The sequence below is a fragment of the Solea senegalensis genome, linkage group LG2 (assembly GCF_019176455.1).
Source record: "Solea senegalensis isolate Sse05_10M linkage group LG2, IFAPA_SoseM_1, whole genome shotgun sequence".
In the NCBI taxonomy this organism is placed as follows: domain Eukaryota; kingdom Metazoa; phylum Chordata; class Actinopteri; order Pleuronectiformes; family Soleidae; genus Solea; species Solea senegalensis.
In genome coordinates this window covers 1-72,089 of record NC_058022.1, presented here as the reverse complement: position 1 = coordinate 72,089, position 72,089 = coordinate 1, and the positions used below count along the sequence as shown (strand labels likewise).

The 72,089-nt window shown below is 38.4% G+C and overlaps 3 protein-coding genes and 1 long non-coding RNA gene across 7 annotated transcripts in view; 2 read left to right on the top strand and 2 right to left on the bottom strand.

Moving 5' to 3' along the window:
• LOC122786272 (TSC22 domain family protein 1-like) overlaps positions 1 to 17,026 on the top strand; it is a 24,946-nt gene extending 7,920 nt beyond the window's left edge. Inside the window, exons 1-3 of one of the 2 annotated variants that reach the window (XM_044052442.1) lie at positions 6,448 to 12,475; positions 12,758 to 12,809; positions 15,300 to 17,026. In XM_044052442.1, coding sequence (XP_043908377.1) covers positions 12,345 to 12,475; positions 12,758 to 12,809; positions 15,300 to 15,569 — 453 coding nt within the window. In that variant the 5' untranslated portion in view covers positions 6,448 to 12,344 and the 3' untranslated portion in view covers positions 15,570 to 17,026. Of the gene's footprint in view, positions 1 to 6,447; positions 12,476 to 12,757; positions 12,810 to 15,299 lie in introns of those variants that run through there. The other variant, XM_044052434.1, reaches the window with a different exon arrangement.
• Positions 17,027 to 18,202: 1,176 nt separating this feature from the next.
• Positions 18,203 to 19,775, bottom strand: LOC122786282. The gene is made up of 2 exons (XR_006362428.1): positions 19,397 to 19,775; positions 18,203 to 18,601 (listed from the first exon to the last, which is right to left on the bottom strand). It is a non-coding gene; the product is annotated as an uncharacterized LOC122786282 (long non-coding RNA).
• A 4,567-nt stretch (positions 19,776 to 24,342) lies between these two features.
• Positions 24,343 to 31,651, bottom strand: LOC122786281 (protein-tyrosine kinase 2-beta-like). Its single transcript, XM_044052457.1, has 16 exons — positions 31,454 to 31,651; positions 31,013 to 31,346; positions 29,855 to 30,033; positions 29,666 to 29,753; positions 29,495 to 29,574; positions 28,977 to 29,039; positions 28,004 to 28,058; positions 27,750 to 27,890; positions 26,910 to 26,981; positions 26,678 to 26,779; positions 26,323 to 26,440; positions 25,814 to 25,853; positions 25,642 to 25,667; positions 25,191 to 25,238; positions 24,571 to 24,665; positions 24,343 to 24,459 (listed from the first exon to the last, which is right to left on the bottom strand). The coding sequence occupies exons 2-16, from the start codon at positions 31,214 to 31,216 to the stop codon at positions 24,358 to 24,360; spliced, it is 1,413 nt and encodes a 470-aa protein (XP_043908392.1). The 5' UTR covers positions 31,217 to 31,346; positions 31,454 to 31,651; the 3' UTR covers positions 24,343 to 24,357.
• Positions 31,652 to 35,323: 3,672 nt separating this feature from the next.
• Positions 35,324 to 66,269, top strand: LOC122764346 (rho guanine nucleotide exchange factor 7-like). Of its 3 annotated transcripts, none has more exons than XM_044018544.1 (22): positions 35,324 to 35,753; positions 38,035 to 38,118; positions 45,247 to 45,331; positions 46,275 to 46,393; positions 47,631 to 47,835; positions 52,284 to 52,375; positions 54,514 to 54,608; positions 54,875 to 54,970; positions 56,880 to 57,002; positions 57,087 to 57,225; positions 57,784 to 57,843; positions 59,408 to 59,554; positions 60,772 to 60,858; positions 60,946 to 61,024; positions 61,829 to 61,965; positions 62,131 to 62,349; positions 62,463 to 62,556; positions 63,566 to 63,655; positions 64,034 to 64,192; positions 65,183 to 65,279; positions 65,395 to 65,449; positions 65,885 to 66,269. In XM_044018544.1, exons 1-22 carry the CDS (start codon positions 35,589 to 35,591, stop codon positions 66,005 to 66,007), a joined length of 2,550 nt encoding a protein of 849 aa, XP_043874479.1. In that variant the 5' UTR covers positions 35,324 to 35,588; the 3' UTR covers positions 66,008 to 66,269. The 3 variants fall into 3 exon arrangements, with proteins under 3 accessions (XP_043874479.1, XP_043874481.1, XP_043874485.1); XM_044018550.1 differs by lacking the exon at positions 35,324 to 35,753 and adding an exon at positions 37,874 to 37,967; XM_044018546.1 differs by lacking the exon at positions 64,034 to 64,192.
• The last annotated feature ends 5,820 nt before the right edge of the window (positions 66,270 to 72,089 follow it).

The following is a 72,089-nucleotide window of genomic DNA, read 5'->3' as shown; positions in this document are numbered from 1 at the left end:
GACCTGTTCATTCATGACACCTTAAGTGAGTTATGCTGTTAACTTAATGAGATGTTCAGTGAGTGTCTCTTCCATGAAAGGAAAAAGCACATGTTTTGTGGCACTAGTATTGCTGATTAATTTCCCTATTATTTAATGAGACTGAGTAGACACTGAAATACACTGTGTTCCTGATAGATAATTTGGTGTACTTGGTGTTGAGCAGGAACATGGTCAACTGTGGGCCTAATGCTGACAGCAGTAAGCCAATATTGCTTAGGATCCATAAAAAGTATTTTATTGGTTTTGATCACTCGATTGATTTTTTTAGTGTCCTTTTATTTGCACTAGTTTCTTGAGTTCGAAAGTTGTAGTGTGTATGACGGCAAACAAATAATACCCATGTGAGAGGAGACCTTCACTATGACAATAACTTTGATTTTGAAAATAATAGTAGTAGTTGTTGTTGTAGTTACACTTGCTAGAGATACTGTATTGTAGTAACAAGGTATGCATTTTGTGCATAAAAGTTGATTATTGTGTTAGTAGTATTGTGGAAAATAGAGCAACTTCTGATATCTTGAGATTTTATAATATCTAATGGTCCAAGCCCACTGGTATTTATCTTAATTTCACAGCAAGTGAGGTCTGAATGACAAATAAACAAAAGGAAATGTACATGGTTGGTCAATTATTGAATTCATTCTTTATCACTTAAAAAGACAGTTAACCATTTACTTTATTGAAAGGATCTCATGGCCTCATTTCCACCAAACGTGGTGCGGTTGTGAATGGTACACCTTGATCTTGTGTGTTTCCACTACAAGTTGTGTAGGCCAGATACCCAAGTTACATTAGTTACATTAATAGTGTAACTAGCACGAGTCGTAGCTGCAGGCTGCACGGGAAAACTGCTGTTTTTCGCTTAGCATAGCATGTAACTAATGGTTCTCTGTTGACGAATCAATGAACAGCAGTGTGTTTAGTGCAGCCCTTGTAGAGCTGAACAGACATGCTTGGTACCCCAATGGAAGGGTGCCTAAAACTGGGGCGATCTGGAGCTATTTTTGTACCTTTCTCAATGTTTGACAATGAAAACACAAATAGCTCTGCACCGATCTCAACTCGAACTGTGCTGCTTTGTGGAAAGTGGGCTTTTGTTGGAGAAGCCAGTTCCTGATATCTATCCATGTGTGCAGCATGTCACTGGGGTTAACTGAGGTTTTATCTTCAGCCACGTATTTCACGTTTTTATCGTTAGGCTTTAGTGGACTGCCACTGTCAGCCACCTAACCATGTAGGCAATGTGCTGAATCATTGTCGGCATTCCTATGACTAGAACACTGACCAGTCAGCTCCAGGAATCTCTCTCTCTCTCTTTCTCTCTCTATTTCTCTATCTCATTCTCGCTCACACTCTGAGGAGACAATGCAGTTGATTTTTATTATGCGTTTTCATCTGAAAACCAGTCATGTTTTCAAGGGTGCCATCTCCAGATTTTGTCACATTTTACATGTGACTGATTGTCTTGTCAGTCATAATTTTATGAATTAATTAATTGCATTGTATGACATTGGCAATTATCTACAGCTTTCTTAACATAGGCAAAATGTTAATCACTAGATCCAACAATGGATTATTTTTTATCATGATGTTGAAGTTACTGTATAAGAAAAGAAAGTATTAAGGCTGCAACAAGTGATGAATATCAATAAGTGAAACTAAACTCTAACAATTTAGCTGATTCTTTCCTTTAATTGTTAAATTTAGGTAATCGAAAAACAAAGATAATGAGGTGTACAATACGGCAGCCTGATGTACACCTCACCAGAAATGTAAAAACACACTGATTGCAATGACAAAGACCGTAACAACTGTGATAGGTCTACTTGTTAGTGTGGATTGTTTTTACATTTCTCAGTTGTCAGACAAGAACAAAGAACTCTTGTTTTAATGTTACAGTAATTTTAGTAAAAGTAGTCACTGTTGTTTAACATGATCCACTTAGTTTCAGTAGCCCTAGTTTGAAGTTCACACATTGACGGTGAAAACTTTCCGATCGTTATTGTTTTTTGCAGTCTCTTGAAGTCTCTACTTCAGATCGCTTAACACAAGTGATTACCAGTTTTTAATTAATGTTTTCTGTACATAATTTACCTAGTAAGTTATATTAAAGTGGCTTTCATGCTAGTGTCAGCCCTGCGAACAGAACTCTATCACCATCTGCTGGCTTTTAAGCTGCCCACATGCACCAAGCTCTTTTTTCTGACACTCGTGCACTAGAAATAGAAATTTCAAATCTGTCTTAATATCAGCCGAATGGCCAATTCTGTAATCAAATGGTTCACTTACATGTTTTTTTTCCTCCCAATTGATTGAATGTTTCTGCATTCTAGTTCCTATTAGCAATTTTACCTATCTAATAGTGTTTTGCTCATTATTTGTTTTCCAGTCTCTTTGCTATGAAAGTTACTGTAAGCTGGTGATAGGTTGTAATTGTACTGCAGTATTGTGATGCCTTTCTCACTGAAAGCACCCACATACTCACGCATACACTCTTTTACACATTTACATGCTGCTAATGTAGTTTCCAGTTGGGGGTCTCGTCAAAAACAAAATCAGGCTAAAACGGCGTATTTTAAATCGCACTGCTGCTCACACTGCAACTACTGCTCAACCTGCACCAGGTAACAGAGCTCTGTGGCTTTGGGGAGAAACTGTAACTCTAAACAAGCACAAAAATGTGAATGTACATCTCAATATTCTCAGATCACACAGTCACAATCAAAGCACAGCTACATCATGTTCCCAAGAAGATGAAGAGAAAGAATATAGACAGAATTTAATACAAATAATTAATATAACCTGTTGGCATAAATAGTGAATTATATTTTTAAAATAAAACCCCATTAAATTATACTTGTCACTGTATGAGACATCTGTCATTAAACATTTAATCACACATTGTTAAGAGTTTTAATTAGTTGTCCACACTTTTTTTTTTATTTAGATGCTTGTTCACACAGTGCAGTAACTGCATTGTGAGCATCAACTGACTCAGCATCACGTGCATGAACACACACTGCCTTACCTATCTTCCCTTCTTAATGGCAGGATTGTCTTTAGGTATGCGAACGCAGCTCATTTAGGGATGTCTGTCACATTTTTACCACACTGGTGTGGACAGTTGTGTGATTGACAGACAGACAGACGTGCTTTGAGTTAATTTGGTGACGTCATGCTCTTTTTGTCATTATTACAATGTATTTTTATACATCAAAGGAATTTAAATCCAATGCTTTGGTGTCCTTAGTAAGTCACCTGCCATTAATCCGCAGTTCTCCTTCTTCCTCCCCCTCCTCCCTAATTATTAATTCCAGGAGGTTGTACACTCAGAGTTGTAATGCTTTATCATAGTTCCTCGTCCTCTTCTATTATCCTTCACCGCTACCCTTTGAGTAATGTTTCACGACTACCTCTAGTGTAAGGAGAAGGCAAGTGTTGCAGACACAGGACTGCAGGACCAGAGGCAGAGGACATACATCACGTAAAGATAAAAATGGCAACATTACATCAAAGGGACAAGGCTTTTTTGCCTGTGTTTGTCGTGTTAAAAGATTCACTTTGCATCCTAAATAAATGTGTTTTATGTGAACTGTTCATTTAGATATGAAAAACAAACATTGTTAATTTGGCATTCTGTATCTGTTACTCCCTGGACTGGAGTTAAATATAATACAAAATTAACAGAGGTCTGGATTGAAAACCTTAAACATTCTACTCAGTTTGTGAGCGGCTTCTCAAGTTAGCAGAGCCCCTCAGAGATGTGTCAATCAATTACGCACTATCTATATCAGTGTTTCTGTAATAACAATAATAATAAGTATTAATTCAAGTTTTGTGACATGTTTGTCTGCTTTAAACCTGCATTAGAAGGTGCAGAGTTAAAATTGTAACTAGGCAACCACTGTTGAGTATTTATACCACTAGAGGTCAGTGTTTAACAGCTTTTATAGCTTTGAAGTCTGTCATCTTTCAACAACCAGTGGGTTATCCTTTTGTTGATACCACGTTTTTGAATTTCTACATTTTTTTTAGAGTCTGAAGCCATGTGAGTGAAGTGCCCTCGTAATTAATGTACAATAATGTATTGTCTTTACTTGCAGTGTGGTCTGGAGTGACAGTCAATGGGATTCCTTGGTATATTGTCATTGATCCTTTTTTCTTTTTCTTTCTTTCATGTTCACCTGTGCCCTGCCTCCTTGCTGTACAGGTAAGACTTTTAATTATTACTAATGAATTATGTTTTGCTTGATGATTCTCAGTATGTGCATCATAAAGCCTAAGTCTACAATATATTATTCACTAACTTAATATCAATTAAGTAAGGACCACTTGATATTAAGTTTTATTCTCTGTAGTATAAAACAAATCTGCAGTCTTTCCTTTTATACAAGTGAATTTACAAAAAGCTGTCTGTTGAGCATTATTCCTCAAAAATGCTGAACTGTTTTCCATTTATTTTTTTGGGAGGTTAGAGACATGACCCATTTAGGGCACATTAAATTTGGAAGTTGATCCAATTATGTGGTTGAATTTTTTTTCCGCTTGCTCTCGGAGCAGTGTCTGAAGGAGTTCAAAGGAGTCTCCTTTCCCCACATGATTTTTTTCCCCTAATAATTCTATCCAAACATTAACTCAAATCTACTGTTTTCTATAGTTTATAAGAATCAGATTCACATTTTTGAGACATCTCATCAGAGCTTGACCTGATTCCTTATCATTTGTTAGGAGAGGTCTGAAATTACTTTATTTGGGTTTATCATAGTTGTTATATGACCATACCCTGGCATTTATTTTGAAAATAAAAAAGTAATGCAACAAATCAGTAGTGTGTATATATGTATATATATATGTATATATGTATATATATATATATATATATATATATATATATATATATATATATATATGTGTGTGTGTGTATATATATGTATATATATATGTGTGTGTATATGTATATATATATGTATGTATATATATATATATATATATATATATATATATGTATATATATATGTATGTATATATATATATATATATATATATATATATATATATATGTATGTATGTATATATATATATATATATATATATATATACATATATTCATATATATATATATACATATATATATATATATATATATATTGGAAGAGGTACTGAGTATAGGATCATGAGTAAAAGTGCCCTCATGATGAAACTGTACTCTGCTTGTAAAACCCACACAACAGCTAGTTTGTTTGTAACTCAGTTGTGCTTACGATAGCTCTGCTGTAGTCGGAGATTCCAGCCCAGTGACGGTGGTCATCATTAGTTAATCCACTCACTGCTCTGCCCTCTTCTCTACATTGATAGAGAAGACTCTTGCATGAGTATGTGCACGCACTTCTGTTTACCCGAATGAGAAGGCAAGAAAATGGGTCAAGGACTTGTATCTTACTTGACCCGTTCTGGCAGGTTATGTAAAAGAAAGGAGGTTTTCATTATAAAATGAAAAGTCTGGCTTCGCTGCTCAGCGGGTGACCCAGACTTAGTGCTGCAGCCGCCTTTTTCTGTGCAATACTCAGTCCTCCCTCAGTTCTTGTCTGATTTCAACCATTTTGTTATCAAAGCGGTAGGCTTGTTCTGAAAATCCTCTGGGGTCCACACCCAAACCTTAAATCACGACCAACATACACGACTAGGGGGTCAATAATTACCATATATATTATATATTTACCTACTATACTAGCTATACTAGAAAACAACATCATTTAAATGCCACATACATGTTTTATTCCTTTTAAGTAAATGTAAATTTCTTAAATTTCAATGACCATACACGCCCCACATGCGATACCATCACATCCCACTAAGGGGTCGCAGCCCACACATTGGGAATCAGTGCCATAGATGGTTCATGAAATATATAAACCAGAGGTGACATCCACATACTCCATTTTCAGAGAATGAACAATGTTTCTTTATGCATTGCCCGTCGGTTGTGCTACACACTGATGTCAGGAATTGCTGGAAAACACAAATCTGTTCATCAATCCACTGATGGCATCTGAATGGTCCTCAGTGTTTTATATGACTTTCAAGGAACCATTACTAATGTTGTTGAATACAAATTGTGTTCCCCTTTGTTTTTGATTCATTATTTTTAATTACAAGTTAAATTACAATGTAGAGGGGCAAGTTTTACTTCAGGGGAGATAAGACATTACTGCAGCAGAAGTGAAATTCATTATGAAATGTGTTTTTTTTTTTGTAATTTCTTGCTTGTTGTTGGTGCAGTTGTTCATATTGCATAACCCTTTCTATATACCTCTACCTCTCGTTCCTGAACCCCCTCCTCCTCATCTTTACTGCTGCATTAGCATTATTCCTGTCCTCTGTTGTCTGAGCCCAGAGCGCTGTGTGTTCTTTGGCTGCTAATCCTTTTAATGCCAGGTTTCACTCCACATTTTTCAAACCTCCTGCTCATACACATCACACAAAAAGTTGTATAACTTGAATCCTCTGTGTTTATAGGAGTTGGGACCTATTCTTTTACAGTTTACTTCTCCTAGTGCAAGTGTTGAGTTAACGTATTACATGTGGAAGTTTTTCGTTGGAGCAAACAGTGTGCTATATTTGTGAAAATGTTGCTCAAGTTATTTAGCCATTAATTATTTATAAGGATGTTAGAGAATCGTGTGTGTTAGAAAATGGCTTCATGTAGATGCTCTGCGTTATGGCTTCATGTAGATTCTCTGTGTTAATGTGCGATAGTGCTGTAGGTTCAGATCATTTATGGTGTCAAGTGGAAGGGGCTTCATCTTTCTTAAAGCAGTCTACATGCTGACCTGGTCATTTGCAAAGTGAAATGGAAAGCTGAATGTTACTGGATGATTTGAGTGTTAAAAACTCACTATTTGATTGTACCAAGTTTCTCTGCTCTCCCTCCTTCCAAGGTTATTTGAGACAGTATGAATGCTAAGGCGGTGGAGCTAGGCCATTCTGGGTCCTCATCTCCTACAAGGTGTATTAGAGTTATGCCATGTTTCCATCGAGTGGACCTGTTCGGTTTGGTACCCAGGGCTTTACCGTACCAACTGACTGTACCATGATGGAAGCGCAGCATTATAGTGAGGTTAGAGTTGAAGTAAAGACTAAGGACTTGCTGTTGTCAGCCTAAATGCTCCAATAGTGCTTCTCTCTCTTGCATTTGGAGGGCAAAATGGCCACTCATCATTCCTCCCAGCCTCTCTGACTGACTCACTCTGTAGCTCTGTGTCATTCTCCATAGTCAGGGTGTGACTATGGAAAACCCCTGCCAGTGCTTACTGGTAAAGTCTGTGTGTGCTTTCCACTGTAACTCCAGCTCAGCTAAAAGCCTTTACAATTTAACAACTCGGTGGGCCTTTTTTCACCACTGGGACGTGCCAGGTCCCCTGTATTAACTTTGAGACTTTCCATGTCCCCGGAAAATGGATGAGACGGTTCCTCTTTGCAGAACAAAAAGCAACGGGGATCAAATGAGAAACAAAACCAACATACATCTTGCACTTTTTTCATCATATTTAAAAGCAAAAAATCGAAATAAATACAGTCGTATTAGTTGTATCCACTCACTTACTCTTGCATTCAATTAGTTTTATGTGCTCCAAATCCAGACCGCAATTTTCATTTTTTAGATTTTGCCCCAGGAAAAAAACATCCACAGACAATCAGGTTGAGACTGGTTAAGTTAGCACTATACCAGTGAGTTATCTCGAGGCAGTGTCTAGATAGGCGATCGTTTGCTGCTTGTTGAAACTACTGAAGCAACTGTTGAGGATGCAGTGAGTCATTTACTGCCACATTACAGAAACCTCTACCAACAGCTACAGCAGGAGTTTAAGTATGAACAAACTCTACACTCACAGCACTGACAAAATGAGATATTTTCAACCTGGGAAAGCAGGAACTTGTTTTATTCGGTTATGAACTGAGGATGCTGTATATTTGACATATACAAAATGTGCTGTGGTTGACTCATGACTTGAGTGCTGTACAACAGCATTATACTTTCACTACAAATTGTACAGTGCTAGACCACCATACAGATCAATATCATGATGATAAAATATATTATGATCAAACCTCAGTGATGACATGCACCCTTCAGAGAGGCTTTCACTAACTGCTGTTCCCATGTTTTTCCCAAGGAACGTGAGGACTAAAGTTTGATCCAAGATTTTTACTAAGTTATGTCTTGTTAGTGGTGGCCGCTGAAGGATTGAGTGACTCACCCAGAAGTCACGTGACACTGATTCACCCCTGCACATCAAGGTTGTTTGGACATGTCAAATCCCTGGCATTGTGCTCACCCTCCACCCGTTGTTTCTTGGCCATTGGTCTATAAGCTGGTGGAGGCTCTGCAAGTACATATTGTATTTTCTGTCTGCTGGGACACTAAGCCACCTTAAGGCTGCCTTTCAATGAGAAATGACAAGATAAGGCTTTGAAGTGCAGGGCCTCCTGTCTATCACACAGAGGGTTAACACTAAAAAGTAGAGTTGGCAAAAACTACATACTAAATGTTAACGTTGGTGGCAGGGCTACCAAAACGTCTGGTTACGTTACTCAACCATTAGTGTACCATAGAAAATACACCTTCTTTTGGTGCAGTCTTTATGTCATATCCAAACCATGATCGGAGCATCCCCATCACTCATTTTGCCTTGTACATGTGCATATGAAAACCTGTTCATTTGAAAAACACTAGGTTATTGTATCTGGGACAGTGGAAGGATGATGTAGCTGAGCGTTTGAGGCTTACTGTGTCATATGTCTGTGTCTCCGGTTGTCGGGGGACAGGGGACTGGTGATGTAGAAGCAGGAAGCAGGAAAATCACTGAGCCACATGCTAATCTCTGTTGATGGTCAGTTACTCTCTGCATCACATGACCACACGTCACCGTGTATCCAGCTACTCTCTGCACTTAGTAATTCACTCAGCAGTGAGCCATTCAAACACAAACGGCTATCAAACACACATGTACACAGTCATCATAATCTGGCTCGCTGCCTTTGATTACCTATACAGCTGCACTCTTGACTGCATCTGTAGGGGTGACGCCGATATTTTCCCTACATTTAAGAAGGAAAAAAGAAGGGCTGTTTGAAAACACTAAAAAAAGAAGCTCGGGACACTGCTGTGTCACTGTGGAGTGTATGTCCGTGCTTACTGAAGGCTCCATGAGGGTGCGAGGCATACGAGTGCAAGGCCATGATGAGCTGGCCATGAAGCTTTTGTTCTGGGAGCTGGAGCAACACCTGAAAAGGTAAAATAAAGACAGGCAACCCACAGAGAGTTAGCTGCATGGGCCAATCACTACAGTAGCTGCACACAAAACTCTGCATGGCTATATAGTCCTTTTTTTATTCAGTCATTTACTGCTCAGAGTTCATTTATAGTAAATGGACACTGAACTGGTTCACTGGATACACTTCATAGTCAGAGATTTAGAGAATTAGATTAAATATAGTATATAATAAATAAATAGAAGTGTTGTTGCCAAATTGTAGACATGTTGGTACAAAGAAATCACACATTGTACACACAGTTTTCTATGAATTACATTCCTAACAAAGAGAAGCAGAAAACGACATTTGATTCACTTGTTTTGTTATGGTGCTATAACTTGTGCTGGATGTCAGTGATTTCTTAAAGTGCATTTCCTTGGAGCATCATCTAGCTTTAGCTGCTTGTGGCACCAAATGTAGCTCATCCCAGTCCTCTGTGTGTTTGTAAGAGAACGTGATCACATTAGAGCTTGAGTTGCTCTGGTTATTTGGGTCTGGATAATGAGCTAAATCCTCTCCCGTCAAAGATGAGACCGGGCTGTGAGACTATGGTTAAGCTGATTTGCTTTTTCTTAAGCGCTGAAGTGTTCGGGATCAGAGGTGAGCAGAGGGTGACTACAGTATGCAGTAGGTTTCGCACAGGCAACTACGTATGTTTGAGCGTCCCTTCATCACACTGGTGCTTAATAAGTTTGGCTGCAATAACAAAATTAGCCATACCGTTTTAACACTGGCATTTAAATCAATCTAAAGGTCTGTGCGCTACCTCCTATGTATTTTGTCAATGACCTCCAGTATATGCTATAGACCTTTTCTTCATGCCTGCTCTCCCTTTTATTTTGGAAGCATAAACATTGCCTGTTGGTCCATGTTTCGCAGTGATGTTATTGTAAATCTCAAAAATTGATAGCCCTGTCTTCAGCAGAAAAAGTAGGATTTCTGTGTTTGTTTCCTTTATGCTTAGGTATGTGCAAGGTAGGTGTGATCAGACAGGCGTGTAATTTTGAGGATTTTGGGCGTGCGTGGAATGTGTGTGTGGATTGTCCGAGAATGCTGGGAGGTGTCTGTGGGAGAAGGTCTTGATTACGCCATGCTTGAGGTTGCAGTTGCATAGATGTGTCTGTGTGTGACTGTTCAGCATGTTGATACTCCCAACTTTTGCTGCAACCTTATTGATCTACCATGACCTCCATTGACTAATATAATGATTATTACAGGATTCTCTTTAAGCGGTTCTCAATTTTGAGTCTGTGGACACACAGGGGAGCGCAGTTGTCATTGTTTTGCATTTACAAATGTTGTCATTTCGTTGGTGACAGCCAAGACGACACTTCTGTAGAATAAATGACTATAAAATATACCTGTTTTACGTGACCTTATTTTAGAAGTGGGATGCTGGTGCTGCAGCACAGTGTGATGGTGCTTGTGCCACTTTATTCTTTCACAAATAAATTCTCATTATCTGTTACTATAAAATGTAATGTGTTTTAGATGATTTATTTAAATGTTACAGGCTTGTAATGTTGTTCTGGGGCTGCTTTCATGATTGTCTGTCAGCTTCACAGCTCTGCAGTACTACACAGGACCATAGGAGGGCAGCATATGTATGTGCTGATGACACTAATTTGATATAAAAAACCTTCTCGTTTGTATCATCTAAAAATTTGTAATTATTAATATAGTTTATAGAGTGCATGGCTCATGGTGATTTATGCAGCCCATGTTAGTTTCAACCCTATTAAATGATATACTATACTATATATTGTGTATTAAATACAAGTATGTTTTTACAATTAAGGTGAAGTACTATGTATTTACTTTAAAAAAGAAAGAAAGAATGACCATTAACGTAAATACCAGGAAGCATAATATTACTATTATGCATTTTTAAGTTAAGACAGGACTGTAATTTTCTCCACAGACTACCAGGGCCATATTCTCTTTTTCTGAGCCTCTGTAGAATGGTGGTGCATTTAAAAAAATAAATAAATAATAATAATAATATTTTGGCAGATGTTGCATCTTACTTTGAGCCATGCACAAAAACATCCTCACTAAACCTGTATTTTGGGGGCAGATTATAAAATGGCCTCACAAGATGACTCTATTGGGGAATTTCCCTGGGTTGGTTTTAACTGATTGATAGTTAACTGGTTTTAATTATTTGGGAATGCCAAGTCACTGAAATCCAACTATTGTTTGTCACTATCCTACCTTTTTCTGCTGATTTCAGTGACAATTTTGTATTACTAAATGTAAATTCTTAACACACACACGCGGCAAGATGACTCGGCATTCCCTTCTGTTTTTGCTCTTTCAACACTGAAATAGATTTTACTGTTATGACTGAAAATGTTGTCATTTATTTAAATTGCACAATAACAACAGCAGGAGTTGAGCCACAGTATTTTATTAAAGGTTAGACGAGGTAAAACAAACGATCCAAGTACAAATAAAGCATTAAAACGGTCACATACAGTGAGGATAGTATGCGTGTGTTCAGAATAACACAGGGATTCCCTTTCCCTACGTTTCTGTGGAGACCGCATTCTTATCTGTTGTTGTGGCAGTATTTTTTTCCAAAACACTTTGACATGTCGACGGTGAGGCGCTGAAGAATGGAGGACTCTTTTCTTTTCTTCTATCCGGTTCTCCCCGGTTTCATCCACCTCCTCTCCGCTCCCAGCATATTTTATGTAAAACCATGTCAGCTGAGGGCCAGGTGGGGGCGTTCCTGCATAAATCATTCGAACTGCGCTGCTCTCCGCCAATCAGCAGCCAGGCTGTCGCTGCGTCGCCGGATAAAATATTCAGGTTTTCCGCCGAGCTGCGGAGTCTTTGCGGAGCGCCGACATGAGCCAACCGTGGACCGTGAATGTGTGTGTTTTTATCCACTGCGGTGGCCCAGCGACTCTGTAACGGACACGGCACAGAGTATACACGCGTGGACGTGTTGTCGCGGAGCCTGGGTGCTCGACTAATACGACATGAACAGCATGAATACGCCGTGTTACACCGTGGCCATGGACCTAGGCGTCTGCCAGCTGAGAAATTTCTCCATCTCGTTTCTGTCGTCTCTCCTGAGCGCGGATAGCTCGCATGTTAAACTCGACAAAAGGTAAAAAAACAAAAAAACAAAAAACCCACCACATTTTAATATTCTTTTATTGAGCCCAAACATGGAGAGGGGACGGTGGGGAGAGAGGAGAACATCCGCAGGGCTGACGGTTAACGAACATGAAGAGCAGCTCAGCACCGTGCACTGGTAGCAGTCCTGATGATGAGACTGCTGCTGCTGCTCAGGATGCTGCTGCTGCGGCCCCTACATAACACCCACATACACTAAACTCCTTTTGTGTCCAATTTGTTCAATTTTTTTTCCTCTTTTTCTTCCTTGCAGTTCATCAGGAGCCAGTGTTGTTGCCATAGACAACAAGATAGAACAAGCAATGGTGAGTCAACCCCCTTTTTTCTCTTCTCTCCCGTTTTCAGCCAAGGCAGAATAGAACCGTTTAAGAACCGGTGTGTAATATTTCAGAGAACTTACTGGCATACATTGTATATAATACTCTATAATAATGTCAGTATTACGTTATATATCTCATATGTATAAAAATCAATGAAGTCTTTTATATGTACTCCAGGCAAGGGCCTTGCTTTACACAGACGGCCATCTTGCTCTACCATTTTTCTACAGTCCTAACAGGGTGTGTGTTTGGCAGAGAAATTACATCCTTTTTGGCCAGTGAAGGCCACCATGGTTTTCTGACATAACGCTCAGCACTGCCATCATTAGATGCCACTAATTTTTCCACACAGGACCTCAGTCGTACTGTGCAAAATGCCATAAGATGATGTATATTTGGCAATATGCATTAATTTTGTTTCTTTCAACCCCATACTTGACCAAAGTGTGTATTTTAATTCATTTGAAACGGCAACACAGTGGGTATGTTAATATTTAGGGACAGGTTACTTACCGTGATGGACTAGTATAAAAGTTTGTGGCAGCAGCAACACAGATGTAGTTTTTTAGTTGAATATCTCATATGAATATTTTGAGATTCTGTGAGTATTTGTCGTTTGTAACCGTATAAAATGTGCTGCTTCCCTCTTGGTCTTTTATAAAAATATATTTTTCTATCTTAATTAAACGTCACTTGTTAATAAAGAGGGTAATAACAATACTTTATATCCTTTTTAAAAAGAATGCTATGCACTGTATCGATGTAGTCATTTAGGAATTGACTGTGTTTTGTATGGCAGCTAATGCTAGTGCAAGAGAAGCTACTTTAAACCTAAATCAAACAAAATAACAAACCACCTCAAACTAGATACAAATTGAAGTTTGTGTGTTTTTATTAAAGGATGCCTGGGGTTTCAATGCTTTATTATTAGAAAATCCAGCAGTGTTTTATTTAATTCCTCTTGTTTTCACTCTGCCTCTGTTGTCTTCTTGTTGCTAGGCAAACTGACAGACACACACTCCCAGTTATAAATATCTGGGCTCTCCGATTGGCTGGCCCTTTAATGTGGGCCAGGTTAATGACGTTGAACCTGGAAACACGCTCACGTTTTCCCTTTTTTTTTTGCTGTTTATCGTGTTTTTACCCCATCGCGTCTGACCAGATCTACCTCTTACTGTGTCGTGAAGTGGGTCACTAATACTTAGTACATGTTAATTCAATTTTTGGTTTGTATAACTGTTTGATTTGTTTTAGACTTTTAAAAAAAGAGGAGTTATTTGTTGTGGGTTTTTTGCACAGTCTGATGAACATTTCCATATCATGTGAAGACCCTGTAAAGGAAATACAGAGATTCTCCTCTTCACATGTTATATATGTTAAACTATGGTGGTAAAAAAAAAATCACAACTTGGAGTAAAAAACTAAGATTTAAGTCATAGTTTCTCTCTAGTCCTCTGTTCTGGATTTTTTGGGGCGTGTCTAAATCTATAGCTCTATGACGCACAGGAGCCATAGATTCATAACTCCCCCTGAAATGCTATAATGATATAAAAACCCTCAACAAGCTTTATCAGCGAGCTCCTGCAGCACTGCTTTTGCTTTGCTGGCTGAGACGTCTTTGCCTTGAAAATGCCTTACCACGACGCAAAAAAAAAAACACACAGAAAAAGCTGTCACTTTATTTCAAATTTCTAAAGATGAGCAAAGCAAGAACAGCAAAATAGAAGAGCAGACTGCTGCTGTGAGGCTGCAGGTGCTGCTCAGGAGGAAGAGGGAGAGAGAGAGAGAGGGTGGAGGACTGCAGCTAAATCAGCGCCGTGTTTGTGTATTATCACCAGAATGGTGAAAATGTCACTACTCTACATGTTTGTTGAGCAGGCAGTTTAATTACATGACTAGAGCAGGTGAACGCTGCCGTTCTACATGTTTGTTAAACCAGAACGTTTTGCGTTAAAGTTACTATTCTTTACAAAAACTGATATACTGTGAGGTTCACGGACCGAGGTCCTTATTTAGGACATACACACATGGTGGAAACCATAGACATGTTTTTTTATGGTGTCATTGTAATGCGTGGTTTTTAAAAAAGTATTTCACAATGAATATTCAACTGAAGTTAACTTAAAGAAATTATAATGCAAATCACATTGCAGTTGCAATATCTAGAAAAGAATTAGATGCTTTTCTCAAATTGTTCAACCCTCTGATGGTGATGGTAACTTGTTTGTCCTAGAGTGAACAGTGACTTTTATTGGTTATTCATGTGACTCATATTAGCTTGTTTCTTTGGAGTGTGGTCATTTTTTATTTCTCCAATCTTTAAAATCTGTTTCCAGTGTCATGAAAAATCTCGTGCATAAGACATTTGGCCACAAATTAGTTAAGTTTAAAAAAGCCCCAGGTTAGTTTTCAGGATGTTATAAATAAATTCCAGTCCTAAATCCACATGTCTCTCTCTCTCTCTCCCTGTCTCAGGACCTGGTGAAAAGTCACCTGATGTATGCCGTGCGAGAGGAGGTGGAGGTGCTGAAGGAGCAGATCAAAGAGCTGATTGAGCGCAACTCCCAGCTGGAGCAGGAGAACACCCTGCTGAAGACGCTGGCCAGTCCAGAACAAATGGCCCAGTTCCAGGCCCAAGTTCAGACTGGCTCTCCACCCGCTGCTCCCACATCTGCCGCAGCAGGACCACCAAGCACCACCACGCTTGTGCAGCCCACCTCGCACAGCTCTGGCCCCTCGGCGTAGAGTGTGGTCCATGCACACACCCACACACACGCAGATGGACGGACTGACTGTTTCTGAGTTCTGCCAGAGCAGCAGGGCTGAGCCCCGCCTTCTCCAGCTGGAGGTTGCGCTGTCAAGACAAGAATTTGCACATATTTATCTCCCAGAAGGACTTGTGGGACGAGCAGCAAAGACGACGGTCTTTAGATGCTGTGTTAGGGGTTGGTGTCACAACAGGAGGAATCATTGAACATTTGCCAAATTAACCTTGGACTTATCGACTAGAATGTCTTACCAAGTGAAAAAAAAAAACGGCGTATCAGTGGCGACATTATACATACCTAAAAAAAAAAATCACTGTGCCTGTGTCTGGATTTTAAGTGATGTCGATTTTATTGATGATGGAGGAGCAGGAAGTGGAGGACTGTATTGGCTGTTACATTTTTGGCTGAATGGTGTAAATAAAAGTGGTTCTCTCTCACTCTCTCTAGAGCCCTATGTTACATGTTGAGAGATCATAGAGATGGGCAGAGTAAATCCTTCTCCGAGTGACAAATGAAGAATGTTAGCAGTTATTATCATGACACAGTCCCCATCTGGAATGGGGGAGTCGGGTGGGAGGGGAGGGGAGGCTATTTTGAACAACACTAGGCAGTGTTGGTGATGTTACTTCAAATGTGGGTGGTTGGGATGAACTAAACATGGTTTCTTATGGAGATGACGATATTCTATTTTCAGTATTTCACTTTCAAGCTTCTTGTTTTTTGCCCTTGACAGAGCTCATTGTTGCTGTTTTCTCAACCCAGCAGTGGCATGTGTAATTTAAACCTTATTTGATGGGGTTGAGACACTGGGCTACGCTGCATTTCTTTCCCTCTTACAGTTTGATGGGCAGAAGATGTATATTTCTGTATAGTGTAAGTACTCTGTAAAATAGTGAGGAGAGGGAGAAAAATAACAGATGCTATCTAGGTCGCACAGATTGAAGTGGGTAAGCGAGTGACGTGCAAAGTCTTGCCCAGTCTGTGTTGTCTATTTTTATTGCTGTATTTTCAGGATTGTGGATCAACTGGAGTTTAGGTTATTTGACTGACAACCAACAGCCAAACAGGCTGCTCATATCCCAACAGCAACTCTGACTGTAAAACTTTTCTTTTCTTTTTTTCTTCGCTCCTTTTCTTTGAGTATTTGCACCTTTTTATGAACTGTTTCTTTTCTTTCTTTTTTTTCTTTTTTTTTTCTAAAGTTTTGACAGTAAATTACTTCTGGATGAAAAGTATCTTAAAACTCAACATAATACAAGCCAACTGTGGAGAAGTTTTTTCTTTCTTTTCTTTTACATTCTGTGTATCAGTTGTATGCTCATGTCCTGCGCATGTTTCTGCAAAGACTGGATAAGATATTGTAACATACATACTGCAATTGCACTTGACAGCTGCACTTCACAACTTTCAATAAACATGCTTAAGGAAGAATAAGCACGTGAACAGCCTGTCTAATTTCTCCTGTCTAGTTGGTGGAGCTAGATGGCCTACTACTGAAGCAGATATGTCTATTAAATTCAGATTTTGTGCACTTAAACTTAAATTGAATTGATTAAAATTTTCTAAAACTAAAGTATATAGTTATATGTGATGGCTCTTCAACAGGAGGTCCCATGAACAACATCACTCCTATAGTTTTAACTGTAAGATAAGACATTTGTCCAGTTCTTGTGCGGTTGCTACAGAAATCTCTCTGAAATACATTTGTTCAAGCACCTGAACCCCTTGACATTATTCAATGTTTTATTTCGCAGCCTAATTCTTCAATTGGAAATAGGACCGTACTGTATGTGGACTGTGAGCGGAGAGACTTGTCTCATGTCTCTCCAGATTTGTCAGGACTCTGAATGAGCCGCTGAGGAGTCGGGAGTTGTCTAGTGTGAAGTCTAATGTTGGAAAACAAACCTGCTGCTTTGTGGTATAGATTGTGCAGGCCTCCGTACATGGAAAATGGAAGTTTACATGATGTCATGAACCTCCAAGGACGTATATGAAAATATTAGATCGACAAGTCCTCAAATCCAGAATTACTGCAGCAAGAATTTCAAGAGTGGAGCCGTCGGTCAAATCTGTCCACACTCGGGTAATCCTGAGGAGTGTAAAGGTGGACTTCACTGACATCTACATACTCTCCTCAAGCCTGACAACTCTTCCCTGTCTCCACTCCTCCAGACGTCTTTCCCTGAGAAGCTTCTACTGAACCTGTCATCAAGCTCAAGCAGGTAAAGTGAGGTGATGTTTGCTTTGTCACGTCTCTCTGACTGCTCAGTTTTGACTCTTCCTGAATCTTCCCATTTAATAACATGTAGAAATATGTCAAAAACAAGGCGTCTATGACGTGTGTTTGAGTCAAAAATTTAGCCTCTGTTTAGTCAGTATTGAGTGTATTTCTCGTGTGGATGAGGGATGTTGATTTTTCCTGTTCATACTGTTAACGGATAATTAACAAATGTTATTTTTGCACACAGGCATTTCAACCCACACCAGGCTGCACTTCTACCACACTGTGCTGACATGTTCACTCATGTTTGCTCTGTTTTGGATAAAGCAAAGCACACAGTACACATCGTGCGTGGGACTACAAAAGCAGAAGTAATACCCGGACGTTCCTGAAGTGTGCTCAACATTTATTCGAAAAAAGAACCTTTTCACACAGACACTCCTTCACACACACAGGTGCCAAAGTAAGCAATGAGATGCACAAGTACTCCAGCCAGCGTGGTTTTTTTAGACTGTTCATAGAAAAGCTGTCGGTACCACAGACTGCAACACTGTTAAACACTGATCGAGGGAGGGACACGTCTGGAGGAGCAGGAGGTGATGAACACGGAGGCTTCTCTCTCTCTCTCTCTGAGGTCTGCTGGCTCTGAAGCACTGTGTCCGTCTCTGGAGGGGTTCAGGGGTGTGCGGGTGTGGAAAAACCAGGCTCAGTGAGGGCTGGAGGGGATGTCTGGATGCTTCCTCTCAATCACATCCCCATACGGATGCTTTGAATAATCTGAAAAATGGCTGAAAGCACACACACAGATCCACCTGTTAGATGGTGTTTGACTGAGGCATTTTTCACCTGTTCATCTTCATGTTTCTTCATCCATTTCAAGGATGAGGAACACTGCAGTATAATATGTGTAATACACTTACATTGCATTTACATTTACTATACAGTTTTATCCAAAGTGACTTCACTTTCTGCTTTTTAAAACACAATAAGTCTTTGTAAAAAAAAAGGAGAAAAAGTATATCCATTAGCGTACTGCCACATGCAGAGGCGATCCTAGCTTCTTTGCCTGGGGCCCCCACAGAATCTAGGATTGCCCTTCGCCATCACTCCCCACCCTCATCATCTGTACACCCTCATAGAAATGCAATCAGAGCTTACATTTATTTTTAAACATGACTAACGTAAAACTATACACACGACTATACAAACATCAAATATTCTCTATATCACACAAAAGTATGTCGTCCACTCAAATAAAAAACAGGAAGCAAAAGCTGCTCTCAAACCATCTAAGTCACTGAAAAAGTACCTTCTCTTCAGGGCCCTAAGAATGTGCTTTGAATGCCTGTCCTGTAAGTGCATATATTTAATTGCCATATTTGATTATATGCTTGTTTTACACTTCAAAATTTGTTCTCAATAAATAAAAACCAAATGCAACACAGTCAAATTGCAATCTGGGCTCACAGAGTATCCATTCATCCATCCAGTACAATAAGTGATGAAAGTAAATAACACGAACAAAAGAGAACAAGGCACAAATCAAATGAAAATACACACTTTCTACTATGAAAGCTACATACCTGATCCACACACAACAAATACAAACAGGGCGAGTAACCAGGGGCCCACAGGATACTTCTCCTCTTGTGGCCGCTATAAGAAACACACACAGAGTACATATGCATCACTGCTGAGTCAGAGTGGTTGTGGTGTACACTCTGCTTTTGAGGGCAGGAGTTAACACCATGCAGAATCACTGACAGTGCTGGTAGAAAAAAGCCTGTTATGGACTTTTTGGTGGTCAATTGTCAGCCAACAAAGATTTGTCCTGCTTTGATCAGGAGATGATTTACTGCACTGGGATTACAGCTCTAAAATGTCACCCCCTTTGGCAACCATACCATCAAAAACACAGGTGACTAACTGCTGTTGCCATGGCAATCAGTGCCAAAAAATCATAGTATAGTATGTCATCCAAAATCACTCAAAAAAGTCATAGTATAGTATGTGGTCCAAAATCAGTCAAAAAAGTCATAGTATAGTATGCGATTCAAAATCTCTCAAAAAAAAACATAGTTTAGTATGTCGTCCAGAATGAGTCAAAAAAGTCATAATATAGTATGTGGTGCAAAATCACTCAAAAAAGTTGTAGCATAGTATGTGGTCCAAAATCACTCAAAAAAGTCAAAATATAGTATGTGGTGCGAAATCACTCAAAAAAGTCATAGCATAGTATGTGGTCCAAAATCACTCAAAAAGTCATAGTATAGTATGTCGTCCAAAATCACTCAAAAAATCTCATAGTATAGTATGTCATCCAAAATCTGTCAAAAAAGTCACAGTATAATATGTCGTCCAAAATGTGACAAAAAAGTCATAGTATAGTATGTCGTCCAAAGTTGAACTCCTATGTATCAGGATTGCATTGTTTCAAACAGGACTTGAACCCCAATCTTCTACATGAAAGGTATGAGTGTTAACCACTACACCAACCTTGCTTTCTCTAAGTTTATCACATCATCATCCACAGTATGTTGTCCAAAATCACTCAAAAAGTCATAGTATGGATTAGGTAAATTGGACACTCTAAATTAACCGTGAGTGTGAGAGTGAATGGTTGTTTGTCTCTAGCTGTGTGTGTGGCCCTGCGATGGACTGGCAAACTGTCACAGCACCCCCCACGACCCTCTGGTGGAGGATAAAGCGGTAGATGATGACTGACTGACTGTCTTTACAGGACGCTGAAAAACTAGTTCATGCTTTTGTTACATCCAGATTAGATTACTGTAACTTATTATCAGGATGTTCCAACAAGTCTGTCAGAACCCTTTAGTTCATTCAAAATGCTGCAGCACGAGTTCTGACAGGAACTAGAAAGAGAGACCATGTAACTCCAGTGTTAGCTTCTCTACACTGGCTCCCCGTACAGTTATAATTTTTGAAGTTTTGAAAGACCTCGTCTTATCCTATCACCCTAACAGACCACTTAGGTCACAAAATACAGGTTTACTTGTGGTTCCCAGAGTCTGTAAGAGTAGAATGGGAGGCAGAACCTTTAGTTACCAGGCTCCTCTCCTGTGGAACCAGCTTCCAATGACAGTTTGGGAGGCGGAGCCTCTCTCTGTATTTAAAGTTAGACTTAAAACTTTCCTTTTTGATAAAGCTTATAGTTAGAGCTGGTTCAGGGAAACCTGGACCATCTCTTAGTTATGCTGCTATAGACCTAGACTGCTGGGGGATTTTCCTGTGGTGCACGCACATTCACTCTCTCACACTCAGGATATGATTATGACTTTTTATATGTCATTAACTTTGTCTCTTTCTCTCCCTAGTTTGTGTCTTTCCTTCCTTCCCTCTCTCTCTCTCTGTATTCTCATCATGCAGGTTGCAGGATCAAGATCCAGTTTTCGAGGCTATGCTTATCATCACCATTATTATTCTGCTATAATTAAAAAGTCAATATCATTAACTGTATAAACTTGTAACTTGATACAGTTGTTGTGTATCTGCTGCTGGTCGCTCTCTCTCTTCTGTCTCTACCTCATCTTCCTCTTGTCCTTTCTCTCCCCCCTTTCTGTCCCCCACCTCTCCTCTGTCCCCCATTTTTCCTTTCACCCCAACCGGTCGAGGCAGATGACCGCACATCTCTGAGCCTGGTTCTGTCAGAGATTTCTTCCTGTTAAGAGGGAGTTTTTTCTCTCCACTGATGCCTAGTGTTTGCTCATTGTGTGAACTGTTGGGGTTCTCTGCTCACCTTGATGTTGTCTATGTACAGTGCCTTGAGATAATGTATGTTATGATTTGGCGCTTTACAAATAAAATTGAATTGAATTGAATCTCACAAAATGAGTGGCAATTAACATTAAAGGAGATGAAGTCAGTGCCACGCAATCAAAATAATTGAGTTTAACAAATTGGTAGCCAGGTATGCTAGACTCACTTTGTCCCACAGCTACATTAAGATAGTTTAGATTTGTGTACACTGTATCTGTTAGTAATTTATTGTAAGTGTCCATTTCATTATAATATTCAGATTTATCATAAATAATTGAACATGCAAATGCATTTTAAGTTCAGTGGCAGAGGGGGTGGAAGTGAGGTCCAAATTCTTTGAACACTTAAAATGTACTTGAAAGTAACGTAATAGTTACTTTCCCTACTATTTAATTTGTAACTCAGTAACTAATTCAGTTACTTTTGGGGATAAATAATTAGTGACTGTAACCAATTGTTTTTTTAAAGTAACATTTCCAACACTGCTTATGTGGGATACATGATTAGAATGGTTTGAAACGGGAACACCCCCCCATTAAGAGGTCATTTCATTTATTTTATTTCATTTGAATAATAAGTTGTATTGTATTGTCTTCATTGTATTTCATATTGTTATTATTATTGTTGTTTACATTAGTCCGGGGCCACACGGTGGTGTAGTGGTTAGCACTCTCGCCTTGCAGCGAGAAGACCCGGGTTCGAGCCCCGGTTGGAACAAGGGCCTTTCTGCATGGAGTTTGCATGTTCTCCCCGTGTGTGCGTGGGTTCTCTCCGGGTACTCCGGCTTCCTCCCACAGTCCAAAAACATGCAATGTGGGGATTAGGTAAATTGGACACTCTAAATTGACCATAGGAGTGAGTGTGAGAGTGAATGGTTGTTTGTCTCTAGTTGTGTGTGTGTGGCCCTGCGATGGACTGGCGAACTGTCCAGGGTGTACCCCGCCTATCGCCCGATGTAGCTGAGATTGGCACAGCACCCCCCGCGACCCTCTGGTGGAGGATAAAGCGGTTAGATGATGACATTAGTCCGGTAGCTGGGTGAGGTATGGCAGGCAATAGTACACACATTACTATGTTCACTATAAAAGTGTACACAGAAAACGGTACATACGGGCGGGCAGTAGTCAGGGCAGCCGCGAGGGTCCTCAGTAGTTAAAGGGGACATATTATGCAAAATCAACTTTTTAACCATTTTAATACTTATCTTTGGGACTCTGGAGGCCCTACCAGTCACCAAAGCAGTCCTTTTGTCGTGGTCCCCCTTAGTGTAAGTATAGGCGATAAAACACGCAATGTTGAATTCCCTGCACTTATGACGGCAGTATGCGCATTTCACCATGAATGTTACCACCCACCAGTAAGTTTACCTCGAGAGCTCCACCTTAGCTCCACCTTGTCCAGCCACATACAGCACACTGTTTGTGGCTGCACAGTGGAGCACAGTGTTTTACAGAGGATTTTATATATGAAGCTAATGTGCCGGATAAAGTCAGCAAACGTGTGTTTGTGTGTTTGCACCACTTCACATCAGACTGCGGCCAGCGGTCGCCATATTTAGTCAGCAAGCGAATTTCACCGAAGTACAAACACACACATTGTTAAGAAAAGGTCACATAGAGCTCATAACTGACCATTCTGACACGTCCTAATTAAAAATATTGAGTCTGTGCTGCGGAGACCTCCGACACAAGGATTAAGCCGAACAGTGCTGTCCCTAAGTGTTTTTAACTGATTTACAGTTCGGCAGTGTTCGATCCTTGTGTCAGACGTCTCTTCCTGTGAAGGCACTCGCACTGTTTTCCGCACACGCTGCCATGTTGATATTGTCAGAGAACTAGTGGGGGAGGGGGAGAGGAATGGAGCTGAGTGAGTGAGTGCTGTATAGAGGACAAATCAGAAACCCCCTTTAAGAAGTGGGTGTGTGTTTGCCTGTGTCTCATTTGCATATAAATGGACCATGCACAAAACAGAGTGTTCTGAAAGGGGCGGGTTTAGCAGGGTTATTGAACTGCTATGGTGCTTCATCCTTATGGTATTTTGACCAAAGCATGTCACTGACATGTTCATTAGGACACCAGGGAACTATTTTAATGGGGGAAATAGGGTATAATATGTCTCCTTTAAGGACCAGTGCGTGAAGAATCGTGTAGCGATTATGGCCATGGATGTTAAAGCGGCCGTGTTTCCTGTGTTTACAGAATTGATCCTTCAATATCTACACACTGGAGACTCCCTTTTTTCCTTTCCACGTGTATAACACTGACAATAATATTTTACTCTACCTCAGCCAATCATCATCACTTATGTGGTTGCCTCATGTCCCCTCACGAGGAAGAAGAGTAAAAAAACAACTCGGCCTCTCTGATGAAAACAGCTTCAATGAGCTAATAATTAAAGTAACACACTGCATTGTTTGGCAGTAATGGTAAGGGCCTTATCATGATTGAAACAGTAATTAATTAGATTACTCTTTACTGAAAAAAGTAACACCGTTTATTTTTAACTCCCATCACTAATAAACATGTACACCTCACCACAGTCATCTGTGGAACATCTAAGCCTGTCACACAACCGCACAACAGGAAGTGTCTGAGTGAAGAACTCTGAAATGTTACAAACTATGATGCACCACTCTTCTATTAAAACATTTCTCTTTGGTATGTCTCATACATTCAGCAACAGTGATTCTAGCTGTAACTAGTGAAAGTGAATGGCAGGATTTCTGTTCAGTGATATACTTGAGAGCTAAACGTGGAATCAGAGATGTTCACCAAAGAAATAACTCACCGGCTTCACTGAGAAACTTCTCCTTTACTTCAGCTGAGCAGTCCTTACATGTTTTTATAGCCACATGGATCCTCTCTCCGCTCTGCAAACACACAAGCAGAATACATGTATAATATTCAACTTGTAGTATTCATGTTATTTCATTTATTCTTCTTGTAATAACTGGTGATGGGGAACCAACATATGAACTCACTGGACTTTTGAAAACTCCGTCGTGAACTTCTCCAAAGAATCCCTCACCCAAGATCCGACCCACGATGACATCATCTCTGGATATCATGTGTTTCTCTGAATATACACAAATTAAGAAATAGAAAAAAATATATATTATTTGCAGTAGTAATATTTGGATATACTGTATTTAATGTTTTCTTTCTTTACAAAACAAGCAAACTAATAGGGCTGTTAATTATTTTCATTATTGATTAATCTGTCACTTATTTGGTTTGGTGTTTCCCAATCCTTGAAATGATGATGCTCTCAAATGTGGAATGGGGGGAAACTTGGTATTAATATTTTATTATTATTTATTTTTTAATAGTTTTTACGTCCATGATTTTTTATGAGTTAATGTTGGAGACATGTATTCCAAGATAGTTGCCACAATACACATACTAACACTGCTACTTTTACCATTAATAGCACTTCTGTTGTAGCATGATCATCTGCAGATATGTGAAGATTAAAGATTATATTAAAACCATAACAGTAGCATCTTAGAGATTCAGTTGCCATTTTGTTTTTTTTTCAAGTTTTAGCTACTTCTTCACTGTATTTATCCCAGAATTTGAGATCAACATACTGTTCACTCACCATCAGAATCTGCTCCTCTTTCAGGAATCTCAGCATAAATATCAGAGCCTGAAGTTAAAGCAACAAGAACATTTATTTTGCATTTAAAAAGGGAAAAAAAGGGAAAACAATCTTGATTCAAAACGAGGAAACAGGAAATGTGTACGTAATATAGCAACTAATTTACATTCACATCTGCAAAATCTATCATTTTGAATTGGTAATCGAATCATTCTCAGAAGATGTTTAGTACATTAAAAAAAAGTTTTCTAATGCATGTTATTTAAAACATATACAGAAATTCAGCAAATTTGGTTGGGGTCAAAGGATTAGTACATGTAAATTACTGCAATGTAATAATGTAAGCAGAGTCGATACACAGCTTAAAATAATAAACATTTAGGCTAAAAGCAAAGTCATGGCTAAATACAAATCAGTCAGTGAATGAATGGATTAGGTATGAGACTCAAACCTATATCAGAGCCACAGGAAACACTCCTGGAAGACAGAAATGAGCTGTCAATGACCTTTCACCCACAGACTCTTTGTCTGTTGCAGCAGAAATGCATCTTTACTTTTGTTTTTCACCAAGCACAGGTGAAATTTTGAAAATGTCATTTTTCTGTATTATTCATAACACTTACTGTTTCGGGATGTCAGGAAGTTTGTGTTGTGTGTCTTTCCCTGTGAGAACCACATATTGATTTTGTCAGTGCAATATTTATTTTTCCTAAAAAAAAAGTGAAGAAATAAAAGCAGAATTTTGTGGTGTGTCTATTTTGATCCACGAGCTGGTTATATTTTGATAAATTTGGCAATTTACTCTAACCAGGATGCAGATAAGTGTCCAACAAAATGTTTACATAAAGCTTCCATTGAATGTGTTATTAGAGCAGTAATTTAAGATGAAAATGGAATAAAATGTACTTTTTTTATTTTAGTGAAAAATGATTATGGGTTATTATACTGCATTTTGCATATATATATGTTTGGGTACATTTCATTATTTTTACTTTGTATTGAGCATGCTGTGTGCTTGAATAGTTTTATCCATGCATTATTTAACCCTTTATTCTGGTTTGAATAAAGATTAATAAAACAATAATAAGAACATATTATGATTTGTATTTTTGTAACATAAGCGTTATTGTACCTTTGCTGGCTCTAGTAATGAGCGAGCTTGCAGATCTGCCGTCCAGTCGACAGTAGCCATCGATCAGGTCAGCCATGTTCTCTGCTACAGCCATGGAGGAGGTGATCACTGACAGCGGCTGCAGGTTTTGAAGTATATTCACATTTTTTGTTTCTCCAAACAAAAAGACAAAGGTGTTCTTATATTGTCATATTTGTTACATGTTAAATCCGTCGTACACTGAGTACTGGTTAGCTTTCAGATTAGTTTACATCCGTTGTTTTTTTTCTGACTTCTCAACTGGAATGCAATAATTTTGGGGGTGACGTCACTTGCAGTTCCAAGTTCCAATGTAAATGGAATGTGGCATAAATACCTGCTTGGCTCCCTCTATGTGCACAGTGAGCATAGCCTGGCCTTCACTCCCTGCAGAGCAGCAGATGCTGCGCACCTGAGAGAACGCAGCCAGACTGACGGGCTGCAAGGAGAAAATGAGGTCCAATTTAAAAGTATAGAAATCAAGTCATGCATCGTCACATACAGTACATGTACAGTGTCAGCATGTAGTCGGCAGAAAAAGAAAATAAAGGGAAAGAGTTAAAGCTTACAGTTGAATTCTCAGTTTGTTGACTGATGCCTTCAGGGCCAATGACCAGGTCTATTTTTATGCTCCAGCCGTGCTGAAGACACAGGGAATCAACATTGCGTTAAGGTTAATTATAATAATAAAAAAATGCATTTGCATGAATACACTGCAAAAATAACAAAATGGTTGGCACATTTATTTTAAAAGATTTAAAAACATTTTGTCTCCGATATATTTAGCTGATTTCCTTTGTTTAAAAAATTTCAAATAAAATAACATTTCTTATCAGTAACCAGTTATTCAACATTTGGTCTCTAATCTACATTTTATGTCTGGACTGCAGTACAATTATGTACAGAATGTATAAACTAATTATTGAATACAGACAGGTAAAAAAAAACTTAGGTTTTGGATTAATAAAAATTACATTTCAGTGACATAGTCTTCACGGTTCTGAAAAACTAAAATCAATATATCGGTGGTTATTAAAATGTGTATACCTAAATTTAAATATGAATTGGTCTACCTCTCAGGTGAATGGTTTCAAAAGATGTGAGATACAAAAAGTGCTGCATATAGATGTACAGTATGAATGTGTGAGTAAATGGGTCTGAATGGCAAAATCGAAGTGTGAAGCAGCGCAAAGACTAGAAAAGCGCTATATAAATACAGACCATTTTATTTTTTGAGGGTAACACAAACATATTAAAGTGGAGTTATCATAATGAAAATACATTTTCTCATCAATTTATCAAGTAAAATCAAGGAAGGTTTTAGGTTTTTAGTTTTTTTTTAAGAGAAACTAACAAGAAATAACCACTTGTTTATTTCTGATGATTAATTTCATCCAGAAGACGCTCACCACCAGCTGACAGGCAAAGCTCTCCTGTGTGAAGCTGTAACACTGAGACAAGGTGGTGAAGAACTTGGTCATGCACTGGTCCTGTTTCAGAGTAGAGTAGCCCTGAAACGTCTGCTGGATCAGCCGGCGCAGCTGTTTCGGCTGGCACACAAAACACTTACAGTTAACGCGTGTGTGACCGACAACATGAGGAGGAGATTTTACAGGAAAGTAAAGGTGCAAATTAAACAAATCAGGCTGTTTCTTCATTTTACCTTCATGCTGTTGATCAGCTCTCTTGGAAAGAACAGGTCCAACCCCACATCCTTCCTGTTAGAGGAAAGTCGGACCATCTTTATGAAATAAACTTAGATTTTTAAAAGGGCTTCTGGTTTAATGCAATGTTTTAAATGTAAACCAGTTTTGGTGCAGTTGCTAAACAGTTTCACTATGTTGGTTTATATTTTAACCACAGGCTGCATCTGTTCAGTTCTTTCTTCAACTGCATTTAGCAGTGACATCACTGAGTCTTTTGTTTGACGCTGAGAACAACCACAAGCACAGTTGTGCGACATGGGTTCAAAAGGCCTGATTTAAAATCATTTCTGGTAACACTTTACAGTAAGGGGACATTAATTAATGTTTTTATATTTACTTTACTTTACTTATTGTAAAGTGGGTTATGTATCACTTAACAAAGACTTCACAAATACATAAGTTAATATTAATAATAAATGCTTTATTATTGTTAAGTCATTCTTATTCTGTACTCCCTTTACAATAAAGGTCACAAGGTGCATTAGCAAAGGTAAAGTATGTTTATGTAATGCTTAGCAAATTGAAGTAATGAATATTTTGTGTCACTTAAAGGGAAAGCGATTTTTCAACTTTACAGACACAGAAACCTTTAATAAATGTTTACTAAATAACAACATTAACAGACGTTACTTAGCTTAGTAGTACCATGATTAACTCTTAATAATTAGCAATTCACAGTGATTACTGACATTGACTGTAGCTCTATAATGAATAATATATGAATTAATAACTTCATTCACCTGAATAACATTGACAAATGGTCAGTTAAAACATTAATTAACCATTAGTTAATACTTGCTACTAGCATTAAGAAATGTTAATAAATATTCCCTTATTGTAAAATGTTACCGAATTACCGTTACACAATAAAAGGTCACGCAAACAATTTTATATATATATATATATATATAACAATTACACGTGACTTACTCCAAGAGTTCAAAGTTGGATTTTTTCTCCAGCCCGTTTGGATTCATGTCTTTGTAGAATCTCCTGTGAAAAAACATACAGCGTCATTATAATTATTATGACTATTATGGTGATGATTATGATTCTGCGGCAACATTTGGATCGTGCCTGCTTCTTGCTGCCGATGTTTGGGTGGATTGAACCTTTAAAACTTGAAGATTTTGGTAGAATTCATCTTTAAAAGAGACTGACTCATAAGCCCCTCCCCCTTTCAAACATCTGTTTCTAACACCTGCATTATAAAATCTGAGTATTTAGACAGATAAAGTGGTGGAGAGAGAGAGAGAGATGCACAAGTCCCTCCCTAATCCAATAAAAAAAAGATTGTATCTTATCTAAAAGGATGGGTTAAATGCAGAGGTTAAATACACTTCACTAAATGTGTGTGCAAATAAAAATAATACCATGTTTTATTCGCAGCGGAGCATCATTCTTTTTAATTTTTTAGGAGTTTGCATAATATGATAGTTGGCCCGAACCTGATCTCCAGACAACCGAGCTGCAGCGCCATCCCATCACTGACTTTTGAAGCATACTGCAGCATGTAGTCACTGCGCACCTGCAGATAAGCCAACATTGCATTCACACCTAAAAGTTACTCATCATATACTAGTTCAATAAAATTACACTTAAATGCACACTTGACTGACCTGTTGGTAAAAGTATAGCATTGTGGTTCTATCTTCTTGGAATTTCTCCATGAAGTCAGGTGGGATGTATCGGATCCTCAGGTCATATCTGGACAAAGAAACATCATGCACTTTAATGTATTTATTTATTTTTCAGTCACTTAATTCAAAAAAGGGAAAATTAAGAATCCAAAAGCTAAATGTACTGACCTCCACTCGGCCTCCAGGTGTTGCTGTTCATAGCGCTGGGTGAGTTCGGACACTGTAAGATCTGGGTGCAGCCAGTGGATCTCTGAGGACTTGAGGTGTTTGAGGAGGAGGCCATAGCAGAGGCTGTACTTTATCTGTGGACCCACACAGCCGCTGGACAGCACCCCATTAATGATGGCCTGGGATAGAGGTCATTTCCAAACATGTGAATATATCACTGTAAAAGCAGGTGATTGTTGCTTTTGATAACAGCATATGGATAAAAAACACATCAGCTGAATTATAGCATCATAAACTCAATAATAATAGGCATTTGTCTTGCCTTGGATACAGTAAGGAAACACTAGTACAGCACTGAGAGAGCACAACACAGTAGAGAACAGAGTATATACATGGTTAAAAAGTCAAATATGGAGCAGTACCTAGTTCTTATTTTATATTCATATAGAACAGTGTTTCCTTAACTTTTTTGATGGTAAATTTTAAATCGGTAATTTTCCAAGAACACTTCATTTTGTGTAATTTAAAACATACACACATACAATTCGCCAAGGAAAAACTGTGGGTCCCGAACCACTGATATAGAACAGAGATAACTGCAAAGCATAATTTCTTTCCACAGGTTTAGCGCTGTAGTACGTAACTTTTCATGATTGTTATTACTATTCTGCCTCTGTTTGGACTTTGTGAACATAAACGCTTATCATAACATTATCTGTATGCTGTGTGCTACGTCTGAAAAAGGCTCACGAAAGCAAATCGATCAAAGCTAGGAGGTCATGCTATGACCTTTGCTATGCTGTTTGTGTGAGCAAAATACCATGTCGACTGGTATTTCTAAAAATGATTAACAATGGCCAGCCGAGATTCGTATGCATCCATGTTTTAATCCGATTTCTCAACTGAAAAGTAATGAACTCAAAGATGACGTAGTAGTCTCGCATATAGTATAATCCAGCATATATTCTAGAGTAGAACAGTGTTTCCCAAACTTTCTACATGGGGACCCACATTTTAACTATCATCAACATATACATATAACTAAAAGTTTGGAAAAATTTGGCCAAATTTTTATGGAGACCCAAAGAAAATCTCCTGCGACCCATGTTTGGGTCCCAATCCAATTCTTTGCAACCAGTGTTTGGGAGTAGAACTTACCCTGACAGTCCAGCCCTCCTCACAGCGCACCAGCTTGAAGTTCTTGCCCAAGTTGGAGCTGTTGCTAAGGAAACACACTTTGATGATTTTCACCATGAAGAGCCTGTCCCTGTCATCAGTTGCTGTGGGCGAAGCATCCAAGGAATCTGATCGGTTGGCAGGAGACATGCTCCTCCAGGACAGCGTGCTGGTGTCTCCTGACATCACACATACACACAGCTTGTATGCTACTGCACAGACACACACATAGCTGTCAGGCCGTCACACACACACACACTCTAACACACTCTAACACACTCACACACACACACGCAGGAAAGGGGATGCAGAGAAGCTGGAGGCAGGGAGGAGATGATGAACACAACAGCCACAACACAATTAGTTTGAAGAATTAAAACATTCACGATCCTTCATCTTCTACTGCGGTCATTCTGCACTCACCACGTTCACCAGCTCCACCGTTCAGCAGGAGAAATGTACTTTCAGGCTCTACAATCAAAGTCAACAAAGTACGTATACATCAAATTAAGTGATAAAGATGCGTATGTGTGGTTTTGTCTTTGACAGGCTAACAAGAGTTGACGTCTGAAACTGCGTCCTGAAGAAGTGTCAGTGAAAGAGGAAATGCTGCTTACTTGCATGAAGAAATGAGGAAGTTGAACAGCAACACATTAGAGAACTGATGAAACTGCTGTCACCCCTCCTATCGCACATGTAATGGCACAGTCCAAAAAAACCCACAAAAACCCACACGGGGCAAAATGTGCCAGGCCCTCATTGCAACCACACTTCTCTGTCTATAAGTTTCCAAGAGCAAATGCACAGTGAAGGTAAAAATGGTTTGAATATATTATTATAGATAATAGCACATTACACAATGTACAATGTATTTTATATAAACTAAAATCATTTTTCAATTGAATAATATGTCAATTACAGTATGGATTAAATTAGAATAACTTTATTGATCCCTTCGATGAGAACTTAACAAAACAACTAAAATTGCTGACTGACTCCCAGTGTAATCAGCCATGTCACTGTCTGTTCAGCCAAATTCATGCCTGAGTCTCTATACTGTCATCGAACAGCAGCAGGGGTCACCTGTAGCTCCCATAGTGGCCAACCTCTACATGGAAGAGAGTTTTGGCCTCGGACACTGGAACTGCACCTGCAGCCACTGGTTCAGATACGTGGACGACACCTGGGACATAAAATCAGCATAGACAGGAACGTCAAATTCACCTGTGAGGATGTCAAACACAACACTCTGGCCTTTTCGGCTGCGCATTGGAGAAGACAGAAACTTCCAAGTACCCAGAAACCTATCCACACAGACCAATGCCACAAACTCAGTGTCATCAGAACTTTGCACCATCGGGCAAGGAACAAGGAACAGAAACACATCAGTTACTCAAACTGGGCCACCAGCAAAACCTCCAAAAGGAGAACAGCTGACAACAATGAAAACAGAAACAGTAGTATCAACATTGTTATACCGTATAATGCTGGAGTCTCTGAGAAACTCAGGAGGATCTTCAACAAACATCACATTCCGGTACCCTTCAAACCCTGCAACACTTTAACACACAGATATGTGTTGATCACAACATCCCTAGACACAAACAAAACTATGTGGTGTGTGCAGTGTGACGTAATGAGGAGTGTTCTGCCTTTTAAATTGGGGAAACCAAACAAGCATAACCACAGCATAAATGCAAGCCACAGCAAAGAAGAGCCAGCTAATCTGGATGGGACGCAGCTGTCCACCAACATCTGAGGGACAAAGGACGCTGTTTTGAGGATAAGAATGTCCACATTCTGGCCAGTAAGGACATGGTTTGAAAGGAGTGAAGAAAACCGTCTCTATTAACCTGGAGAAACCATCACTACAGTGCACCTACTGTCAATAGGTTTAACTCATACAAGTGTATGTAATGCTCAAGCATGTCTTGAATAAAGCTGATATAATAGACCTTTTTCACAGGTAGAGGTTATCCTAAACATACATGCCAAACTAAAAACAATAATAAAATCCTTGAACAACTTAAAGAGACTAAGGACTAACCTTTTAAACACATTTTAATGTGTTTCTTTAAGTGGTTTTATGTTTGTATTATGTGAAATTGGATAATGGGTTGTAAAATACTAACTAGTACTGTATATGTGCAACAGGGAGGTGGGCGTTTAAAACAATGGCACACATTTTAAATATAAATATATTAATTTCTCGTCAGTATTAAGTATCTACATCATCATTAAAGGCAATAATCAAACTGTCCACAAGAGGGCACACTGTCACAGTCAAACACTATATTAGTCAATATTGCTCATGACTGACAGTGAGAATCAACTGACCACACCAGTTATATCTTATATTATTAACCGACACTTGCCTAAATGAGTCCAGTGTGTTTTCTCTGGGTTCTCCGGTTTCCTCGGTCAGTGCATGTTTTTATGCAACACAGAGATTATTGGACACTCTAAATTGACCTGTGAGTGTGAGAGTGAATGGTTGTTTGTCTCTGTATGTGGTCCTGTGATGGACTGGCGATCTGTCCAGGATGTACACGGCCTTTTAGACCCCACACAACCCTCATGCGGAGGATAAAGCAGTAGAAGATGAATGGAGTCTGAGTGACTGGCTTCTTCCTATGGTGAATTGAATCCCATCAAACTGAAACAGCTGTAATAAATAAAAAAAGAAAAAAATCAATTTAACTGTGCAATTACTGCGTGATTATGAATGAATGTGTACATTTTTGAATAGGATTCAAGTCGGTGTGAATATGTAAATAATTGCAGCATTAACAATGTGTTTTATGACATTTAACCAGATGAGGCCTGTGTTTGTGCCATCAGGAACTGAATTTGAATTCTTTATATCCGAATGTAAACCACTCAATGTCAACCTTAATTGGACAAACTTCTTTCAAAATTTGAATTTGAAAAATGTATATGAAACTGCATTTCATTTGGTTGAAAAAAAATCGTCTCCCTAATGCATTCACTAAGTTCAGTTTCACTGTTTCTCTCAATTCAAATTCAGTTCTTCAAATGAAATTGTACTGTGTGTGTGTGTGTGTGTGTGTGAATGTTAGAGGAGCCGTTGACCAGTGCACTGACAGACCAATACAATCAGTTCCTGATGGCACACATGTTATTGCATACTGTTGTGACGTTGTTTAACGAGCCTGTTACTCATCAATGGGACAGTTCTGTAACGTACTGCCGGCAATACTGTCACACTTCTCAAACACTGGACGTTATAACGGAAATCCAGCTTTGGCCTTCAAAATAAAAACATCAAACGTCCAAACCTGCAGATTTGAGGAGTCTCCTCTGATTCTTGTGACAAAAAGCATAGCTGATTGTGGCAATAAATACACAAGTTTTATATTTATTTTATTTTATTTTATTTATTTTATTATTATTATTATTATTATTATTACGTTTATTACTTATTTTTTGTTACAAATAAATGGCTCTGCAGATGATTTCTGCATCACAAAAGCCACACATAATTACAGTAATGTAATACATTGCATGATTAAATAACAGACTTCAAATAAGCAATACCAAATAAATGCAGCTCACTGTGCTTTCCAAAGTAAAATATCTGGAAAACATTTACTGCTGCAATTTTAACTATTGGATAATATGTCAACTATTTATTATTTTTGACAACAAGAAAATTGTAAAAACCAACAACGATAAATTCTTTAAAAAAAATAAATAAATAATATAATACAACTTCAAAGTGTTCATTCTTGAGGGAAACAATATGTAGATGGTTCACATGTATAAATACCTGGGTGCCTTAATTGATGTTTCCTTCTCTTTCAAGCCGCATGTGGAGAAAAAAATGTGTTTTTATTCTCAAAACAAGTTGTGTTTTTATTTTGTTGCAAAACAAAGATGTTGGATTATGGAGATCATTTGTGTATGAATGCCTCTGCTTCTGCTCAATGTCTTCAAAAGCTTCACACTGTTTACCATGCATGTTTATTATTTTATTTTTTTTTATTTTATATTATAAAGTGTCAGCACACCATTGTGAGTTCTACTCTCAGTGGGATGACCTGCTCTGGCCACCCAAAGTCATTGGTAAACTTTCATATATAAGACAATACTCAGACTACTGCCTACCTACACTTCTGTCTGTCTGTCTGTCTGTCTATCTATCTATCTATGGTGACTCTCGCCAAGAGTATTCTTTTAATTTGAAGGAATGTAAAGGAAGCTCTGTTTTCCAACATCTACCTTGACACTGCTGCTGCTGCTGCTGCTGCTGCTACTTTGTGCACAAGCAAAGGTGATGATGCCAACATCCGCTGAGAGAGCGGGACAATACAGCAGTTAGAGGAAGGAACCCCCTTTATTTTTCATTTCCATCTCTATTTTTATGTGATTTTATTTTGGAATAAGACTGTTTGTGTATGTGCTGACTGTAGTGTTCAGACAAGGCGGGGCTGAACCAGCTGTCTCATTTTGGACGCACCAGCACAGGACACAGAGGAGACCCTGGAGTGTTGTTGCTGTTCCTGCTGCTGTTCGATGACAGTGTAGAGACTCAGGCATGAATTCGGCTGAACAGACAGTGACATGGCTGATTACTCTGGGAGTCTTGGACTCACCAAAGAAGAGCATCTCGGATCCAGAGGCTTTCCTCCAGACGTCTCTGCAGGACGGAGTCGTGCTGTGTAAACTGCTGGAGCGACTCCGACCCGGGACGGTGGACAAAGTAAGTGCACGGTCCGGTCCTGATTACTACGCAGCACCGGGCTTTGTGGGGCACTTAACATGCACACAAAAGCAAAATAACATATCATACATCAACTATTAACCCAGTCATGCCACATTTCGTGAACATTTTAACGAAGAAAAATAGCTTTGCTTGTCCTTTCGTTTTTCACTTTTGCCTTTAATGTGCGTCTTTAGTTGATTGAATCTGAAGCCAAAATTATAATCCAAAACAGTATTAGCAATTCAAATTTTCTTTTCTCAGATATTCTGACTTTAATCTCAGAATTCTCACTTTTTTCTCAGAATTATAGTAAGAATTCTGACTTCAATCTAAAAATAATTCCTGAGTCTTTTCTCAGAAATTCAGATTAATCCCAGAATTCTCACTTTTTCCCCCCTAGGATTTATACTACTACTTTCTACTACTAAATGTCAATAATCAGAATTCTAACAGTTTTTTCAAAAATCCCAGCTTTAATCTGACTTTTGTCTGCCTTTTTTCGGGGGGGATTATGGCTTCAATCTCAGAATTGTGGCCTTTTAAAAAAAATATCATTTTGTTCCCCAAATAATGTGGACAAATATGAACTGACTTCGAGGCTGATGTACTAACAACAGCACTAGCAATGATCTAATTATTGATTGAACAGAGACACTGTAAAGTTAAACAATTCATAGTTCAGCTGTTAACATGACATCACACAATATTACACTTTTTACAACCAATTCAGTTACATAATTGTTTTCATGACTAAAATGTGAAAAAACCCAATCGTGATCCAGAACATACAAATGTTCGACATTCATGACTTTAGGGGACATTGCATCGACTTTAATTCATTTCCTGGAGACTTACTCCTTAACCACAATTACTACTGGCCTAATCCAAACCCTGACCCTAACCTTAACCTCAACCTAACCTTAAAACATATTAAAACAAGTCCCCAGAGTGTGACCGTGTAAACAGGTTTAGGACCCCACAACATTAGTAAGACCTGGGCACACACACACACACACACACACACACACACACACACATAGCTATAAGGACACTAGGATGGGGCCAGTGTTCAACTCTGTGGGGAAAAAGCAACTGTTCGGTCGGGGTGTGGGATATGAGAGAAATCACATTAAATCACAATATTCCGTCATGATATTGCAATGACAACATTTGTGACAGCATTTCACAGAATTTCAAAGTGAAAGTGATTGCTTGGACATGGAACGATATACAGTTTACAATAAAAAAGTGGATGCAAAATTAATCTATAAATATCAAAACCAGACTTTTTTTTTTTTTGGGGGCTTATTATCCTAATGCTTAACCCTATCCTTACCTTAGCCACAACTCAAATATTAGCCCAAAACTCAAACTCAAAAAATAGGTTCTGCCTCATAAGGACCAGGCTTTGGTCTCCATGTGTACTACTGGTCCTGACAAGGCCAGTGTTTATGCCAGAGAATGCTCTGAAGGGTTAATGAAAACACACAAACACATACTGGACCATGAACCTGTCAACGTCACATCCTCCTTAGGCTTATCCAACTTCCCTGGGAGATTGTAGATCAGCATCAAGCTTTCTTCATTTAGTTAAAGATTGAGGCTAATTGCAGTCTTTTCAAAATAAAATTACCTGTTAGCAGCGTTTTGCGACAGACAGACAGACAGTGCAGATCTTAGCAGGCAAATAGCTGAAATTATTATTCATTGATTAATAATCAAATACAAAATCTACAGTATAACTTACTATTTGGATAATGGATTACTTAAGTCTTCATAAAATATACACATGTCAAACAAATTTAATGTAAGATATAGTATAAAATTATATTGTAACAGTATTATGTAATAAGTATTTATTATGAAATGATTTCTAGTTAATTTATGGCCAAAATCAATTCGACTAATTAAATAACCCAGGAAAATATTGAATACATAATTGTGAAACTACTAAAATAACTACAACATTAAATTAAACATCTGCTTATTGCAATCAATCAATAAATCAATGATCATTCTCCCGTGGTCAAAATTTGAACGCAAAAAGTGAACAAAAAAATCCCTCAGTCAATATTTTATTTTGAAAGTTGCAACCGGAAATGTGCTAGCTTGACACGGATAAGCAGCAAGTGGCAAGTGCAGCAGTAACGTCAACGACTAGAATAAGACTTGCTTCCGTGCGCGGAAAACCTATATTTGTGACATTAATATGTATGAAGTTTATTCATATTTACAGTTCAAAGCTAAATGAGCTAAATGAACCACTTCCTGTTTGTAGTTTGTCCAGGATACGAGGAGCGACAGCGACTGTCAGAGGAATATCGGCGAGTTTGTGAAAGGCTGCGGGGCTTACGGTGTGGAGGTGAGTTTATCAACACGCTGACACAATGTGAAGAACATGTAATTAACTCGTATTTGAACATATTCATCATGTAAACTTTAAACCCCCCTTTATACTGTTACTGTCACCTGGAAAAGGCATATGTAGCTGCACGAGCGAATAACGGGTCTGTGTGTAATTGTTTCTGAGTGAAGAATGTGAAGCATATTGGTTTAACAAGCATAACATGTTGGTGTTAAAGAAAACTCATGAACTATTCCCAAAGGAGGGTTTATACGTTTCCATGTCGTTGGTATTTGTGTAGTTATAAATGTGAAATATCGACAGTATGATAACATAACTAGTGTGAATGTGCAGTAGTTTATTGATAAATGTCTTTTGCTCAGCCAATTATATTAATTATTATACAATAAGTCACCTGTTTCTTGTCTAATAGTAAAGCCAACCCTGTATAAATTATGATTTAATAGATCCTCTTTTCTTAAAAAACTATCAATGAGGAAGAAGATGATGATAAAACAGCCAATATTCAAGCAGCAATAAAACACTCATAACAGCAATAAAACGTCATAATATTCAATAGATTAATGTATTGAGTTGAACTACCTTCTTGATAATAATAAAATCATATCTAGACTGATTTGCTCTGCATGGAGTTTGCATGTTTGCCTGTGTACACATCATCTTTTCTCCGGGTTCTCTGGTTTCCTCCCAAAGTCCAAAAACATGCAGATTTGGGCATTAGGCAAATTGGACACTCTAAATTGACCGTAGGTGTGAGTGTAAGAGTGGATGATTGTTTGTCTCTATGTGGCGACCTGTCCAGGGTGTACCCCAGCTTTTCACTCTCTGTCAGCTGGAATTGGCACCAGTGACCCTCATGTGAAGGATAAAGTGGTAGAAGATGGGAGGAGAATCTTTTTTACACAGTTGAGGAATTATGTTTTTGAATTGCTATGTTTAAAAGGTATAGCATGCGTGTATCAGACTGACATCAGTATTGGTAGACTCTTGAATTTGTGGTATCTGTATTGGCCACAAAATTTGATATTGTACAATCCCTAGAATAAATTATGATTTAGTTGAAGGTGGTTATGTTTTCTTTATTTAAAATAACTGAAGTGCATCCTTATACAGTAAAGGAGCAAACTATTGTGTATTTGACACTAAATTGGCAGTTTTGTTCCACGCATATACACAAATATGTATGTAGTAATGTAATAGATATGTCACAGTTCTCCAAATTCTTGATTCAATTAGATTGTCGATCTTTTTCTCTCTTTTAGCACATATGAGTCTGCCATTTTTAGACTTGTCTAGTTTAGTCTAGGATCATTGGTTTTACTCATTTAATTAAAGGCCACATAGACCGGAAGCTCCAATTAACGCTGCGTTTGTGTGTGTATCTGCGTCATTACCTCGTTTATGAAACCCTAAAGTTTCAGAGCAAGCAGTTCAGCCACTGCTGAGAAAATAGGGTTTTATTGTTTTCCTGGGCTCTGCGAAGCTGATCGGCACTTCCGTAATTTGATGTCGTCATCAGAAATCCTCACCACGCCTCCTGGTGCGGCACTAGTCCGGGCATATCCGGTTGCGTACATTCAACCGCAGAAGAAGAACTACTCTCGTTGTAGCTGCTGAGCAACACTTGCAAAGTCGAGGTAATGCGAGGAGGGTTCCGCGTCAAGTCATTCAATACCACAAATTTGATTATGTCATTTGAAAAACCGCCACCCAGAAGTACACACGTACAACGTCAGGAAGCTAACGCTATTAACATTAGGCAGCAGACAAAAAAGAAAGCAGCGCAGCTGGGACTCGACCAAAGGAAGACAGTGGCCAGGGCAATAACGATCAAGGTCATGGAAATGACTGCTCTTGACGACCAGCCGAGGGTTCCGACGGTTGATAACGCATATTGAACCCCGCAACAACCTGCCAAGTCGGCGCTACTTTTCCGATGTTTTGATAATATCTGGTTGCCATGAATACTGGCAAGTTTGATAAAGTATTTTAACATGTTTTTTTTATTATGGCAGCTCTTAGTAGAGCTTGTCAGGTATTGTTTCTCATATCTGTTGTGTAGGTTTATTGTTAAGGGAAGTGGCGCGGTTGTTGTTGCCGGGAGGAAGGGTTGTTGACTTTATTTACGTACCCAGTATAGACGCCCTTATCTCGGTTACAGTAACTTTGGCAGGGTATTATTTTTATTTATGTTCATGTTTGTAATTTATGATCCAAACTTTCTCACAGGAGTTTAGTGAGTTGAGGGAGTTAAACTGTACTTTAATTTGGTTACACACTTGCTACAAGTGTTAAAGGTTTCTAAAACCCTTTACTTGTAGTTGGTTACTTGTGTCTTTTGTGACCTTGTTATTTGGAGGTAAAACATGGTTTGAAAATAAAGGAAGACATTCAAAAATTCAGCTTGCAGGATTTTTATTCTGTACAATTTTTTATCATCTCAGAAACTTTTTTTTAAAAAGATGTTACACATGATATCGGTAGATATCGGTTATCGGCCATAGCAGCAATATTAATATCGGATATCGGTATCGGTGGAAATAGTCATATCGGTGCATCCCTTAAAACAAGTTAATATATGCAAGTAGACCTCCATAACTAACATATATGTGTGATACAAGCATTCGATGTCACCTTTAAATAAAACAAAACATGAATCATGACTGATGTAATGTCCATCATTTGTTTTCAATGTACCACATTAAGGCCACACATGGGCAAGAATACATCATGCAGGATGTCACACTGGGGCCATGGTTAAATTGTCGATTCCACCTTAGCTTTCGAAGGTCAAGATTGTGATGTAGTTTCGATCGATATCCGATTTTAAATCATGCTCATGACACCCCTAGTATTTAAATATGTGTGACGTGTGTATATTGGCTCTTTTCCACTATGGTCCCGGCTCGGCGCAACACAGTTTAGGTTGCATCTCCACTACAAAAGTCATCACTGCACAGCTGCGTGAAACTGCGGTGACTTCGTTTTACATGCGACACACACACACACACACACAAACTAGTGACTAGTGACTTGTATAGCAGTTGTTTGTTGTTTGTATTTGTTCAGTTCTTCCTCCATGACCGAAGTACAGACATTTCCCTGGTAATTGTTGTAGATTAACTTAAGTTTTTATGATTGTTATGTAGTTTTAACTGATCTACAGTTCGGCACTGTTCGGCTTGATTTCTGCTTCGGACGTCTCTTCCTGTGACGGCACTCTGACCAATCAGTGGCCGTCAGTCTGGCAATGTCACGCATAGTACCTACTCAAAACACTTGGAACCTCGCCAGAGCAGGTACTAAAAAAATTACCAGGTACTATGCTAGTGGGAAAGCAACTTAACTGTGGCATGCCGAGGCGAGGTGAGTAGAGCTGGTGGAAACACGCCATATGTGTGTACTAGAGATGATTATTGGCACATCATCCATCCATCTTCTACCACTTTAACCTCCACATAAGGGTCGCGGGGGGCGCTGTGCCAATCTCAGCTGACATAGGGTGATAGGTGGGGTACAACCTGGACAAGTTTTTGGACTGTGGGAGGAAACCCATGCACACATGGGGAGAACATGCAAACTCCATGCAGAATGGTCCTTGTTGCCACCGGGTCGCAAACCCAGGTCTTCTCGCTGCTAACCACTACACCAACTGTGTAATACTGTTCAAAATCACTGGATTAGATTGTGAAAACCTACAAATGTAAAAGCCAATACAATCTAAAAATTCAATATCTCTGTAAAAATGGACATGAAAATTAGCAACAGAATGTTAGTTGAGTCATGTTGTGGGCTGTTGTAAAGATGTAAAATATATATCGGTCAATCTATGTGGATTTCAAAGTGTGCAGTGAACACTGACTGGTTCAATCCAGCACTGGTTCATTTTTACTGCATTTTAGGCTGCCAACATGGCAGTTCATAGAAATCGAGTCACATGACTGGCTAGCCTAAGAGACGTTTGCGTCCCTGGCTTTTTTCCAACTTCTCAACTGAATTGAACACGTTGAACTCAGGGAGTGACATCACTCCCAATTCAGACATCTGAGTTCCAATGGAAGGCAGCGTAAATCCTGCACCAAGATAAAACAGTACAAAAAGACAGTTTACATGCTATTAATCTTTGACAATGAAACACAGATTTTTAACTAGCCAAACTTGACTGAATAGTCCTGACAATGAAAACAGGCTTTAAATAGAAAAATTCAATCTATGGAGAAGGAGCAGTGGGTGGAGTATGAGAAGATGAAATGAGGAGGAGGAAGAGGAGAAGGAGGAGGGTGAGCTGACGTAATGAAACCCGCCCTGGCAGAAAGTGAATTTTTCAATCAGGTTGATTAGAGGCTTGTCAGCCATGTTACTGGAAGCCAAGGCCTCAGCTACCAGCATTCTGCCTGACATCAGTGTAGACGGAGCAGAGGACAATGCGTGGGGTCTGTCCACCAGTATGGGATTACACAGTGGACTACTGGTGTCTGTCTGTGACTCCATGATTTACTGGAGCTGCACTGTGTAATCCGATAACAATCAACATCATACATATGTCTTCAACTGTTAATTGAACCTAATTGGACGGGATATTGATCCAGTGCATTAAGTGTGCTTCTGCGGCTTTTAATCAAGTGCTCCGTGTTGTCAGGTAAGCTGTCTGACCAATCACAGCAGGCTCTGACTGTTTGCTCTTCTCTGTGTGTAGCATTTTTGGTTTAATTGGACACTTTTACTGATTAGGGGATATTTATACTGCACTTTGTATAATTTAAGTAGATTTTGTATCTTTTATTGTTTTTTACATTGTATTGTGTATGCTGTATGATTGATTTGGTTGTATTTGTGCCCTAACCTTTACTGCTGCCTGGTTTGGCTAGGTTGCTTTTGCAAAATCGATTTTTTTTTGTCTCAATCTGTGTTTTATTCCTGGTTAAATAAAGTTTAAATAAAAAAAAGAAAGATTCTAATATATATTATATATATAAAATATATTTAATTTCTATCAAGTCAATTTATATTTTTGCCATATCTTTAAAACATGTAACGTTAAAACCTAATCACAATGTTTTGGTCAATATGTATAAATGGGTCATTTATAATTAGTATTTAGGGGACATGCAGATAATGAGACAACATCTGTTCTCCTGTTGAGGTCTATGTTTACTTATGATCAGTTTATGACATTCTTCTTTCATAGGTCAATATATAGATATCATACATTTAAATGCCATTTTTCTTGATTAACATGATTTTTGTGTCCTGCAGAAGTTTTGAAAGTAGATGTATGTATTAATCAAATGCATTTATCAGTTATTGAATTTTTAGAACATTATTTTAATTTTTAGAACCTGGATGTTGTGTTTCTGCTGCTGGAGTGTAAAGAAAGCCTCATACTGTACAGTATGTTGGCCAAATGCCAGTAAGAAAAGAGGTTGCGTTTGTACTGCGAATGACTACTGATTAGCCTGCATATATAAATCAGAGGTCATGAGAGAACATAGCAGTTTTGTCTTTAAATGAACTGAATATGAAGATATTTCAATAGTTTAGGCTATATATCGGGATATAAAGCTGCATCTAGGGCTGCAACAATTAATTGATTATTCAATTCATCGACTAATTTTATAGTCTCTCTCTCTCTCATTCTCTCTCTCTACCTCTCCCTATCACACAGAAAATAATCATCAGATTAATTCATCATTTATGTAAATAATCGTTAGTTGCAGCCCTAGCTGTTTCTCTGGGCTCATGAAAGTTTTCTTTTGCAATGATTGTGCTTCTCAAAGGAGAGTGACAATACACTGTAAAATGAAATATCTACTGTTTAAGTTATAACCTTTCATTTCAGATAATACCTGGTATATTTATTTGTCTTTTCAATGTTAAATGAAGGATATTGTTAGAAACAACGACATTAGCTATGAATGTGGTCAAATGTTATTAAATGTTTCTGAAATATAATTTGGAGTATTTAGTGTATTTTGCTAACATATTCAATATAATAAATATGATGGTTATCAATGCAACAGCCTTTAAAACCAGGAAAAGTAATCACAGATACCTTATGATGAGAACCAAGATCTAAGACAATGTCTTGTCCTTATTTTTTTGCTGTAGCATGTAAACATCAGAATATCTTAGATTTGACTTTCACATGCCATGTTGCTCCACCTTCCTGCCTTGGGAATGCAGAAGTCAGTCAGTTTGTGTGTGGTATACACAGGATTAGGGGCTTTGAGTAATCCGTCAGACTGCCTTTGGCGCAGAGATGTAAAAACTCCACTAAACTCAGTGTACAGTGTACAGTGTACTTTTAGACCTCTTAGTCCACATTAAGTTAACGAATGAGCAAACAGGGATTGGTTATCTTGCTCAGGGTTACCCCAGCCCTTGAGGGTGTGATATTTGTATCAGCAGATATTGGCCGATACTGTTATCCTCCGATCTATGGAATTAGGTTTGTGTCAGTTTTCGATTTAATTATTAAAAAATATTGTATTTTATTGTTTGAAAACACTTGTTCTTTGTGCTCCCTGATTTGTTCTAAAAGTGTTGTTTGCTTTGTGAAAAGTGTTGTTTGAAAATGATAAATGGTTTGTATTATTATTATTATATCGCGCTTTTCTAGTCTTGATGACCACTCAAAGCTGTTTACACTACAGTTTTGCCATTCACCCATTCACACAAATTCACACCCATTCACTCACAGTTTCATACAGCGCATCTATGTGCAGCACATTTCCTGTCACTCATCTTTAATACCCAAACAGTAGACCGAACATGCCAGTGATTCCCGAAATATGGTTCGTGACCAACCTTTTAGTTGGTGAAGTTGTTTAGTTTTAGGGATTTGTATCACGGTAGTTTGTTAGTGGTTCCTCATATAGGAAGTTTGGGAAACACTGAAATATGCTGCTGCCTCCTTGACTTCAGTGCTTGGACCCTCTCCATCTATTATTTTTTAATAGATTTTTATGTTTTTATTATTTTGCACCATGAAGAAAAGTTATATCTGCATCTGCTGTGACACAAGTATGGAAAATATTTTGTTAATTTCAATACAAAAGAAAATACCTCTGCAGTTGAGTGCAGGAAAAACGCACATTTGTAATTTTTCTCTTCTGTCTCCTTCAGCCTTTTGAGGTCAGTGACCTCCTACAGGGCCTGAACTTCTCCAAGGTCCTGAACTGCTTGGTTGCCCTGAACAAAGCCACTGAAAGTAAGTGTATTGTATTTTTTGGTATGTGGACGAGTATGTGATTTAAGCATGATATACATTTTTTGTACAATATTACCCTTTTTTCACTTGGGTGTGATGTTTTTTTCTCTCTGGTTTAGTGCCCTATACATGTGTGATTTTATTGCTGCTGACCATTTGTCAAGAAGTGGTTTCCAGATCTTTAGGACATTGCTTTCTTTATTAGCGAGTTTATATATTGGAGGCCTGCCATATCAATTACATTTCTGAGCTCCCTCAATCACTGATGCAGTTGAGAGGAGGTGGTCTGTTGCAATCTGCATTTTCTACCTGCACTGCAGTGCACTTATACATATATATTATTAATATAGAATTATTAATGAATAAGTCACAGGGTGGTGTAGTGGTTAGCACTCTCGCCTTGCAGCGAGAAGACCTGGGTTCGAGCAAACTCCATGCTTTCTGCATGGAGTTTGCATATTCTCCCTGTGTGTGTGTGGGTTCTCTCCGGGTTCTCTGGCTTCCTCCCATAGTCCAAAAACATGCAATGTGGGGATTAGGTAAATTGGACACTCTAAATTGATTTTAGGAGTGAGTGTGAGAGTGAATGCTTGTTTGTCTCTATCTGTGTGTGTGGCCCTGCGATGGACTGGCGAACTGTCCAGGGTGTACCCCGCCTATCGCCCGATGTAGCTGAGATTGGCATAGCAACCCCCGAGCCCTCTGGTGGAGGATAAAGTGGTAGATGATGACTGACTGACTATTAATGTATAAATTAAATACATGAAACTAGTAAAAAAAACAACTAAATAAAGGTTTATTAAGTTAACAGCATGTTCACATTCAAAATGTCTGAACTTGCATATCCTACCTATCATTAAAAAATGGCAATAATCAGCCCTATTTTTAGTCATACTAGACTGTTACTTGAATGTTTTAAAACATTTTGTACTTGTGTATGTAGGTGTCCCCGGAGACATTGTGTGCCTGCCACACTCCTCAACCTTGAGGATCAAGTCATTTGACGCTCTGAACACTCAGACTCGTTCCTCCAAACTACTGCAGCCTCAGTATCGCAGCCTGGTGAGTTACCATGACAATGACAATAACATTTTAACATACTTGGTGGGTGGAGTGGCTCAGTGGTTAAGACCCTACCTTGTGTACCAAAGACATCATGGTCGCAAGTTCAATTCCACCCCTGGCTAATTGTACTTGATTCCATTGTAAGTCGCTTTGGATAAAAGCGTCTGCTAAATGACATGTAATGTAACATTATTGTATTAATCTTCAATTGAAACATGGAATATCGATTCACAAAAGTCTTTGGCTGATCTTTTAATATGTTAATTTTCTTTATCCTTTGCACAAAGTGGCACAACTGTCATGTCACACAATATGTGACTGTGATAGCCTTGTGTGACAGTGAGCTGTTTGTTCGTCTGCAGATTTGATTAGCAGCTAATGGGTAGCTGCTAACATTTCAAAAGAAGAGGTAATGTGACGTAAAAGAGGGTCCCTCTTTGTCTGGGGCCCCAGGGACCATAGAGACAGCTCTGAGGGCTCCCAAATCACTGGTGTCACTGGTACAACACAAATCTAGCTGATACTTGTGGTGTGTATGGGCCCTTAATGGTCTATTTCCACAAGTTAGCATCTTTGGAGATATATTTATATTCACATGAATATAAATATATGCTATTGAGTTTATTTATTAACCATTGATTTTAATTTATGACATTTAAAATTACATTTGCCAAAAGTGTTTTTTTATTCACCTCTCAATGCAGTCTTTAAACACAAAGTATTCCACTTCTGCCACTAGCAGTTTCTCAATCACAGCAAGAACAAAATACCAAGTTTGATGACATTAATAAGCAATGTGGGATCATAGGAATTGTTGTTTTGTGTCTTGTTGAGTTCTCCTGTGGCTTTGCACTTTATGGGAAGAATTTTAGTGGCAGAATGTGCATGAAATGCACACTTTAAAATGCAAAAACAAAAGAACAACACACTATGTAATAATAATAATAATTAATTTCATATACTGATGTGTCATAGTGGGTTTTTCCTGGAAGTTAAAGCAGAGACAGTAAAGAGGACCAAATTGGTCTGTTACTTTTTATAGAAATACATATTTCTATGGAATCAAACAGTTTTGGAAACATTTTGACAAAGTACACTACACAACAAAATATATATCATCAGTCTTGTCATTTTTTAAAATACTTTTTAATGCATAAAAAAATCACATCTTTAATTCTACCAAAAGAAAACTTAAGCCTATAGCTGAGTGCTTCCTGTTTTCCTCAACATCAAGGACATGTCAGAGGGCAGTGGGTGTGGCCACGTGCTGGTCAAGGCACGCTTTCCCTTCCAGCAGACCAATGAGGACGAGCTCTCCTTCTCCAAGGGCGACATCATCAGTGTGAGCAGACAGGAGGAGGGGGGCTGGTGGGAAGGCTCGCTTGAAGGCAGGACAGGGTGGTTCCCCAGTAACTATGTACGAGAGCTGAAAGGAAATGGTGGGTGAAGCTCTTATTGCTGCATGTCGTTCATTTTCCGTTAATCAATCATTTATCAGAGCAGTATAGAAAAGAATGATAATGTAATCTGTAATTTAGTATATTTAATACCCAGATCTGACTTTGCAAACACTTTTAAAACATGCATTATGTTATAACACCTTCTAATTTGGGTTGCAAAGGCGTGCGAAATTCCTGGAAAATTTCAAGAAACGTTCCATGAGAACTTTGACACAGGAATTTTGGAAATATTCCAAATTGTAAACTTTCCATGGGACTATATGAGAATTAATGGGAAGGGGTACCCCAGAGCAAGGTATCCCCATTGTTCATTATTAATTGGACACTCTAAATTGACCCCAGTAGTTTACATCAGGAAGGTAATCCGGCGTAATTATCTTTGACAAATTATGTGTGCGGTTCATAGACAGGGAGAAGCCGAGAGCCAAAAAACGTTTGTTTTGTCATAAGCAGACAAACATGCAAAATGATACAATAAAAAAAAACCTGATGCATATTCGAATGGAATGGAATATTTTACACAGCATTTGGAAATTTTCCACCCCTTTGCAACCCAAGTGTATAGGATTGTCCCAAAGCAATCATACAGAATAACTACACACACATATGCTTTTGTGGGTCTCACTGAACTGACTGACCATGAAGAAAAGTTATATCTGCATCTGCTGTGAGATCCTTGAAACACAGTGTAACCAAGCACACATTTGTTTTTATATTTTATGTTTGATTTTTAAACTTTAATAAGCATAACCTGCACTTGGTGGTCAGAAACATCACAGATAGGATACATCTTTTTTATTAATAAAAAATAATAGGAAAGATGTAGCTCCCCATTGTGGCACATTACAAAAAAATAAATCACAAGGACTTGAAGTTGGTGAGTTAAACAGGATTTCATTAATGTTTATCTCCATTCACGATTATTGGAGGGGTATCTATAAGGACGGATATTTAAGCATCTGTTGCAAGATGCAATATTAAGGTGTGACACTTTCTCTCCAGAAATTGAAAATAAAATAAAGTGATACGTCAGTTATTACATTATGGGCTCAGTTATTACATTATCAAAGGATTTTTTTAATGCAAGGCCAATAACGTAATAACCAGCCAATGACGTAATAAGTTATTACTTTATTGGCAAAAAGTTATTACGTTATTGGCTGAACAACTTTATATCATTATTGGCAATTTATTACGTTATTGGTTTTATTACATTTAAATTATTATGCTATTGGCCGTTATTACATATTGGCCATTATTACGTTATGGGTTGCTACACGCCTCTAAGTCAGAACCCGCTGCGGATCTTTGGTTGGCCCCAGATAGAGCAGATCCCCTCATGACAGGGTTGGGGCCGGTCCGCATGTTTGTGGAGAACCTGGTGCTAAATTACCTGCAGGCGACCTGATTCTGGGTCTGGGTCACGTGCGTAGCAGAGCAGCTTCCTCACTGTGATCTATTGAAAGTCAGCCCTCGATCCAATCTTTTGTAAAAAAAATGTTTTGAAGGGGTGACGCTAGCTCACCAATGTGTCCATGTTGCTCCTGACGGCTGAGCTGGCAGCGTATGAATGAGTGCTGCACATAGATGCCCTGTATGAAAGTATGAGTGAATGGGTGAATGGCAAAACTGTAGTGTAAAGCAGCTTTGAGTGGTCATTAAGACTAGAAAAGTGCTATATAAATACAAACCATTTACCATGCAGCATGGATGTAAATGTTTTATGGATGTAAAGGCTTGTGAGAGTCATTTCCCTTTGCTTGATTGTGTTGATGTGGGGGTAGGGTGGGGGTGTGAGGGGAGGAAGCTGCACATGCACACAATGACAGGAAGGTCCGGAGTTGCAGTGTGTGTAGAGGGAACTTCCTGACTTGAAGTTTGCAACTGGAAACAAGGACCGTGATAAGAGCAATACTGAGGAAAACAACCATTCGTGGGTTGTTTGATTTGTGAGATAACACTGAGTTTCATTGGATGTTCAGTAAACTTGTCATGTTTGCTTAATGACACAAATTGAAAAATAGTTCAGTATATCACAGAAAAGCTTTTATTTTACATTATATACCATACACCATCATAATTACACAGAATTCAGTGGCTCTTAGCTAGGGCTGGGCAGTATATGGAAATTATATTATATCATGACATGAGTCAAGATATGGTCTTATATTTTTGATATCGTCATATTGTGATAAGGTATCTGTGATTACTATTCCTCATTTTAAAGGCTGTTGCATTGATAATCATCATATTCTATAAATTTATACATTTGCGAAATATTGTATATATTTATTTAAAGGTACATTGATTGCTGAAGTTGCATGTTACATGTTGCAGGTGAATATCCTTCACCCTTCCAAGCATGTAGGATAACCCATGGCAGCCTTCAGTTAGCATAAAAACTCATAAGGTGCTTCATTTGTCCGAAACATGGTGGTTCAACATGGCAGCCTCCCACCCCTGAGGTACGGTAAATATAAAGTGCTCATTCTTGGGTAATTATATTAAAAATACATACATTCATACACACAATACATTCAGGTGCACTGTCCTGCTGTAAAATACATTTTGGAACTTAAATTTGCTTTTTGTCTGCTCAGCAGTGGACTATTTTTAGTCATATTATCCAACAAGATGTCTTAGGTCCTGTGATTTTGGTTTTTAACTGTTCCCAAAGTAGCTCACAAAACAGTATCAAGGCCATCGTACAAAATACATTTATCTCTCTTTTTTCCTGGTTGGTTTATTGAATTTTCAGTGACACATAAAATAAAACAGATCAAATCTGTACATAGTATGTACATGTCGGTCACCAGATACTAAATGAAATAAGATAAAAACATTCTCATCATACAAAAATAATGAATAAACAACATTCCAAACCCACCAAAAGTGCACACATACCAAAGATAAACTAGTAAGTATTTAATTTAAGCAGTTACTGAGGGATGGCTACAGACACCAAATCCTTTGACATGTGATAATGCATGATCCCCAGATATTATTAAATTTACCAAGTGAGCCATTCAGCATACACTTTATCTATTACATCTTAGCTAAATAAAGTATCCTTTTCCTTTCCTTGATCCACGAGTAGTGAGAGGGGGGAACAAGATACTTCCATCTAAGTAAAATCAGCAGTGGTTCTCAATTATCTTCTGTCATGCCCCCCCTAGAGGACAGAAATTGCCCCCTCCCCCTCCCCCCCCGATTTAAAGGTGACATCGAATGCTTGTATCACACATATACTGAATTTCAGCACTACGAGTGCCCACAGACACTTTATAGTGACACGACTCAGAATGGATCCAGGACAGCACAATAGTCAGTCCATAGTAGGGTGTCACTGATGGGAAAAGGAGTTTGGCAAGCTGGGCTCCAACTAGAGCTGCACATAGCTCCAAACGAGGAACAGAGTGTTGTTTTCTGGGTGCAACTCAGGAGTGTGCCAAGATGAAGGAGGTGTGAAGCTCACCATCTACAGACAGGAACCACAGATATGCCACCGCACCATAAGCAAGCTCTGAAGTATCAAAGAAAACATGCAATTCCACTGAGCTATTCTCAGTTGCTGGGGTGGAGTAGCACCTGGTCATGTAGAAAGGTGGGAGATGTTGAAGCTCACTAACCCACTTATGCCACTGCTGTAGTAGTTCATCCCAGCCTCTCGTTTTCCTTCAGAGTGATTATTGTGTTGTGATTGGCAGAATATAGCCTAGGAGTCATATTGTGATACTAGATTTCTGTAGATGTTGCACATTCTGGGGTCCTGAGGTGAAACTGGGTGGCACCTGTAGCTTAACATGTCAGATGGACAGCTATGGATCTGCCTTGTTATAGGTTAACCACAGTTCACATCCTTCTGATCTTGCTTCCTGTGGAAGTTTTGCTAATTAAATAAATAAAATAAATCTTGCTGATTTTAAACCCACCTGCAGCTAGAAGTTGTGTGTCTACTAGTATTTTAGCTTGGGCTGGTGTGGTGAGAGAGTGCATGCAGTTGTCGACATGAAATGAGTGTAGGACAGCGTCCAGGACTTTTTCCCTCTTTGTGGTATAAGTGGTGCAATGTTGATAGAAATCTTATTTTTTCCAGATTTTCTCTTGATTTAAGAAGTTATCTTTGTGGTTATGATAAGGGCTGCATCATTTAATTGATTATTATTATTGTAAATTAATTTTATAATTGATTTATTGGTTTGAATGTTTCTTAATAATTAAGTTTCCTTATTTATTGATTTATCAATTATGAAAAACGTTAGTTGCATCCCTAGTTATAATTATTGAAAAATAGCTCTTAAACAACTCAAACAATTGTAAACCTCCTCTCCAGAAGCCAAACTGTACAGATTAAGTCATTGTTTTCTGCTTGTTTTCTCCATTTCTAGCCTATGATCTTTAACCTGTCCATCTTCCTCTGTTTCCAGATAAGACATTAGAAAAGCCAAAGACTGGAACACTAAAGAGTCCACCCAAAGGATTTGACAACACTATCATCAGTAAGACCTACTACAATGTGGTAAGAATTAGAATCCTTAAAAACAGTGTATGTTGCTCAGTTTAGTTTAGACTCTGTATTTTTGAAGATGTTATGACTCACAGTAATTCCTGTTGTGTGATGCTTTATATAAGATTGCTAGCTGATTTAATACATACAAAAAATTAAACTATGCACACATTTCTGAAAAATTTTAAGTTGCTGTTTTAATTCAAAATTCCATGTTTCACTCAAATAGTTAAACTAAATAGTTGTTGGTACCTTTTTGTTTTCTTAGTATTGCACATGTAAAATTACTGTTTGCGTACTATATGTGTACAACTTAAAATAGTTGCATTTTCATGTTGTACTGTGAAAACCTGCCTACATTTCACCAAAACAAGACAAAGAAAACTTATTTCCAAACAATTTGCAAGAGAATTGTTTAGTTCTGACAAAGTAGTAACTATTTTTAAGGGGTATCCAGAATAACTTTTGTTTTTCCTCCCCGGTGCTCCCTGGTTATTTTTGAGGGAATGCAAAAAGTATTGCAAGGGAACGCAAACTATTGCGGGGAACACAAAATATTGTGAGGAAAGCAAAATATTGTGAGGGGATGCAAAAGTTTGGTCTAAATATATTTCTCACCCCATGACCCTAACTGGGCTATGTACTTTTTAGTTTGTGTTTAGAGATTTTAAGATTTGAGCCACTGCATGCATTATCTATGTGTGTGTTTCTGTGTGTGAGAGAGAGAGCTGGGGGTAGAGAGTGCAGCAGATGTAATGTAGGTTAGTGCTTCCATTTCACTGGTTTCTGGGGCACTCTTGCCTCAGGGTTTGGCTGCTGCTGCTAGTGTGTGTGTGTGTGTGTGTGTGTACCTGTATTTGTCACATCTCTAGGACCATATCATACAACACTTACCTTGTCAGGACCAGTAGACCTCATGGTGACCAAAACCTGGTCCTAATGCAGCAGAACCTCATTTCTTAAGTTTAACGTTAAGCTATGAATTAGGTTAAGGTTATGGTTAGTGATTAACTGGCTCTTGTTAAATTTAAGTATAAGGCTTTATTAAGGCTGTTCAAATGATTTAAAGTCATTGTGAGTTCTTAAAAGGATAGCTGTGCAAACCTGTGTGTATTTTAATAATGCAACAAGCAGCGCAGTCTCTTCAGACAGTCCATTTTTGGTTGAAGTACCTGAGTGTCTCTTACACATACACACACATACACACACACACACACACACACACACACACACACACACACACACACACACACACACTGCCTAATGTCAATGTTGTTCCCAGACAGAAATGACAAATTTAAAAATAGAAAAATTCCCCTCACTCAAACCTAAACTGTCTTCTGCAACAGCAGCAGCATGTGTCTTATCTAAAATACTGCAATTCACAAATTAGCACAAACCTTGTACCCCGACATGGATTCCAAGATGGCTGCCACCATACAAACACTGCTACTTTTATCGTTAATATCACTTCTGTTTTATTTGTTTTCACAGTAAATCAGTACTGTTTACATTTTAGCTGTAGATGTGTTGCTACACTGTTTGTGTACGCCAAATACCATATAGAGCATTGTAACAGCTAGCCCAAAAAACATCTGCATTTCCAACTTCTCAACTGGAACACGGTGAACTTGGGGTTGACGTCACTCTCAGTTCGGACATATGATGTAAATGGAACACAGCAATGATCTGTGTCTTTTAACCTATTAACAAAAATACATACTTTCACTGACAAAAATAGTGCATGGAATTAATCTGACCTGACTGGATATTGTCGTGCCCCTTCTAATTTCTCAATTTTCAATAACAGTAACTGTGGGAAATTCAAATTGACATTTCCCAGATTGCAATGATCAAGAGTCCAAAATTCAAAAACATTCAGCTTACAGATATTAAAGAGAGAAAATCCTCATATAGAAATGATAACAGTTCTACTTTCAACCATCTTTCCCTCACAGAATCTTCCTATAAATTCACATTTTAATTTAACTTCCTACGCAGGAAGTTATTGGTAAACATGGCCTCGTAAAATAAAGTGTTACTGATATTTGTTGTGAGAATTGGGACACAGACACTCATATACTTGCTCTGTTAGCCCTCATTCTGTGTGTGTGTGTGTGTGTGTGTGTGTGGTGCAATGTCTCCACCAGGTGCTACAGAACATCCTGGAAGCAGAGAGTGAATATTCCAGGGAGCTGCAGAGTCTTCTTGGTGCATACTTGCGCTCACTTCACCCCACAGACAGGTTGCTTTGTCTTTACACTTCTCATTGATTTATTCAGCAGAGTTGGGTTTCATGGCTTATGCTTCACACTACTCACACTTTCATCGAATATTTCTCATCTATAAGATACAACAGTCTGTTGTGTGAATGAGTCACTGTTAGTATTTTAAGGAAGGCAGTACACAATTATTTTATCATCTGACCTGATACACACATCAATCAGGATACTATTTAATCTTTTAAATTATTAATGACACTAATTTGCATTTGTCTTCCTCCCTTTGCAGACTCAGCAGTGAGGACATCAGTCACATTCAAGGAAATCTGGAGGAGATCTCAACCTTCCAGCAGATATTGGTGCAGTCTTTAGAGGAGCACACAAAGTCAGTTTACCCTTCTCTTGTCTTATGATGTGTGACTGAGCAACTTTTTATGGACCAAATCATTGATGACTTACTGTAAAAGTACACATTTTTTTTACCTTTATTCTGCATTTGTATTGTTATTATTATGTAACATCCAGTTACACAAAATGTGTAACACAAAATGTGTAACTGGATGCCCGGTGTGGCAGGGAGGATACTAGCGAGAGGTCATGTGACACTGAATCCTGCTCACTGCTGCATCATATTCAGGGAATGTGTGGAGTTGTCAGTGCGTGTTATATTAATGTTGTCGGAACACTGCTAACCTGTCACCTACGCATTTTTGTTTTAGACCTGGTGGCTGTGCCAAAATGAGCAATTGATTTCGTAACCTCATTTTTTTGCATATACTATGGAGCCTATTTAGCCATCATTGTCAAGCCCTGACTAACGACATCACTTCACTTCACCTATTATCACCTTGCAGTGATAAGAATTGTGTTTTCCTCATTCTGTTTCAAACTGACACAAATTATCCCACAAATATCTTAATAAAATGAACCTAGACACAAAAATCAGATTTTACCATCTGGCTCAACCACACCTTAATTTGCCTGGTTCTTATTCTTAACTATTCTCTTAACTAAATTCAGTTGCAAATCAATACAAATTAACACAAGCAAAAGCGTTTTTCTGTTAGTTTGTTAATGTTAGTTTTTTCCGGATACATATATCTATACTATGTGTATGGCAGATTTACTGTGAAACAAATAAAACAGAAGTGCTATTAACAGTAAAAGGAGCCGTGTTTGCAGTGAGGTGATGTCACTCCCAACTCTTCTGAGATTCGATGTAAATGGAACACAGTAAAACTCAACTTTCATCAGTCGTTGGAGGAAGAGTTGGATCAGTGCGTCAACACTCTCAGTAGAATCATTGTGTTGTTGAGCTGTCATCATATTGAAACCAGAAGATTTATGAAGCTGTAAGATACTGTAAGTGTTCTTGCAATCTATTTAGCTAATTAAATTGTGAAAACTTTTGCATGATTTAACATTTCTGACTATATTTTACTGCCAAATCTGCAACACCTGCAAAACAAATATTCCCTTTGGGGACTGTAGTGACTTGTTTTTAACAACACCACTGAGGGGCTGCTATACTGGTACTTGATGGTAGTTGACGTGTCGTCTTCCGGGTCCAATGAATGAATGAAACACATGAGCGTTGTATGCAAGTCATCAAACATTTATTTACGATTTGCCTCTTAACAAACAAGCGACCTCCGCCCAAACTGTGCAGACACTATCATAAACTCTATACCTTAATACAAATGCCAAACAAATGGCTCACATGTTTGCAATTCCACAAATGGCAACAACGTTCAAAAACTGTGTGCTTCCCCCAGTAAGCAGCACACGGGTGATAACCTGCTATTCTATTTAGTCATTTTCTGCACCTCACAGTACTGTGCGCCACCTACTGTGGCTTCCAGGTATTACATAAACAAACAGATAAGCCAAATAAATGGCTCTAACAGGGACAATAAACTGAACTAAACTGGTATAATTTTGATAGGTAGGTAAACCAGCCATTTCCAAGAGATATATTTGAGAAGTCAATCACAACTTCGAAATATAAATCTTAAGCAAAGGTTTGGAAATAATTCAGCACATTTATTCAGCAACAAAAAAAAATCCTTACCCATTCTCTGGGAACTACTGGTCTATCCTGTACTGTATCCTGACACTTTTTCACTTCACTCCTTGAGGGGTCAACACAGCGGATCATCTCCATCTTGCCTATCCCTTATATTACACTGACTGTCTCCGTGTCCTCCTTCACAACATCCACAACAACCATCTCTTTGGTCTTCCACACGCGTGACACTTGTTAAGTGTAATAACACCATGTCATTTGTGTGTAGACTGCCAGAGAGCCAGCAGAGGATAGGGGGCTTTTTCTTGAGTCTGATGCCGCAGATGAAGCTCATCTATGTGGCTTACTGCTCCAACCACCCATCTGCTGTCAATGTACTCACACAACACAGGTACATGATGAAATGCAAAAGAAAATACACATTGTGTGTTTGTTGTGAATAGTGATAATAGAGTATATTTTTTTTCGGTCACAGTGAGGTGCTCGGGGAGTACATGGAGTCAAAGGGAGCGTCAAACCCAGGGATCCTGACTCTGACCACGAGTCTGAGTAAACCCTTCACCAGACTGGAGAGATACCCATCACTTCTAACTGAACTGGATAGACACATGGAGGTCAGCTTAAATCTGTCTAATTATTATTTTACACTAGTGCTTCACCAGCCCACCAGCATCAGTATTTGGCCCAGCAAATGATTTTAAATAAATGATTTGCAATAATGTGAACTGATCAATCTCAAAGAGATCCTGTTTTTTTGAATTGACAATTGACCTTTGTTTTGGTTGAAAAATAAAGACTATTAAGATTAAAAGAATGCTGTTGTAATACAGTAGATAGCCAATTTCGGAGAGTAACTTGTATGAAGTGACTGTGGTAGTAGTTGCGGCAATGAGCATTTTACTCCACCACCTTAGCAGAAAACATGTGTTAGAGTACCAAGAATGTATGCATTTACATTCACACACACACACAAAACACTCTCTGACCATTCGACCACACACTCAACTGAGCACTCATGCATAAAAAATACCATTGTATACTGTGAAAACGTTTACATTTTTGGTCATACAGTTCCACCCAGCACTATCTTACACTAATAAGTAAAGCCGGCAGTGAAAAATGTGTTTGCTTTTGTTTCCATGTTATATTTATTTCTGGTGTGTCTTTCTCAGGACCAACACCCTGACAGCTCTGATCTTCATGCTTCCATAGTGGCCTTCAAAAACCTTGCAGTAAGAGACATAAACACACACACACATACACCATGGACAGGTTGAAAAAATGAACTGTGGTTACAGAAAGTATACCGGTATAGATCCTCCCTTCCTCCAAAAACAAAACATGCGAAATTGGGAATGAGGTTAATTGGACACTATATATTAACTGGAGTGGATGGTTGTTCATCTCTATATGTTGTCCCTGTGATGGACTGGAGACCTGTCCAGGGTGTGACCCCGCCTTTCGCCCAATGCCAGCTCCCTCACGACCCTCGTGTGGAGGATAAAACAGTAGTGCATAAATGAATGAATGAAACGTTTCACATTTTATGAAGACATTAATATTAGGGGTGTCAAATTATCGCGTTAATTGCGATTAATTAATTACAGTCATATTTAGCGCGTTATGTTTTTTTAATCATGGCTGCATCTGTTCAAGTTTGTTAAAACAAATGACTTTATAAAGCGACTTTTTTGTTATATATCAATCTTTATCTCAAAACTTTAATGAAATAATCATAACTTTGTCAAAAATCATTTGGTATGTTTATGTAGGATCAGACACTCTACAGTCACCATCACATTTAACATTGTTCTGTCCCATTGACAATTATTCAGGATTATTCAGCTGCAACATGCAACTTCACCAATAAATGTGGCAATATTACACACTGTACCTTTAACAGATCAGGATGATTTTTTTTTTCCATGGGAAAGTTGAGTTATTTTAGAAATATTCCAAACTGGAAATTTTCCCTGGGAATTAGGGAATGAATGAGAATGAATTGGACAATTTGGATAATTTAAAGGAACTGTGTTATATCCAACTTTAAAAATATTTTTGTCATAAGTAGATATGCATGCAAAAGAATACATTTAAAAATGTGACACAGTTTCATTTGTGAGTAGAACTTTATCATTCATTGTTCTTTCATTGAACAACAAAAACATGAATGGTGAGTAAAATAATCCATTCTCCCCATGTCACGGGCTCAAAAGTGTAGCTTCACCAGTTCAAGTTTCTAGAAATCATCTGTGATATCATGTGATAGAGGAATGCACAGTGCATATAGGGCGTTTGGCCTCAGTAGCCCTTCAGTAAGTAGTATGCTATGTGCCTATGGTTGAGGAATAGCATTGATATTCAACTGTATTTGAAAACAAATCTGATTGTTTTATTCAAGATTATGTCAAAAAATATAATATATTTTATACAAGACTGGATAAACTGGACATTTTCAGGTTTCAAGGTTGGGAACTTCTCAACCTTGAAACCTGAAAATGTCCAGTTTATTCCTGTTAATCATCATGGAAAGTTTGCAATTTTGCAAATATACATCATTTTGAAACCCCATGTTCGATGGCACTAGTTATATGCAGGTAAAGTTTTATACAGATCCGATGTAGGTGTGTAAAACACAAGTGACAAAGTGTTGCCTTGGGGGAGGTCTGCGCTCACTTGCTTTTTTGTTTGAATATAAAACATTTTACATTACATGAACATGAAACTGAGGGAATGACTCATCTTCATGATTTGATTTTGTTCCATGTGTGCCTTTTTATGCGTGTGTGTGTCCAGGCTCAGTGTCTGGAGGTGAGAAAGAAGAAGGACCTGGAGTTGCATATTTTAACAGAGCCAATCCGAAACTGGGAAGGGGATGACATCAAAAGTCTTGGGCCTGTTCTGCACATGTCCCAGGCAACAGTGCACACACAGAACTGTCAGGTACCATCAGAATCTCTCTAAATGACTTATATGGAATAAATGTAATTTTTTAGAACTCACATCTTGTTTGAAATGGACTGCCAGATATACTTGAGAAATACTAGTTTAGTTATTTTACCTGAGGCTATTACATACATGTTACATGTTAGACTAGTGCAGGACATGTATGCCAACTGTGAGACAGCGGTGAGGTGTGCTGTAGGTATGACAGAGAAGTTCAAGGTGGAGGTGGGACTACATCAGGGTTCGGCTCTGAGTCCCTTCTTGTTTGCGGTGGTGATGGACAGACTGACAGATGAAGTTAGACAGGAATCTCCATGGACTATGATGTTTGCAGATGACATTGTGATCTGTGGTGAGAGCAGAGACCAGGTGGAGGAAAAGCTCGAGAGGTGGAGATGTGCTCTAGAAAGGAGAGGAATGAAGGTTAGACGCAGCAAGACAGAATATATATGTGTGAATGAGAGGAATCCAAGTGGAACCATGAGGCTACAGGAAGTGGAGATAAAGAAGGTGGAGGATTTTAAGTATTTAGGGTCAACAGTCCAGAGCAGTGGAGATTGTGGAAAAGAGGTGAAGAAACGTGTTCAAGCTGGTTGGAATGGGTGGAGAAAACTGTCAGGGGTAATGTGTGATAAAAGAGTATCAGCCAGAATGAAAGGAAAGACATACAAGACAGTGGTGAGACCAACTATGCTGTATGGTCTAGAGACAGTGGCACTGAGGAAAAGACAGGAAGCAGAGCTGGAGGTAGCAGAGATGAAGATGTTGAGGTTCTCTTTGGGAGTGACGAAGATGGATAGGATCAGGAATGAGTCAATCAGAGGAACAGCACATGTTAAATCTTTTGGAGGTAAGATCAGAGAGGCCAGAATGAGATGGTTTGGTCATGTACAGAGGTGGGATAGTGAGTATATTGGTAGAAGGATGCTGGGGTTGGAACTGCCAGGCAGGAGGTCTAGAGGAAGACCAAAGAGAAGGTATTTGGATGTAATGAAAGAGGACATGAACTTAGTTGGTGTGAGAGAGGCGGATACAGAGAACAGGGTGAGATGGAGGAGGTTGATTCGCTTGTGGCGACCCCTGAAGGGAGCAGACGAAAGGAAAAGAAGAAGAAGTTTTTATGCAGTAAAATCCAGAGCCAATAAAGTGACTTTGTAATAGGGAATAGTTTATGACCCAAAAAAAGAGTTCACAAAAGCTGTTTTGCCTTTCAGGAGTCAAACGAACGCTACCTCATCCTCTTCCCTCATACACTGCTCATGTTATCTGCCAGCCTGCGAATGAGTGGATTCATCTATCAGGTACATTTTCTCTGTATGCTCCTCGACGCATCACAAACCCCAGTCCACTGACTAATGCTGTGTTTATGCTCTGTGTATCTCTGAAAGGGGAGGATGCCACTGACAGGGATGCTCATCTCCAGAATAGAGGATGGAGAAAACCTGAGGAATGCTTTTGAAATATCTGGTCAGTCTCTTTCTCTGTAACTCACTGAACAGACATTACTGGTGTGAACTCATTTATAAAATCCCACTAGTGTTTAGCATTTTTCCATCTTATACTGCACTGCCAAGGAACCAAGAAGAATTTGTTCTCACTTAAAACGCCTACTGTACTTAATAAGACCCTTGATTCATAAAACTTAGAAAAAACATAAAAAAAAAGAAAAAAAGAGAATATATAGATTATGGCACATAAAAATAATATCTGAAAAACACTTTCAGATATAGTAACATAACCCTCAATAACTTCAGAATTATTGCTTATTATTAGTAAATAAGGAAGTTGTTGTATTTGAATCTCAATATGCTTTGCTTAGTATGGACTTTATAAGGTGGTAGTATCACAAGAATAAGAAAAGGAGGCAACATTAGATTAGGGAACATGTGTTGGTTATTGAGGGAAAACTCTTAGTTAATGGCTTACTGGTTGTATAATAAGGCCATGCAGAATAAGGCATTAATAAGCAACAAGCAAAATAATAATCACCAATTATGAGCCAATATCTTAATAATTTGCATACTAAAAAGCAACTAATTAATGGTGAATATGTGTTCCCTAATCTAAAATGTTACAGAAAAATCAAATATATTAGTCCAACAGATTTTTGACATTGAAAACGACTCCACATAAAATGAAATATCACACTAGTCTAGCTTACTCCTACCATTTCTATGTTTTGATTAAATAAATTGTGGGAAATGTAGGAAGCCATTACCTCATGTCATGTTAACATATTTGGCTGTGTGTGTGTATATGTTTTGTTTGCAGGTGGACAGTGTGAGCGGATGCAGGTGGCGTGCAACACTCAGCACGATCTACAGGACTGGCTCGACCTTCTCACCAAACAGACACACACTCCAGCTACACACAGACACTCACACAAGCCCCAGTCCATCTATCACACAGTAAGTCAGTTTAGTCAGCTCATCCACTGTTTCACTAGTTCCCACACACTGGGTCATGGGAGATATTTTCTTCGGTCTCTAAAGAAATCTGCAGAATTTCCTCAACCGTTTATTTTAGATGTATGTGTGTGATGTATCTCCTCTCCTCTCCTCCCCTCCTCCCAGCTTCCCATTCAACCGGTCAGTCCAACTAGACACTCTGAGTCTCGTGGAGGGAGCAGTGGACACAGTTTCACTCTTCCTCACCTCTCCTCCTATGGGACGTTACACAGTGGTCTGATGTGGGGGTCTCTGGAGCCACCGAGTACCCCCAAACAATGGAGCCTGAGCTGCCTCCGCCCTGCGCCTCCTCTGCGACCCTCTGCTGCTCTCTGCTACAAGGAGGTACTTGATATCACATTAAAATTACACAATGAAAAAAAGTTGAGAAAGGCATCCTGTTAACTGAAAGAAGAACTGAATCTCTAATAAAAACATAATTGTACTTTATTTAATAGGATATGAGTAAAAGTCCCAAGAACATGAAAAAGCTGCTCCCAAAGAGGAAGCCAGAGAGAAAACCTTCAGAGGAGGACCTCACTGCCAGAAAGAGTAAGTACTGTATATTGAAGTCACCCTGACCATGTTCCATTTGAGAAGTTGGAAAAAAACATGGACACAAGTGGGCAAGCCATTATCAGCAATACCGGTCGATAACAGCACTCTACACAAACAGCATACCAACATTTCTACAGTTTAAAATGAAACAGTACTATGTGTACAACAGTTTTACTGCGAAACAAATATGACAGAAGTGCTGTTAACGGTAAAAGTAGCAGTGTTTTATGGTGGCAGCCTGTGTGCTGCATTCATTGCTGTCACGAAAATCATAAACCTCGCTTCCAAACAGAAACACTAGGCCAATCACTTAACAGTTTCTACTTATTATCACCACTTATTTGTACACATTATACATCTATTTCTAAAATGTTTACACTGTATTTTCAATTTACAAACTACAAACAAAACACAAACAAAAATCCCACTATATATTATAAATTCATCCTATTTTATTGTGTTTCTTAAAAAAATAACCATGACAGAACTGCTAACAGGTTCGGGTGGGGTGTCCATGCTCATGTGCAGAATCACACAGATTGACTAGTAGATTACCAATTTTAACCATTGGGCAGCCTTGGTCCAGTGGAAAGGGAACTTGACTTGTAACTGGAGGGTTGCTGATTTCAGACCCCACCAGGTCAAAGGGCTGCATGGATGGATTTATTGGATAAAATGTATACATGTAAAATACAAATATAAATCATCACTGAGAATAACTCATACTGTATATGAACTATGAACACTTATTTCCAATGTGGTCCTCAGGAAAGACACATAGCAGCAGGCAATAACAAAGAAATAGAAAATACTACTGTTGAGAATATCACTGCTAAAAATTAAAATTTAAAAAATTAAAAATGAAGGCATTTAAATACACCTCCATTACTTGCTGCTTCACACACTAATGGTTACAGGTAGATGTTGTGCTGTGCTGAACTGAGCTCCATGTTTCTGTTGTGGAACTACGTCTATGTCCCTTTGTCCTGTCCTTGTCCCTCAGGTATGGCAGCTTTGGAGGAGGACGCTCAGATACTGAAGGTGATTGAAGCCTACTGTACCAGCGCCAAGACACGGCAGACTCTTAACTCCAGTGAGTTGACACATCATGGGTCATAACACAGCATGAACACTGCCACCTACTGATTGTTACTGCTAACACTGCGTTTCTTCTCTTCTCTAATCATGTTTTCTCTCTCCTGTTTTTTGTCTTCCTTTCATTCCTCTGCTTTCCTCATCCTCCATTCATTGTTTTTCCATTAACCACTTTATTCTTATGATCAATTTTATTTTAATGATGCCCATTTTTCACTCTTTAATGTAACACAAACATTTATTTAATTTGGGTTGGTCTGGCCTAAATTCCTTATTTATGTTTTTATTGTTTTCTTTACTCAATATGGTTTGTCCTCCCCCGTCCCCCCCCCAACATTCAATTTGGTTTTGGTTCCATCTACCACTTATGGCACAGCTTGGCAGGGGACTGACCTCATGCACAACCATGTGCTCGGTGACACCAGCCTCACCATTGCTGGGCTACCCGGCAACCTGCCATGTTCTGACCAATCAGAGGACTCGGATTATGACAGTATCTGGACCAGCCATAGTTACAGGACTGCCTCGTTTTCTCGTAAGATATTGGTGTCAAACCAGAGACACATTGGCGAAAAAAACTAGCTCCTGAGTAGAGATTCAGTACATGTTTACTAGCCCGAACCTTTCACCTGCTGTCTGTGTTTCTTTGTGTCTGCTTTTCCAATCGCATAGCATGAGCAAGCATATGCCTCCTTTTACTGTGTAGTGTGTTTAAAGGTGGGTGTGAGTCAGTGCATGCAAACCAAACATAAAGATCAAGTAACTTAACGAAAGCTGCAGTCTGGAACCTTTGATGTTGTTGTTAATGTTATTATTCTGCCTCTGTTTGGTCTTAGTGAGCAGACATTGTGTAACATTATTTGTATACTCCGTCCTTTATCTGAAAATATGCTCTGTCAATCAATAATATCAGACCTGACCAAGAGAGAGTTTATGTGTATACAGCTGCAGCACAAAGGCAGATGGGGACAAAAGGCCCATATTCCATCTAAGGACCAGGTTTTTTGATTAGTAGAATTCACTTCAGAAACTTTGCGTGAAGAACTTCTGTGTTTTCAGCAGAGCTGCAACTAGCAATTATTTTAATAATTGATTCATCTGTTGATTTCTCAATTAATTAAATTTAATTAAAATTGTTAGAAAGTGTTGACCAGTGTTTTTCAAATCTGAAAATAGGGATGTCCCCAAATCAAATTCCTTTGTTAAATGGAGCAAATAAACCAGAGAATATTCACTCAAATATATCAACAGATTTGTGTGTGCAATTAGATCTAATCAGAGTCGTGTGGAGCTGAATGTAACAGACATTTGTTTATACTGTAAGATGCACTCTACAGCGTTAACTCTATGCTGTTTTGTTGGGCTACAGCTCACTGTTATATTAATTACTGACAACACAATAATCTGTATTATTGTGTTTTCTCTGTAATGTCATCCTCCTTATATATATTTTTTTATTTTTTGTATGTTTGGTGGTCATTTTGTATGTGAGGCATATGCTAATGTTGTTGCTAATGTCAATCAGGCTCCAGCAGGAAGGATGTTCACATGTTGTTCCCAGAGGAGGAGAAGATTATTGTGGAGGAAACCAGGAGCAACGGACAAACTGTAGTGGAGGAGAGGTACACACACACACACACACACACATACTGTACAGTCCCTTTAAGTGCTGTACATGCCTGAACTATAGTTAGGATAAGATTAAATACACATCACACTGCTGCTGTGTCCCTACAGGAGTTTAGTGGACACTGTGTACAGCCTCAAGGACGAAGTCCAGGAACTCAAACAGGTGAGTCACATTAATTACTAACATACATTACTAACATTCTCCATATTATCCATTTCCAGTCAAATGAAGAACCTAACATTATTTACAGTGTTAATTAGATGGTGTAATGGTGACTGATAGAGTTATCTCTCATGAGTGAAAACAAATAAATCAAATAAAATAACCTTTGAAATCTAGGTAGAAAGACAGGTTTGTAGTAAGAGGAAGAATGATGAAGGAAAATATAATTAGCCAGTGTTTCTCAAAAAATGTAGAACATTTAATGTTCTACATAGGACTCACTTTTTAAAGATGGCTTTAAAAAGTTTGCTACAACATCAGTCTTGACGAGAGCAAATATATGTATAATGTAACATAAAACGTATAATGTAAAATACATCTGTATTCATTTTGAATTGGTAAACTGGTAAATAAAATAAAATGTTTTCTTTACAGGACAACAAGAGGATGACGAGGACGTTGGAGGAGGAGCAGCGGGCGAGGAAAGAGCTGGAGAGGGTTGTCAGAAGAGTTCTCAAGAACATGAATGACCCCATCTGGGATGAGACAAACCTCTGAAATGAAAAACACCACGGACAAATCCAGTTTGATTTGATTTGATTCTTTTAAATGACCAAATCTATGAAACGTTGTCCCAATGCTTCACCAGCTATTCAACACCTGTGCACTAAACTTTGGACCAAGAGAAAGACAGATTCCATCCCATCTGAGTGTAAAGCTGTGAAGCCAAATCAGCCGGTAGGTATAGTGACGTCACTTCCTATCTTGCTCTCTTCCTCTTTTCTTTTAGCTTTTAGAGCACTGACAAAAAACAACAGCAATCTTTTATTTCTTTCACATTCATCCTTATATATAAATGCACATTTATTTCAGGCTTACTCAGATATGCCTTTAGTTATTGTAACCTTTATATACTGATAAGAACTAACAAAATATGAAGTAGCCTTTTTTGTTATATCAAAGTTATTTAAGCTCATCCTAAAATAGCCAGCACTTGTGACCTCGTGTTTTTTACAGGATGAGATGAAAATTCTAAGTGTGACATGGACTAATGTGATTTATTGGTAGCTAGATAATAGTTCTCTATCTTGTAGTTGTCAAAGTGAAACAGAAGAGGGATATTCTCAGGAATAAACATCCATTTAAATTTTCCTCCAGATTGAAACATTTAAAAGTCACATAATGCAAGAAGCTGTGGTGAAGTCTGGTGAGAAAAGAAACAATGAGATGGCTGCTTAATGTTATACATACGTCTAAAGCTAGTAGGTAACACTTTACAATAGGAATTAATATGACTTTTATAAGCATTTACTAACAGTTAATTCATGTTTAACTCACCATTTATTAATGTTTGTCAGGTTAATTAAGTTATTAATTCATATATTATTCAAGGGTTTATAAAGCTCCTGTTAATGTCAGTAATATCTGTTAACTGACAGTTAAGTGACTGTAAATGTATTTCTTTAGTTAATATTTATAAAGGTTTTTGTGTCTGTGAAGTTGAAACATTTGTTTCCCTTAAGTGACACGTGTAAAACATGCCTCTTTAACTATGACTTCATAACTGTACAGATTAAGTATTACTTATCTATTATTAAGCAGTGGGAAACATGTTCCACAAATGTTTGGTTTGGTTGTTTCAGGTCTCACAAGGTGCATTAATAAAGGTAAACAATGGTTAATAAATGCTTAATTATAGTAAAAGTGATGTTTATTCAATACCCTCATATCACTGTGTTAACTGACGTTAATCCTTGAATAATGTATGAATTAATACCTTAATGAGCCGTTATAACATGAGTAAATGTTTAGTTAAAACATTAATTAACATGTAGTAAACACTTATTACAGCATTTACTAATATTTATTAGTGTACCCTTATTGTAAAGTATTACCAAATAAGGTTAACATGGCATGCTTTAAGTTAATTTGGGGAAAAAATAGCTTTGTTTTGTATCCCATCCAAATATCCTCTTTACATTATTACTTGTGTTATTTATGGTGCTTAATGTAGAATCACCTGTCAGTCTTTGCACTGTTTAACACTGAAACACCACAATCTGGAAAGTGTGGTTTTGAGTTGTTTTTTTTACTTTTTTGCCATTCCAGTGCAGATAAATTAATGTATAATAAATGAAAGAGCTGTTGGGGAGTGTTCTGCACCTGAAAGATACAGTAGAGGAGACAGGGAATGGATGTAACACTTGTTTGTCTGTAATTTGCATAATATTGATGATTGAGCACCCTCATTTTGACAGAAAATAGCAATGTTTTCAACTTCTTCAACTCTATCACAGAATTCAAGGACTGCCATTGTTACAGCCCACCCAGCTGCCAGGCTGTGTTGTAACAAGAATTGTAACAGTTAAGCACCATTCGGACAGGGTTAGTTTTACATGGCTAGGTGGTCATTTTACCACAGGACATCTGTAATGTTAATGGACAATCAGTACGGGAAAATAAATCTCACTAAAACTACCACAAGTGGACATAAGCTAAAACGCCTATAATGCAAAACCATACCAGGGAATGATTGTATTGGCATTTTGTTAGCCACATAGCCTGGGACTACTACATGAGGTGCTTACATAAATAAGCATTTACCTGAAGCAATCAGAAGTCCTGTGCCTCTGACAAGTGCTTTCAACCTTCTTGGAATGCTTGAAAATCTGGGTAAAACTACTTGTAAACAGGATATGACGGAATATTTACTCACTTATTTGCTGCTGGTCTATTCGCACATGATTAGTATTACCTGGGGTAATTTTCCGGACCTTTTTACCCAAAGTAAAAGTTGCTGTAATCTGTAATCTGATTGACATCGTCCGGAAATAATTACTGACATGGCACACATGTGCAGGACTAAAATCATTGAGAAGCTTGGGTAATACCTCTCCATGTAAAACTAATCCCATCTAGTTTAAGAGTAAAGAATTAAAAGACCACACCACCAAATATGTTTGTACATACATTAAATTATTGTGCATGTGCACACACTTAGGAATCTTCTCATGGTTAACAAAGAAGAATCTGACGGCTAAATGAAGAACAGTGTAAGAAGTGTGGATCCTAACATAAGAGCTTTGTTAAAAAAAAAACATCTGATAATACATACTGCAGTATATGAATGGAAAACTTCAATAGGAGGTCATGTAATCCACGGGAAAATACCAGGAAGACATAACATGAAGTTTGTATCAGTGTGTTATCCATTTAATCACAGTAATGGGAGTCACAGTGGTGACAGATGTATGTAGTCTTCGTGGGCCCAGAACTTGCAATTTACACATCTGACCCACTATTCTTTGGGTTTGGAATTTCCAAAGGGCTCCAAAAAATGACTTTCTTACCTGAAAATGTGTATTTTGACTACAATCTTAACACTTATTCACACAGCCATGAACATTCACGTGCAAGGTCAGGCAGGGAGTGGTTATAAGTGAAACTGATCACATGACTCTTACAGTATCCCTTACTGTTGAAAATGAGGCTGTACATCTGTAGAGTAACTGAAGTCACTGCAGTCATAACACAAAAAGAAAAACAAGACCAATTTAATATATGAGCTCTGTAAATCAGCAACAACATTAACATCATCAGAAAAACAGGTACATGCATTTCAACTTTTTAGTCACTGTAGCTGCGAAATAGCATTTGAAAAACATTTGAACTGCACTGAACTGATAAAGAATGATCTCGCTGCCTTCTGTTTCAAGACCAAAGCCCACGCAATACAACACTGGAAATGTTTTGTTTTTTTTAATGATTTTTACAAAATGTACTGCGAAATGATTGTGTTTTTTACTTTCAGCAGCTGATTTTGATTTGTAAGACTCTTTATTTTATACCTGACCTGGTTGGTTTGTAGAGAAAACCAGCATGTTTGTCACAGGGAGAAACACCGTTAAATACTTCACTAAAATGGAACTGCACTACTGTAAGCTGTCTAACCCAATATGTTGTGTTGACTCTCAGTGATGTACTTATATGAATATGATACATGTTTGTTTTCCTATGATGAGAATATAGAATTATAACTCCTATAATTTATTTCACCCATTTGTTTGAATAAAATGAATCAAACATGTGTCAAGTGGTTTAGTCAGTCAGTCAGTCATCATCTAACTGCTTTATCCTCCACCAGAGGGTCGCGGGGGGTGCTGTGCTACATCGGGCGATAGGCAGGGTACACCCTGGACAGTTCGCCAGTCCATCGCAGGGCCACACACAACTAGAGACAAACAACCATTCACTCTCACACTCACTCCTATGGTCAATTTAGAGTGTCCAATTTACCTAATCCCCACATTGCATGTTTTTGGACTGTGGGAGGAAGCCGGAGTACCCGGAGAGAACCCACGCACACACGGGTAGAACATGCAAACTTCATGCAGAAGGGCCCTTGTTCCAACCGGGGCTCGAACCCGGGTCTTCTCACTGCAAGGCGAGAGTGCTAACCACTACACCACCGTGTGGCCCGTGTCAAGTGGTTCTTTATCAAAATTCACTTAGGATCGCAAGGATTGATCCTGTCCCTTACCTTTTTAAGGGGTCCCTTTATTTGTCAAGCCTTTAAAAGAGGCATGTTACCAACACTTGGAAAAAAGTCATAAGTCAATGTATGACTTGAGTATAGTTTATGAGATACAAAGTCATATGTAATTCTATCTCATAATGGATGCTAAGTGATAATTATGAGATACTAAGTCATCATTTTGAGATAGTATCTCACAGTTAAACTTGGAAATCTGAGTTCTGACTACCAATGACAGGCAGCATTAGTTTGCATCAAATTAATATGCATTGGGTTACACATTTCATCATCAGAGCTCAGAGTAAAAACCAAGACGTTCTCCTCCAGTCTGAGCCTTGTGGTCGTACATGTGGTCGCACATTTGCCTTCACACTAACAATTAAACACAACTCCAGATTGTCCAGTGTGTAAATGCAGCTCTTGTTTGGTGGAAGAGGGAAAACAACTGTTCACATGTATTCACTGCACAGCTTCTATGCGGTTGCTGTTGAATTTGATTACCATGTATACATATGAGACGGTGTGATGGCTTCCCTGGCTGATGACTGTTATCACTGCAATCAATAACATCACACAGTGAAATTGCCTGCAGGTTTTGGCAGGTTACCAGTGAGAAGCATTATTTCCATAACAACAGCAGAGAAAGGAGTCTTTGTGGAGTTGTCCTTACTAAATTGACGAGGCCTTTTACAGCCTTTGATACAGCGCTGGCTGCCTCACACAATGGAAGGCATATAATTTTGCAGATGTCGTCTGGAAAGCTCAAATGTCAATGCTTTTCACAACAGCCCTGGTGCACTGTGAGAGGAATCATTGATTGGCTCACCTTTTGTCTCGAGCCATATATTCAGGAGGAGAAAAGAAGACGAAAAAAAGTAAAGCCAAATTTGAAAGAGCGTCTTCTAAAGTTAGCATGTGCTGACGCCATTCATCTCCTTTAAATGTGTTCATGTACATGAAAAACATCATGAAGGCTTCAGTCAACCATTCAGTGAATGTACACTTGTAAATAATTGATTGCACAGGCTTTAACTGTGACGATTTACATATGTTTGTGTTTTAATGTAAAATAATACAGTAACCTACAGTATCTGAAACACAGTAATGTGCTATAATTATACACAGTATTGCAAGTAGTAGCCAGTAATTTGCTGTGAATGGACAGTAATATGTGTTCAATTAACACATGTAAATAAAAATATTATATATATAAAAACATTTTATTACCACCTTGATTATAATTTAATAAAATAGATAGTTTGTTTTTAGTTAGTTACTTTAGCATTAGCACTTATTTTTGTTTAATTCTGCATAGACATGTTGGTATGCTGCATGTATGTGCGAAATAGAGTGTTGTTATTGACTGTTTGCTATAGCTAACAATGGCTTGCCCAAGATAAGTTTGCAACCTTTGTGTTTGTGTGTGTGTTTTTTCAGATTTTTGTTTATGGGTAGAAGTACTGCACTAGTCTGGATAATGAAAAGGAATCTGGGTGTTCACATTTACAAAAACTCAAAAAAGTTTTTGTACAGAGACCCTCTTTTAGAAAGTTGCACCATGACCTAAATTAAAAAAATCACAACCAATTATTAACATTAGAGATGTTTGATAAATTATAGATGACATGAGAAAAAATATCTTTCACGGGTCCCAACCCCTAACAAGTAAGTGCAGAAGAAAAGGGAAAGAAAGACCACAACCACACAGAACTACCAGCCTCACCACCCTCACCACCCCCGCCAGTCCAGGTAGCACAAAATACTTTTTTGTCATCGGTTTTGCCCATTTGATGGGCTTTTAGGGGAAAGGGAGGAAATAAAGAAACCTTTTCAGCAGCGCTGATTGAGTGAGAGAAGGAATGAATCCCTTTGGGATGCTGCCTCCACTGAGGTCTTTTTATTTTCTTTGCTGTGGTAATCACAGAAAATTGAGTTTTCTATGAAAATAGAAAGCCTTTGTTGGCTTTTGAAAGGCTGGTAATTCATAAACAATAAGCCAGCTTCTTTTGTTTGGGCTATAATATATTCCTGCTGCTCTGAAAGAGCTCTGTCTGTCTGTCTGTGCTCTCGCTCTCTCTCTCTCTCTCTCACACACACACACACACA

Excerpts from the sequence above, each read along its gene's own strand:
- LOC122764346 (XM_044018544.1), top strand. The coding sequence starts at position 35,589 with ATGAATTCGGCTGAACAGACAGTGACATGGCTGATTACTCTGGGAGTC. Across the intron at positions 46,394-47,630 it reads AGCCTCAGTATCGCAGCCTG|GACATGTCAGAGGGCAGTGG; the intron begins GTGAGTTACCAT and ends CTCAACATCAAG. Across the intron at positions 61,966-62,130 it reads CCCAGTCCATCTATCACACA|CTTCCCATTCAACCGGTCAG; the intron begins GTAAGTCAGTTT and ends CCCTCCTCCCAG.
- LOC122786281 (XM_044052457.1), bottom strand. The coding sequence starts at position 31,216 with ATGTCAGGAGACACCAGCACGCTGTCCTGGAGGAGCATGTCTCCTGCC. Across the intron at positions 29,040-29,494 it reads CTCGGTTGTCTGGAGATCAG|GAGATTCTACAAAGACATGA; the intron begins GTTCGGGCCAAC and ends GTTTTTTCACAG. Across the intron at positions 24,460-24,570 it reads ACGGAGTTTTCAAAAGTCCA|AGCGGAGAGAGGATCCATGT; the intron begins GTGAGTTCATAT and ends GTGTGTTTGCAG.